The 72,089-nt window shown below is 43.4% G+C and overlaps 1 protein-coding gene across 1 annotated transcript; it reads right to left on the bottom strand.

Annotated features, from left to right (window-relative positions):
* Positions 1-46,462: 46,462 nt before the first annotated feature.
* On the bottom strand, positions 46,463-70,261 carry LOC310870823 (LIM/homeobox protein Lhx8-like). The gene is made up of 8 exons (XM_083782143.1): positions 70,163-70,261; positions 61,466-61,642; positions 60,037-60,158; positions 56,716-56,936; positions 53,822-53,931; positions 52,562-52,657; positions 48,256-48,427; positions 46,463-46,736 (listed from the first exon to the last, which is right to left on the bottom strand). Exons 1-8 carry the CDS (start codon positions 70,187-70,189, stop codon positions 46,660-46,662), a joined length of 1,002 nt encoding a protein of 333 aa, XP_083638269.1. The 5' UTR covers positions 70,190-70,261; the 3' UTR covers positions 46,463-46,659.
* Between the last annotated feature and the right edge of the window lie 1,828 nt (positions 70,262-72,089).

The raw sequence follows: 72,089 nt of genomic DNA, 5'->3' as shown, positions 1-72,089 counted from the left end.
GTAGCCCCATTCTGACCTGAGATCAGATTCATACGAGGTTTCCACTGGACACACACTATGGTCTGATTAACCCATTCTGACCTGAGATCAGATTCTACAAATGTCAGTCGTTCTTCGATTTTTCAAAAATAGCAGACCTACAAGCTCGTAGCGCGCCACTCGGTGGCGCGCTATGAGCTTGTAGATCTGCTATTTTTCAATAGCTAAAGCATAACATGATGCTGACACCAAAATGGGTTAAGTCTCGCCTGAAAACCCACCTTTATACGTTGTTTTTTAACTACTTAATAGCCAATTGTACATGCACGCTTGCTATTGTTTTGTGTGCCATTATAATTTTGTTATTGTGTGTTTCTTGTTGTTTTTAATCTTGTTCTGTGCAGCACTTTGGAACTGTGTTTTGAAAAGCGCTATACAAATAAAGTTAATATCATATCATATCATACTGTAGATACCATACTAACTGTAGACACCATTAATACTTAGTATTAATGGTGTAAAGGACTGGTTGTAAAGGACTATAACCATTAAATTGGTATGTATCTTTAAGCCCACGGAACCCCATTGGATGAACTATTGTTTATTTATTAGCTACACTGTAGCTAATAAACAGCCAACACTGACATCTTACAGTGTTTTAACACATTGAGAGACCTGAAACCAGATTCTACAAAATATGCTTTCAAAATCATGACAGTTTTCTGAAAAACCCATGTTTCTAATATCAGTGGTTCTCAAACTACTTAACCCATTCTGACCGTGCAGGCGTGCACCCATTTTGGTGTCAGCGTCATGTTATGCTTTAGCTATTTAAAAATAGCAGATCTACAAGCTCGTATCGCGCCACCGAGTGGCGCGATACGAGCTTGTAGGTCTGCTATTTTTTAAACGACTGACATTTTTTTAGAATCTGATCTCAGGTCAGAATGGGTTAATCAGACCAGTGTGTGTCCAGTGGAAACCTCGTATGAATCTGATCTCAGGTCAGAATGGGTTTTAATGTACATACACCATACACCATATGTACAGTATATACATTATACACCACTTAAAATGGTTAAAGAAAAAAGATCAGTTTCTCAGGTCGGCGGAATTGCCGATCACCGGTCGAGCCATTTGGAGTGAAAGATTAGCTGATGGCCAATCGCTGGCCGATGGATTGGAGCACCTCAAACAACGACAACAAACAGTCCTGAGCGGTCATTACACTTCACTGTACTGTCCACCACGAGGAATGGACCTGTTACACTTCACTGTACTGTCCACCACGAGGAATGGACCTGTTACACTTCACTGTACTGTCCACCATGAGGAATGGACCTGTTGACCTCTATGTTATTCTGGACCAGAGCATGATCTGTGTGTGAGCAGCAGAAGAACCACCCCTTGTAAACAAAACACCAACACATGTAAACAGCGTCTCTCTCTCTCTCTCTCTCTCTCTCTCTCTATGTGGTGTGACCCGGTACAAGCTGCCATTGTCCTACCACTATAGCACGCACGCATGCATGCACGCACGCACGCACGCACGCACGCAGTTCCTACTACATGCTGTGCTTTCCATAGTGGCCTCTGGGCTGGCTGACTGAAATGGGATGAATCTCGTAATGCTGGCTCTCTTAGGACAGCTGGTGTGCGTGCATTTGTGTGTGTGTGTGTGTGTGTGTGTGTGTGTGTGTGTGTGTGTGTGTGTGTGTGTGTGTGTGTGTGTGTGTGTGTGTGTGTGTGTGTGTGTGTGTGTGTGTGTGCGGGGGTGGGGCCTTGTGTTCATGTCTAATACATTATTATTTTTGGTTTTAAGGTGAAGCATCATGCCTATGCAGGATTTTGGGGTTGGGGTGAAAATGGGAGGATAAGTATTGCATTTTTTATTTTAAAAGAATACTTTGACGTCCCCCACAACAAGCCACGTACGGTGATGATTTACCAGTCTGTGTGTCAGTATAGCATATTATGTGCTTTTCTCAAATAATAATAAGAAAGAGGCAAACAATTTTATAATAGATTGAAACTCAGCTATTTTTCCCACAATATCTATGTGAACCGAGTCAAAACTAAATGCAATGCCTCAACCTCACCTACATTTCCAAGTTCTTATTCATCCCATTTCAGTCAACCCAGAGGCCACTATAGAGCGTCGCAGTCCCGCCCCCTCGAGAGACCCGGAAAATAAATCGCCGTTGATTTTCCTCCTAGGCATTTCTTAAAGTATTTATTTAAAGACGGTTACGCCGCGGACAAAGCCAACTCGGATCGTGACAAATCATGACAATGAACACAATATCTTGGGCCGATCAAATCATTAGAAAGAAGAAAATAAAGGCAGGAGACATAACACTATTTGTTTTGTTTTTCTTCTTATAAATTATTTGATCGGCCCCAAAACATTATGTTCATTGTCATGATTTGTCACGATCCGAGTTGGCTTTGTCCGGCGTAACCGTCTTTAAATAAATACTTTAAGAAATGCCTATGGGAAAAATGCATTGGGTTTCATTTCCTGGGTCACTCGTTGTTATGAAAGGGGGCGGGACTGCGACGCTCTATAGTGCGTGCGTGCGTGCGTAAATGGTAAATGGTGCATTTATAGCGCCTTTTATCCAAGGCGCTTTACAGAGATTGTGCATTACATTCACCCATTCACACACACATTCATACACCGATGGCAGCGGAAACCATGCAAGGCACCAACTAGCACATCGGGAGCAATTAGGGGTTCAGTGTCTTGATCAAGGACACTTCGACAGTAACTCTGGGGGAGCCCGGGTTCGAACTGGCAACCTTACGGTTACCATCCAGGCACTCTACCCCTGAGCCACCGCCGCATGCATGCGATAGAGACATGTCTGGGACACAGGACAGGAGGAGGAGAATGCAGGGAGACAGACAGGGAGACGGACAGGAGGAGAATGCAGACAGACAGACTGTCTGTGTGCTCATTTCAGTGAGTGTGTAAAAAGCGAGCAGTCAGTCCATCACAGCTTCTGGTTCCATGTTTTCCCTCCAGCCTTTGATCATGTATTATTTATGAATGTGAGCCGTTCTCTAAATTAAGCTCCTGCTCGTTCTCCTTCAAGAGGCTCTGGAAGTGAAAGGCAGTCAGCAGTCTAAAGATACACTGTATATATATATATATATATATATATATAGTTTCCTCTGCTATTGATCTGATGATATCATTATTGTTCATATCAGAAAGTGTTGGTGTGGGAAAGTCCAAGATTATCGGACTCAATATCACGTGACACTGATCATCATCCCCTGTGTCGCTTCTTCAACCTCATGCCGTCAGGACAAAGATACAGAACCTTAGCCTGGAAAAAGGTCCGTTTCAGTAGGAGTTTTGTCCCCTCAGCCATCAGGACAAAGATACAGAACCTTAGCCTGGAAAAAGGTCCGTTTCAGTAGGAGTTTTGTCCCCTCAGCCATCAGGACAAAGATACAGAACCTTAGCCTGGAAAAAGGTCCGTTTCAGTAGGAGTTTTGTCCCCTCAGCCATCAGGACAAAGATACAGAACCTTAGCCTGGAAAAAGGTCCGTTTCAGTAGGAGTTTTGTCCCCTCAGCCATCAGGACAAAGATACAGAACCTTAGCCTGGAAAAAGGTCCGTTTCAGTAGGAGTTTTGTCCCCTCAGCCATCGCGGCATTAACACATTCTGTACGTAGGACGTCTGGAATCGTCATAAGGATCCCGAAATATTAGTGCCTACGACGTCTGTGGACGTCCTAGCGACGTCCCAGCGACGCGGGGCGAGATAAGAATATTCAGATTGTTTCTTTTTTTTTTCTTTTGGCATTTCGCTTTTCGCTTTCCGTACGCTAACGCTCAGTGCAACTATTAGCTTGTCATTGACTCCCATGTTAGCGCGGCGGAAAGAATGACTCGTATCTCCTAATCCAGGGCGCTCTCCGTGGTGATGAATGGATCGATATGCTGGCGCTTCATTTCTGCTCCTCATCCATCTCTCCCGCAAAATATGAACGTTTTTTGGAGCGTAAAAAAAATAATTAAGATGATCGGGGATGTGAGGTCTCTTTGTAAAGTCAACTTTTTTAGGAAAGTGTTTCCGGTTCATGGCTTTCAGAGTAAAAGCGATCAGACAACTCTGGCACCCCGGAGCTTCTATTTTGATGCACTTCCGGCACTGATTGTGTACAAACTGCCCCGCCGATAGGATGGTTTCTGTACACAGTGGGGAACTCATGTTTTTTCTTTTTTTGTATTGTCTTGGTGTTATGTTGTTTCTGTACTGTGCTGCTTTTGTTGTTGGTGTTGAACAGACCTGTGAAGATGAATATCCTTCGGGACAATAAAGATTATTATTATTATTATTATGAGCTGAAATAAACAGGTGAAAATGATACCGTGAATTACTGCATGAGGCCTGTTTAACACAAAAAACTGTTGGTGATAAATATCACCGAAAGTGTTTTTTTGTTGTTGTTTTGTGTTGTTTTTTTTTTTTTGGGGGGGTGGTTTAGGGGGCGTACTATAGCATCACAACCATCCCAAAGAGCCACTACAGTGTTTATTTGGGGGGGTGGGTTAGGGGGCGTGCTATAGCATCACAACCATCCCAAAGAGAGCCACTACAGTGTTTATTTCGTCGACTAAAATCATGACAAAAATGTTGCCACTGCACATGAAGAACTCAACCCCGATCTCACCCAGACACAGCGAAATAGCACGGATCACGCACACCTAGAAAACCCCCCAAAATCCATACAATTTACACGACTATACTGGTTTTCACTAGTATAGTATGTGTGGAAATCTGTTTGGGTGCAGAGTTCGGGTTTGACATCATTTACGATTCTGTGCTATCGGGGTAAGGGGTTACAACTCGGACTGAGTGGCTGAGTCGGCTCTAGCGAACATTGCAACGCTCGACGCGACAACTCGCACGCCTTAGCACGCTCGGCGGTGTCTCCCGTGGCTCGACTTCGGTATAGGCGCCCCTCCGCCATTTTGGGGTTTTATAGGCATGTATGTGCAGAATTGCACAAAACTATAGTCAGGGAGAGACTAGTACAGAAGAGATCCAGTATAACTAAATGACAATGCACTGAATTCTACTCAAAAGACTATATTGTCCAAAGCAACTGTGGCGTCCTGGTCCGTGGCTCAGCGGTCCAGGCACCCTGGCTGGTAGTCCAGTCTAGCGGTGTGCCGCGGGTTCGACTCCCGATCCCGACAGACTTTACTGCTTCTCTCTCCCCATTTCCTGTCAGCCTATATTTGTCCCTCTATAAAAAAAATAAAGGCGAAAACCACAAAAACTAAAAAGCACCTCAAACCGCCCCAAGGAGCCAATCCTCTGGGTCCGTGGGAAGGTGGTGCGTTCAACCGAGAGGACCATATCCTATTTTGGGCGGGAACCCCTTTTGGTGTTAGCATTATGTTATGATTTAGCTATTTGGAAAATAGCAGATCTACAAGCTCGTAGCGCGCCACCGAGTGGCGCGCTACGAGCTTGTAGGTCTGCTATTTTTTTTTAAATCGAAGAACCACTGACATAGAAACATAGCTTTTTCAGAAAACTCATCACGTTCTGTCATTTTCAAACGGACATTTTTAGAATCTGATCTCAGGTCATAATGGGATATGTTAGGTATAGCCCCGGCCCGCGGTACTGTTGGATGGATATGACAGAAAGGACCCAGAGGAGTGCTCTAGGACCTGGGGGGGGGGGGATTGGTACTCTCCTCGCCTCCTCTGAGAGGAGAGTAAAAGAAAAAGGTATTTCTTTGAGATGATGCGGTCTGGCAAGCGATCAAGGTGCATCAATGTCTACTCTGAAAGACCGAGGCTCTATTAGACTCGGGAAAAAGCTTCTATAACCGGCAGCTGTTAAGAGACACACATTTAGGACATGGACAAGAGGCAAAAAGAATGATCCAACCGTGAAAAATAAGGAAAAAGAAAGTGGTCAAAACAAAAAGAGTGGCGCGCCACGAGCATGTAGATCTGCTGTTTTTGAAAAATCGTGAAAATGTGCAGCCATACTTGTAGTCCAATGAAGTACTGTGCAGCCATACTTGTAGTCCAATTAATTATTGTGCAGCCATACTTGTAGTCTAATGAAGTACTGTGCAGCCATGCTTGTAGTCTAATGAAGTACTGTGCAGCCATACTTGTAGTCTAATAGAGTACTGTGCAGCCATACTTGTAGTCTAATGAAGTACTGTGCAGCCATACTTGTAGTCTAATGAACTACTGTGCAGCCATACTTGTAGTCTAATGAAGTACTGTGCAGCCATACTTGTAGTCTAATGAACTACTGTGCAGCCATACTTGTAGTCTAATGAAGTACTGTGCAGCCATACTTGTAGTCTAATGAAGTACTGTGCAGCCATACTTGTAGTCTAATGAACTACTGTGCAGCCATACTTGTAGTCTAATGAAGTACTGTGCAGCCATACTTGTAGTCTAATGAAGTACCGTGCAGCCATACTTGTAGTCTAATGAACTACTGTGCAGCCATACTTGTAGTCTAATGAACTACTGTGCAGCCATACTTGTAGTCTAATGAAGTACTGTGCAGCCATAATTGTAGTCTAATGAAGTACTGTGCAGCCATAATTGTAGTCTAATGAAGTACTGTGCAGCCATACTTGTAGTCTAATGAACTACTGTGCAGCCATACTTGTAGTCTAATGAAGTACTGTGCAGCCATAATTGTAGTCTAATGAAGTACTGTGCAGCCATACTTGTAGTCTAATGAAGTACTGTGCAGCCATACTTGTAGTCTAATGAACTACTGTGCAGCCATACTTGTAGTCTAATGAAGTACCGTGCAGCCATACTTGTAGTCTAATGAACTACTGTGCAGCCATACTTGTAGTCTAATGAACTACTGTGCAGCCATACTTGTAGTCTAATGAAGTACTGTGCAGCCATACTTGTAGTCTAATGAACTACTGTGCAGCCATACTTGTAGTCTAATGAACTACTGTGCAGCCATACTTGTAGTCTAATGAAGTACTGTGCAGCCATACTTGTAGTCTAATGAAGTACTGTGCAGCCATACTTGTAGTCTAATAGAGTATTGTGCAGCCATACTTGTAGTCTAATGAACTACTGTGCAGCCATACTTGTAGTCTAATAGAGTACTGTGCAGCCATACTTGTAGTCTAATGAACTACACTGCAGCCATACTTGTCCGTCCTGTATTGGTCAGTGTGTGATTGGTCAGTGTGTGCTGCAGTATCTCTGCAACACATCATGATGTAACTCATCACCAGGAAACAAACATGTACTGTAAGCATTTTACTGTGTGTGTGTGTGTGTGTGTGTGTGTGTGTGTGTGTGTGTGTGTGTGTGTGTGTGTGTGTGTGTGTGTGTGTGTGTGTGTGTGTGTGTGTGTGTGTGTGTGTGTGTGTGTGTGCGTGCGTGGGTGTGTACTTATAATGTGTTAGAAGGTGGTTGTGCAAAGACAGCTGTTGCATTCTGGGGGATTAGCAAACCCATCTACCCACAATCCCTTGCTTTGAATCTGTACTCTATGACCCTCCATCTCTCTCTCTCTCTCTCTCTCTCGCCATTTTTGCAATCAACCCATCTCCTAAAACTCTGAATGACAGGCCTCTCTCTCTCTCTCTCTCTCTCTCTCTCTCTCTCTCTCTCTCTCTCTCTCTCTCTCTCTCTCTCTCTCTCTCTCTCTCTCTCTCTCTCTCTCTCTCTCTCTCTCTCTCTCTCTCTCTCTATCTCTCTCTCTCTCTCGACAGAGAGAGAGAGGGCTTGGCAGGAAACCAGAGGCTTTACACTGTGTGTGCACGTCAGTGTGCATGTGGTGTGAATAGCAGCATCTCTCTCCCTCCTCTCTTCCCCGTAGCCAGTGTGTTGTGTTGTACAACACAGCATCTCTCTCCCTCTCTCCCTCTCTCTCTCTCTCTCTCTCTCTCTCTCTCTCTCTCTCTCTCTCTCTCTCTCTCTCTCCATGAGAATGGCTGTGTTCAGCCTCAGTGCTTCAGTGCAGCGCTGCTCGCCAGGTCTGCTCGCCAGGTCTACGAAAACAAGCTTGCCAAAAGAAAGAAGCGACTAACTGTCAACCTTTTTCATTTTAAGGCCCATTATTTATTTGGCATTTGACCCAAGGAGTCAGTCGTACCACCATGTGACGAGATTCAGCCTCTCAGACACAAGGAATCAGTAGTCGTACCACCATGTGACGAGATTCAGCCTCTCAGACACAAGGAGTCAGTCGTACCACCATGTGACGAGATTCAGCCTCTCAGACACAAGGAGTCAGTCGTACCACCATGTGACGAGATTCAGCCTCTCAGACACAAGGAGTCAGTAGTACCACCATGTGACGAGATTCAGCCTCTCAGACACAAGGAGTCAGTCGTACCACCATGTGACGAGATTCAGCCTCTCAGACACAAGGAGTCAGTCGTACCACCATGTGACGAGATTCAGCCTCTCAGACACAAGGAGTCAGTCGTACCACCATGTGACGAGATTCAGCCTCTCAGACCCAAGGAGTCAGTCGTACCACCATGTGACGAGATTCAGCCTCTCAGACACAAGGAATCAGTCGTACCACCATGTGACGAGATTCAGCCTCTCAGACACAAGGAGTCAGTAGTACCACCATGTGACGAGATTCAGCCTCTCTCAGACACAAGGAGTCAGTCGTACCACCATGTGACGAGATTCAGCCTCTCAGACACAAGGAGTCAGTCGTACCACCATGTGACGAGATTCAGCCTCTCAGACACAAGGAGTCAGTCGTACCACCATGTGACGAGATTCAGCCTCTCAGACACAAGGAGTCAGTCGTACCACCATGTGACGAGATTCAGCCTCTCAGACACAAGGAGTCAGTCGTACCACCATGTGACGAGATTCAGCCTCTCAGACACAAGGAGTCAGTCGTACCACCATGTGACGAGATTCAGCCTCTCAGACACAAGGAGTCAGTCGTACCACCATGTGACGAGATTCAGCCTCTCAGACACAAGGAGTCAGTCGTACCACCATGTGACGAGATTCAGCCTCTCAGACCCAAGGAGTCAGTATACCTGCCAAACAGAGCTGCCAGTGTAAACTAAATAACACTTTGAAGTTTAACAGTTTCTTTAATCTTATTGTATTGGTAAAAAGGTCAATTGTCTGTTAGAAATGTACTGTATTTGAAGGCCCTATATAATAAAGATAATGTATGTATGTATGTATGTATGTATGATATGTCGGACACCCCTATTTCAAGTTTCATGAAAGTGATACTATTAAATAATTGTATTCAGACACATGCACGCACGCGCACGCACATGCACGCACATGCACACACACACACACACACACACACACCCACACCCACCCACACACACACACACACACACACACACACACACACACACACACACACACACACACACACACACACACACACACACACACACACACACACACACACACACACACAGGCATGCATGCACACACACACGCACAAAACTGTAGTGTGTGTCAAGGGCATACTACAAGGTATAATATATTATACTAATTATATTAAGAATGACGAATAAATCATGAATCACACGGTGTGATTCACACCAGTATTGACCCCGGAACCATTACAACAAATTGAAAAACAGCAGAGTGTTACACTGCATTTAATTCATAGTGTCTGCAGTGGACAAGGTGAGAGTTAGACTTTATAGTAAACATTTAATTCATAGTGTCTGCAGTGGACAAGGTAAGAGTTAGACTTTATAGTAAACATTTAATTCATAGTGTCTGCAGTGGACAAGGTAAGAGTTAGACTTTATAGTAAACATTTAATTCATAGTGTCTGCAGTGGACAAGGTAAGAGTTAGACTTTATAGTAAACAATGCTTTGACAACTATAATCTGCTGCTGAATTAACTCACTGCGTGGCTGTAAATGAGTGGGTGGGTAGAGAGAGAGGCCTTCTGCCAATCAGAAGACAGACAGACAGGTCTAAATCACAGTTAATTAGTTCCTCCATGTACAGGGCTGGACTGGGTCAAGAATCTGGGCCCGGACATTTGGCCCAGACTGGCCCGCCAGCCCATGCACTCATAAAGGGTAAATGGTGCATTCATACACCGATTGCGGCAGAAGCCATGCAAGGCACCAACCAGCACATCGGGAGAAATTTGGGGTTCAGTGTCTTTGCCCAAGGACACTTCGACATGTAGACAGGAGGAGGAGGAGGCGGGATTCAAACCGGAAAAATAGCAGATCTACAAGCTCGTATAGCTTGTAGATCTGCTATTGTTTTTTTTTTTTATCGTGATATTTATGAACATATATTCTTTCAAAGTGAACGTTTTTAATTGAAATCTTTGCTTCTGGGGGTGTCCTATTACATATAATTGCGGGTGTCCTTGACATGACGTACGTTAATGTACTTACTGCACATTAACCCATTCTGAACGGGAACCCATTTTGGTATTAGCATCATGTTATGCTTTAGCTATTGAAAAACAGCAGACCTACAAGCTCGTAGCGCGCCACCGAGTGGCGCGCTACGAGCTTGTAGGTCTGCTATTTTTGAAAAAAATCGAAGAACGACTGACATTTTTTAGAATCTGATCTCAGGTCAGAATGGGTTCGTCAGACCAGCGTGTGTCCAGTGGAAACCTCGTATGAATCTGATCTCAGGTCAGAATGGGTTAATGGCTTTGAAGGACACATACAGGCAGTAAGTTGCATATATATACTGTATGGGGCAGCCGGTTTATAAATTATGCAGAGGTAAATGGTTGTAACCTCATCAGCAGCTCAGGGACTTACTTAAGTGTGATTTATGCTGGTCGGTCGAACAGCGCCGTGTGCAGAACAGAATATATAGATAACACATCTGTGTCTTTTATCTGTTTCCCTTCAGCGCGGGACACCATCGTAAATGAAGGCTATATACTCACACTGTGTGTGTGTGTGTGTGTGTGTGTGTGTGTGTGTGTGTGTTTGTGTGTGTGTGTGTGTGTGTGTGTGTGTGTGTGTGTGTGTGTGTGTGTGTGTGTGTGTGTGTGTGTGTGTGTGTGTGTGTGTGTGTGTGTGTGTGTGTGTGTGTGTGTGTGTGTGTGCGCGCGTCCGTCCGTGGCTGTAAAACTATCACAGCTGAACAAAGGTCATTCTACATTCTACATTATGGCTGAATCCTATACCATTGCTTATCCCATTCTGACCTGAGATCAGATTCTAAAAATGTATTCTACATCCTGAAAAAGCTATGTTTCTATGTCAGTCGTTCTTCGATTTTTCAAAAATAGCAGACCTACAAGCTCGTAGCGCGCCACTCGGTGGCGCGCTACGAGCTTGTAGATCTGCTATTTTTCAATAGCTAAAGCATAACGTAATGCTAACACCAAAAGGGTTCCCAGAATGGGTTATAGTAGAAATAAAAGCCTGGGTATCGAGGCTATACTTACAGTAGGTCATAATTTCATAAACTGTGGCCATATGACTTTAACATAAGTTGCCTGCATAAGGCAGCAGCAGCAGGAGTTCGCACATGTCCTATATTTTGTTTTACTGTATACAGTAGGGATGCACTGAAAGGGACATTCTTGACCAAAACCGAATACCGAATATAGGAAACAGTTGGCCGAAACCCGAATACGCTATAAGAGCTTGTAGATCTGCTATTTTTCAATATAGCTAAAGTATAACATAATCGCCAAAATGGCATAAGGTGGACTGATGCAGCCGCAGCCTAAAATCCCCTCATTCCACTCCCAAACACATCGGCCGGTTATTAAAAAAAAAATATGAATAAAAACAACAGCCCCACTTATCCCCTGCCAGATTAGATCTCAGTTGGAAAACAGCCATGATGTTCATATCATCCATATAAAACAGCCATATAACTGTTGAACACGTCTCCGTTTTGTGTAAAAAGACTAATATTGAACTCACTCACAATATGCAGGCAACGGTGGAGTTGACAGGGAGACTAATGTCTGTAAACAACACACTGTTAGTGGTGGATGATGACTAACAGCAGTCATCAGTCACACTGTAACACTGTGTGCGTGTGTGTGTGTGTGTGTGTGTGTGTGTGTGTGTGTGTGTGTGTGTGTGTGTGTGTGTGTGTGTGTGTGTGTGTGTGTGTGCGTGCGCGCGTGCGTGCGTGGGCGTGTGAGTACACACATTGATATTGTTCTCTGTCATACACTAGGATGAATTTGCTGAGCTGCGAATTCAGTTCCACTTAACCCATGTAGGCCTGACATCGAAATAAAAAAAGCCTTCTAAATCCTGACAGTTTTCTGAAATACCTCATGTTTCTAGGCCTATATCACTCAATAGTTCATGTCAAGGACCCCAAAAATGATCTGTAATTGGCCACCGAGACCCCCATCTGAAAATATGTTGTTCCAGGGACCTCTCCAGAAGCAAAGATTTGAGTTAAAAACGTTCGTTCTGAAAAAATATATTCCAAATTTGAGGCACATTTTCACGATTTTTCAAAAATAGCAGACCTACATGAGCTTGTAGATCTGCTATTTTTTCAATAGCTAAATTATAACATAATGTTTAAAACACCAAAAGGGGTGCCCGCCCAAAATGGGTTAAACTCTCTATATATATACTTTTCACTCAGTCTAGTCTACACACATTTGATTCGACAAAAGCTATTTTCGGTGAACGTTCGCACCAGGATACAGTAGAGCGGTATAACATATTGTTAATCGCAATATTCTTTTTTTTTACCACAACAATCGTGACGTCCAAATGATCACGAGACATGGCCAAAGCATCTCCGGGGGTCCTCAGACAAAAACATTAAACCCCTGAGTTATCTGACCGATAACTGAATTGTCATTGGAATTGGAGAACATCTCAAACTGGCTAGAGTCATCACAATTAATTTCTTATGTGGTATATTAAAAAAACACAACCTTTTTACGTTTGAAACTGTTTTTTTCTACTAAGATTTTTTTTTAAATGTTTACATGGCAACTAAAAAATACGGGGAAGCAGCTTTTTGCTTCTACGGGCCGTCGGCATGGAATGGAACAAACTCCCACTGTACCTTCGTCAGGCAGCCTCTGTAGACATTTTTAAAGCTCAGCTCAAGACCCACTTCTACAACATTGCTTTTAATTGATCTTTTATTTTTTATTTTTTTATTATAATTATAATTTTTTGTCCTCACTGTACTGCATTACTGCTTGTTTTTTGTTGTTGCCTTGCTTTTCTTTTATTCTCCATTGTTCTGTAAAGCACTTTGAGCTGTCATGAAAGGTGCTATACAAATAAAGTTTTATTATTATTATTATTATTATTATTATTATTATTATTATTATTATTATTATTATTATTATTATTATTATCATGTTTCACCTTTGTTCTCTGAACTGGTTGATATACTTCCGAGCTCTGGTAGAGCAACCACACAAGCCTCAATAAGTGGTAACTGTATTGTTCCCAGGTGTAACAACTCATTCGGACAGTCTGCCTTCTCAGTAAAAGGAGCAAGCCTATGGAACTATTTGCCTATGGAACAAGCCTATGGAACTATTTGCCTACGTTTCTAAAACTAGAGACGGATGGTAACATGTTCTACAGAGGACTCAAACTATGGTTGAAATCAACTGTGTTCATGTATAGCTTGGCTGGTTACTAGAGCTAGATTATGTAATGGGTATTGTAATTATTTTGCTGTAAATTTTATCAGAATGTATAATGTTTTGTACTTGATTGGGTGTTTTTTAAACTATAGTGTCACTGTATTTTTTTAGAAAAGTCTCCTGTGGACAAGTGGTGAAAACTAGCACATGTGCTAACACACTGTAAACGATGCATCTACAATATTTGTACAACTGTGCAATGAGCAATGTAATTATGTTATGTCCATATCAAATAAATAAACATAAATATAAACATGTGGTCCCATCACTAGTGTGCATGCCAAGCCCCCAGTGAGGCTGTCCAACGTTGAAGTGCTCGGCCCTACTGGTCAGAGGTGGGACTGCAGGCGGACCCGTGGATTTATGAGGAGGAAACCCTGTGCATCTGGGCTTTAAACACATTTAGTACAGGAAGTGCCTTCAAAATAAAGGCTATAGAGTGCCAGAGTTGTCTGATCGCTTTTACTTTGAAAGCCATGAAACAGGAAACACTTGCCTAAAAAAGTTGACTTTACAAAGGGACCTCACATCCCCGATCATCTTAATATATTGTTTTACGCTCCAAAAAGCGTTCATATTTTGCGGGAGAGACGGATGAGGAGCAGAAATGAAGCGCCAGCATATCGATCCATTCATCACCACAGAGAGCGCCCTGGATTAGGAGATACGAGTCATTCTTTCCGCCGCGCTAACATGGGAGTCAATGACAAGCTAATAGTTGCACTGAGCGTTAGCATACGGCAAGCGAAAAGCGAAATGCCAAAAAAAAAAAAGGAAATATTCTGAATATTCTTATCTCGCCCCGCGTCGCTGGGACGTCGCTAGGACGTCCTCACACGTCAATAGTACTAATATTTCGGGATCCTTATGACGTTCTCAGACGTCCTATGTATAGAATCTGTTAACATTGAGCGCCCGCTCGGCCTCTATCCTTGTATTACTCTATGGTGGTTTGTATACCCTCAGGTTAGCCATCATTGCAAAGTGTGCTTCTTGCTGTTGTTTTTCACTCAAGTTGTGACACTGCATAATAAGAATGTTCTGTTGTTGTTTTGTTTACACCTGGAATTGTCCTTGAAGGCAAAAAGGATTTGTACTGATTTTGTTACTGCCTGAAGGTTCAGTGTAATCCTGACAAGGTAAATGTGTGGAAAAAAACACCCACATGGGTACTGTGTTGTTCTAGCCCATTCTGACCTGAGATCAGATTCATACGAGGTTTCCGCCGGGGACACACTGGTCTGATGAACCCATTCTGACCTGAGATCAGATTCTAAAAATGTCAGCAGTTCTTCGATTTTTCAAAAAATAGCAGACCTACAAGCTCGTATCGCGCCACTCGGTGGCGCGATACGAGCTTGTAGATCTGCTATTTTTCAATAGCTAAAGCATGACATGATGCTGACACCAAAATGGGTGCCCGTTCAGAATGGGCTAGAAAACAACAAAACACTGTAGCTTTCAGCTCTTTTGGCAAACCTACTAGAAAGTTCAGACAAAGTTCAGGAGAGAGAGAGAGATAGAGGGCTACATTTCCGCTAAACCCCTTATCCCTAAACTTATTTGCCTTTTTTTTTTTTTTTACTATTTTGCAAAACATTTTTGAATAGTTAAAATGGCCAGTCTACAAGCTCACAACGTCTAGATTGGCTAGTTGAACTGTTCAAAAATGTTTTTCAAAATAGTAAAAACTAGAAAAAGTGCCCTTCTGGGCACAGGTCTCCACCAGGATAGGAATGTAGGACATTGCAGCTTGCCTTCATCTGGTGGTTGGATAAAAGGGCAACAAAAGTAAACTAGAGAGACTGTGTACCAATTTGCGTGATGTTTGGACAAAATCTGTAGGTGTACTGTGCAAAAACTTGTTTTGCACAAAGCGGCCTCCTGGTGGCGCTATAACAGGCCATTCTGGAAGTTCATCGTTGGCATCCAGGGAGTGTGTGTGCAAAATTTGGCATCGACCGGGTTAACGGTGCCGGAGATTAGCTGCTCACGGACACACACACGGACGGACGGAGTGCAAAACATACTCTCCCCCCATGCCTTCGGCCTGGTGGAGACAAAAAGGCAAAGAAGTTTAGGGATAAGGGGTTTAGCGGTGACGAAAATGGAGCCCATAGAGAGAGAGAGATAGAGAGAGAGAGAGAGAGAGAGAGAGGGAGTGGGTGACAGCGTTGTCATCCTGCAAGGCGTTTTCCCCTATAGCAACATGAGTTGGAACCTTTACCTTTTTTTAATTATACTGATTAAAAAGACCAGAAATGTTCAAAACATGTGCAGATGTACAAACTCACAACAACGACATGTCTGGGTGTATCTGGTGTATCTTGGTGGCTCTGTATCGTTTATGCTCGGCGGTCCAGGGCGCACCTTGCCCAGTAGTACAAGCCTTTACTGCATGGCACGTAAGGCCGTCAGAGTACAGTTCTTATATTCCACGATATTAGACAGGTCGTCTATGGCAATCCAGAATGGGGCGGGAGGGAATGTGAGCCAGGTAGGGTGATTATTTCCGCATCCTAACCTACCAAATAATCGGTATTGAATCGTTTTGCAACGCAAATAATGGATGAAAAAACAGGGTCATATTATAACGGGGATGAAGACTATAGACTATTTGACAGAGTCAAGTCAGAGGCGTCTTATATCCGGGACAACACGGTATACTTGTGCGTCGTATTTAGCAACGTTAAGAATAAAGAAATAAAAAGATGTCTATCAATAGAATGTGTGTATTCTCTGTGTTTATGTCAAGGTACGGGTTTGTCTTGTTCAAATATGTATTTGCCGGCCCAGGCCGTAGCGTAACGGTCTGGGCACCGGACTGGTGATCCAGTCGCGGTGTGCCGCGGGTTCGACTCCCGAACCCGACACGGCCTTTACCGCATGTCATCCCCCATCTCTCTCCCGTTTCCTGTCGGCCTACTGTCTGTCCCTTAGAAAATCAATAAAGGGCGTAAGCCGCAAAAAAATATCTTTAAAAAAATATATATATATGTATTTGCCAGAGAATTGCTGTTTTATATCCATATTTATACATTTTCCCTTAAAGAAAAAAAACCCCTGCATTATCCACATGTTTCACAAAGATTTAATTTATTTGCCGAAATAGCTACTGGGGCGATTTCAAATCATTGAATCATAATCGTATCGCCATAATAAACCCAATATCCATCATTGAACATAACAACCACACAAGACCTGGGGTCTAATGAAGTAGGCTACCGTCACTTCATGAACACATTTTGGGGCGGGAACGCCTTTTGGTATTAGAATTATGTTGTGTTTTAGCTATATTGAAAAATAGCAGATCTACAAGCTCGTAGCGCGCCACTCGGTGGCGCGCTACGAGCTTGTAGATCTGCTATTTTTGAAAAAAATCAAAGAACGACTGACATACAGAAACATAGCTTTTTCAGTGATGTAGAAGACATTTTTAGAATCTGATCTCAGGTCAGAATGGGTTAACTATTTATTTACCTTGATGTTTTCTGACTATAAAGTTCATGCTTACTCTGTAAGTGGGTCTGCAGAGCATGCATGTTCTGCTGTAATTGAAACAGAGCGACAGAGAGAGAACTCTAAAGTATGTTTTAGAATCCATAAGAGAGAGAGAGATTCTAAAAAATGTCTTCCACATCCTGACAGTTTTCTGAAAAGGCTATGTTTCTATGTCAGTCGTTCTTCGATTTGTCAAAAATAGCAGACCTACAAGCTCGTAGCGCGCCACTCGGTGGCGCGCTATGAGCTTGTAGATCTGCTATTTTTCAATAGCTAAAGCATAACATACTGCTAACACCAAAAGGGGTTCCCGCCAAAAATGGGTAAACACCAACATACAGTTATAAACGTGACAGCGTATCCCGTGCGTTCACCTATGCCGATATTGTCCATGCATCGTATTGTCAACCATGTATCGTGATGCGTATCATATTGCTGTTAAAATGTACTCTTATTTCTTACACTTAGTTACATCTCTACTAAATTAGGTCAGACGTCGGTGCTCTATTCTTTAAACTACAGCGACAGCTCAAAGTCAGTAATGAACTAAATGTGACCAGATTTGACTGAGGGGCTGCAATCGTGCAGCCTCCAGACTCTTCACATACTAGAGCATGTCTGAAATAAGTGTCAGAGCTGAAATCGACGTGTAAATATGATATAAATGCTTAAACGTGTAGCTAGGTGTAATGTTAGAGACCACAGAAGACATGTAAATATGAAATGAATGCTTAAACGTGTAGCTATAGGTGTAATGTTAGGGACCACAGAAGACATGTAAATATGATATAAATGCTTAAACATGTAGCTAGGTGTAACGTTAGAGACCACAGAAGACATGTAAATATGAAATAAATGCTTAAACATGTAGCATAGGTGTAATGTTAGAGACCACAGAAGACATGTAAATATGATATAAATGCTTAAACGTGTAGCTAGGTGTAATGTTAGAGACCACAGAAGACATGTAAATATGATATAAATGCTTAAACATGTAGTTAGGTGTTGCTGTTTTCTGCAAGACATTACTCTATAAGCCATATCTCCAGAACTGGTGGGTCAAACAGAACTAATATTTGAAGCTATGATTCCCTGCTTTCATAATATGACAGGAAAAAAACAAAAATTACAAAAAGATCCAATGGCAGTCCCTCAATCAAATCTGGTCACAAATTAAGAGGCTGTGATACGGAACCCCTTTTGGTGTTTCTAGCATTATGTTACACTTTAGCTATTAAAGAATAGCAGATCTACAAGCTCAGTTCATATAGCGCGGCACTGAGTGCGACGCTATATGAACCTGTAGGTCTGCTATTTTTGAAAAATCGTGAAAATGTGTCGCAAAATCTTTTAATATATATTGTTTCAGAGCGAACATTTTTAACTCAAATCTTTGCATCTTGCAGGGGGTTCCTCCTGGAACAACATATTTTAAGATGGGGGTGGTCGGTGGCAAAATACAGATAATTCTGGGGGTCCTTGACATGAAAAAGGTTGAGCACCACTGACATATGTAGAAACATGGGATTTTCAGAAAACTGATTTAGAAGACATTTTGTACAGGTCGAAATGGATTCATAAAACACCGTTGAGCCATTTCTCTTCTCCCAATGACTGCATTCAGACTGTAGGCCAAGCCTTGCTTGCATCAAATATTAACGACCAAATTAAAAACGATATAAAAATCCCTCCCTGGTGTTGACAGTTGCTAAATGATTGTTATGAAACTACCTAACCTTTCACCTCCGCAAATAAGCTGCACTGCAACTCTTAACGACGTGTGGCCTACTTTCATCTGTTTATAGATGGACATATGGTGCTGGAAATGAAAAATAGATTGTTGTGTGTGTGTGTGTGTGTGTGTGTGTGTGTGTGTGTGTGTGTGTGTGTGTGTGTGTGTGTGTGTGTGTGTGTGTGTGTGTGTGTGTGTGTGTGTGTGTGTGTGTGTGTGTGTGTGTGTGTGTGTGTGTGCGTGCGTGCGTGCGTGCGTGCGTGCGTGCGTGCGTGCGTGCGTGCGTGCGTGCGTGCGTGCGTGCGTGCGTGCGTGCGTGCGTGCGTGCGTGCGTGCGTGCGTGCGTGCGTGCGTACAAACATAAAGCTTTAAAGCATCATAAATCTCCCAGTAGGTGAGGATAAGTGGTGGAAAAAGTACTCACATTTAAAAAAAAAATTACTTAGACCCGACATCGAAATTAAAAAAAGAATCTTCTAAATCCTGACAATTTTCTGAAATACCTCATGTTTCTATAACCGTGGTGCTCAATATTTCATGTCAAGGACCCCTAGAATTATCTGTAATTGGCCGCCGACCCCATCTGAAAATATGTTGTTCCAGGGACCTTCCAGGAGCAAAGATCTGAGTTAAAAATGTTCACTGTGAAAGAATATATATCATCATCATACTATAATTCTAAACAATGTCTGTCTGTCTGTCTGTGTGTCAGAGCCGTAGCTCCTCATTGCCTGCACCAATCGCTCACACAGGCATTGACCATATGAATATGGAGGGCGTAACGAAGCCCTTTTTTTTATTTGACACATTAATGATTATTAATGAATTTATTAGTGAATTAAAAACACACCAGGCAAATATCTCACAACGGGTAAGGGCTAGTGTTAAAAAATGAGCAAGTTTTCGCGATAAAAAAGAGCAGATCTACAAGCTCGTAGTGTGGCACTCGGTGCCACGCTATGAGCTTGTAGATCTGCTATTTTGAATGGGTTCCCTAAAGTAGCCTAAAGATTTACTTATGCACAAGTTTAATTTCAAAAGTATAAAATGTCTAAATGAAAATCTTTTGAAAAAAGCAGATCTACAAAAGTAAAAGAACAAGTTTTCTCTACAACGCGTGGTTTTCAACCAGTGGTCCGAGGACCACCAGTGGTCCTTGAGGGGGTTCCAGGTGGTCCCCAGCCAAATGGCAGGGAGTTGGTATTACCAAATGGACCCTTGTAGATCTTGGACCCCTTATAGATCTTTAGTAAAGTAAACAATTAGAAAAAGTAGATTTTTATTTTATTTTCATCAACGCCTGTTATCTCATATGGTAACACCATCAACACAGCATGGAATTGTGGACAAAATCTTACCCAACAAAATATTCTTCGTCTTTGGTCTGAGAGGCTAAATCTCAACCGTGGAATAAAATATGGGCCTTGATATGAAATGGGTTGAAACTACGCCATCAAAATGTGGATTCCACTGACGCAGAATCACAAATCACTGGTTTCTTTCAAAACTATAGCCACAACGAGGCGAAGTAAATGCTAATTCCCAGAGAAAGGAGGTGTCGTTCAACCGTTACCGTTTTCCTTTTTCTCCTTTTTTTGCGACTGTAGGTCGCATTTACTATGAAACCCTGCATCTCCCGTCCTTCCTTAGTAGTCACCCACACCTCCATATATGGTCACGCCTCGTGACATCCCCATTAAATGCCAAAAGGGGTTCCCACTAGGGATGTTGAAAAAAGTTGAAAATCGACTCGATTATCGACTCATGCCTCCCGCGACTCAAAACGTATGAGTCGAAAAATCGTTTTTATTTGTATTATTATTTTTTCAGTCAGTCAGTGCCGCTCGTTGCATGCAAGTTTACTTTGAGCAGAGCGCTGTGGACCCCATCGTCCAAGGGTGTGTGCGTGTGTGTGTGGTGGGGGGTGGTATCTTAGCAACACTGAATGATCTGTCCCATTGGACGTGTGCTCGTATCATGAGCCAATGGCTGCAGCTCTGAGCTTCCCAGACCCAGCTCATCTACACATGCCGTAAAGTGAGCTGACAGCCACAGGTCTGCTCTGTTCTGAGCGGTGAGCGCTCTTCTCTTCTCGTGAAGAAAGCAAGATAGAGTTGTCAAATAAATCCCGCCGTCATTTATACTGTATTTATTATCCGACCCGACATTAAAATACGGAACAACGTGCGTCTCGTATCAGTTCATTACTCGTGACAGGCTGCAGACACTTGAGAGTTGGGACTAGCGGCTAGCCGATAGCGCCGCTGCTCCTTCAGTTTCGTTGTTTACAAAATAAAGATTATTTTTTATTATTGGGATTTGATCATTGTGCAAATTCTAAACATATGGATGCAGCTGCAGAAGTTGTGTTGCTTAAAGGAATGCATAGTTGCGTTCTCCTCAACTGCTGCGCAGCAACAACAAAAATATAAAAATAATGAAGAAAAAAAAGGAAAAAAGTCGTTCGACACGTCGATTTTTGGCCTCGATTCGTCGATTGGCCAAATATGAGTCGTTTGGCATCCCTAGTTCCCACCCAGAATGTACTAATAAATCAGCCGTGTAAAAAGCGAGATAATGTACAGTATGACGCGCCCTTCAGGGTGTTTAAACACCTCCACTTCGTCAAGGTGTTTAAACATCTTGTCGGTTATGATTTCTCAACACAGCGTCAAACATTATCCCTTGCCAAAGACTCTGAAGGCATGGATGCTATAATAATAACTATAATAATAATAATAATAATAATAAGCTTGAATGACTTGACAGACGAAACATATGAAGACGTGCTTTTCCAAAAGAAAACATGAGAGGATTTCCCCACTGATTTCACCAATTATAAATCATATTATTATTATATATTTATCCAAAGTACCTTTTGAGTGGTGCAACCACTCCAAGGAACAGCAATGTCCGTGTCCGTGCGCCTATGTGACGTTAACCCACCCATGCGCCTATGTGACTATGAGCATGAGTATGAGTATTAGTACCAGTAGGGGCGCTGTTGTGCCAGAAACAGAGAGAGGGATAGTGCTGCACTGTTGCCTGCTAATGAGATAGAGAGAGAGAGAGAGAGAGAGAGAGAGAGAGTGGGGGGGGGGGGGGGGGGGGGGTTGCACCACTCAGTTCACACGGGTGTGATGTTTTTGTAAAAGCCTGGCACAACAATGGCAGCCATGACATTAAGCTTCAACTCAAAGAGCATACATGCAGTATGTAATGCATGTCCCCTCTGTCTCTGTCATGTTCAAATCAACATGGCTGCCCGGGCCATCACCATGGTGACTCAGCAGTTATTGGCTGTCTCCCGTTTGACCGGGTCTGAGACACGCACACACACACACGCACGCACGTGCACTCACACTGACACACACACACACACACACACACACACACAGTGTTTGCCTGATGCACAGAAAATCAGGTTACTGCTGACAGCATGCTGTGTCGACTTACAGTATCTACATGCACGCACGCACGCACACACACACATATTCATCAGGAGAGATGCTCAATGCATCCACACACACACACACACACACACACACACACACACACACACACACACACACACACAGCGTCAGGATGTCAGGATGACATCACCTCTGAGTCAAAGTGGAAGTGCAGTATGGACGGATTGGACGCAGCTAAATCTGCTTAAAAACAAAATGTGTGTGTGTGTGTGTGTGTGTGTGTGTGTGTGTGTGTGTGTGTGTGTGTGTGTGTGTGTGTGTGTGTGTGTGTGTGTGTGTGTGTGTGTGTGTGTGTGTGTGTGTGTGTGTGTGTGTGTGTGTGTGTGTGCATGTGCGCAATAGAGTTGTTTCTTTTTGCCTTCATGCATCTATTAAAACCACAAGATTTTAAAGAAAGGAGTAATAATTCACCCATCAGCCAGCGATGTAGTCTTGTAGATCTGCTGTTTTTGAAAAATAGTGAAAATGTGTCGCAATCTTTGAATATATTCTTTCAGAGCGAATGTTTTTAACTTAAATCATTGCTTCTGGGGGTCGCAGCCAAATACAGATAACTTTGACAACATGAAATAGTTTGAGAATCACTGAAATATGTAGAAACATAGGGTTTTAACCCTGTGAGAACCACTGATATAGAAACATGAGGGTTTTAACCCTGTGAGAACCACTGATATAGAAACATGAGGGTTTTAACCCTGTGAGAACCACTGATATAGAAACATGAGGTTTTAACCCTGTGAGAACCACTGACATAGAAACATAGGGTTTTAACCCTGTGAGAACCACTGACATAGAAACATGAGGTTTAACCCTGTGAGAACCACTGATATAGAAACATGAGGGTTTAACCCTGTGAGAACCACTGATATAGAAACATAGGTTTTAACCCTGTGAGAACCACTGATATAGAAACATGAGGTTTTAACCCTGTGAGAACCACTGACATAGAAACATGAGGTTTTAACCCTGTGAGAACCACTGATATAGAAACATAGGTTTTTCAGAATCACGTCCTCAGTCCTAAAATGGGTTAAGGAACAGAGGGGCGTCTCACCCGCCTTTCACAGAGACGCGCTGTAACCCTAAGGTATATACAGTACAGGGGGATTGTTCCTTTAACTGTGTTGGCGGGCTGAGCGCTCGGACGAGGAGTATTATGGGATAGCTTGTGTTTACGTTGGGTTCTGGTTTAGAGGGAAGCGGTCGCGCTATTCAGAGGAAGAGAGATATTATTTTGTTTGTTTGCTACGGAGAGTCGATGCAGAATTAGAACCCTGGCTGATCACGTTTTGTCCTTTGAATTATTTTTTCTTTATTAACCTATTTTGGGTGTGGGAACCCCTTTTGGTGTTAGCATTATGTTATGCTTTAGCTATTGAAAAATAGCAGATATATACAAGATATACAAGATATATACAAGCTCGTAGCGCGCCACGAGCTTGTAGGTCTGCTATTTTTGAAAAATCGAAGAACGACTGAAGCCCAACACACACCGGCTCCGTCCGACGCGGCGCGACGCGGCGCGACGCGTTGCTGCGCGGCGACGCCTGGAAAATAGAACTGGTTCTATCGGCGCGTCAGGCGAGGCGTCAGCATGCGTCGGACGCCGCCGGTGTGCGATAGGTTAATTGAAAATAACAGAGGCGGCTGTTTTGACGCGCGGCGTTCGCATACGGTGTGGGAGGCCCTTGACATAGAAACATAGCTTTTTCAGAAAACTGTCAGGATGTAGGAGTCATATTTTGTCATTTTTACAAATTGCAGCATTTAACTCCCAGAAATTGTTATTATTCCTGCACTAAGCTACACTCATTTTATCCCTCTGTTTCTCCACTATGCTCAAAGTGTAACACGGCAGAGGGCTCCCTAGGACATCTATTTTGGTCGTGCCCTAAACTAACAACATTTTGGAGTGACATCTTTACGTTTTTCTCAGACGTGTTTGACTGTGTTATCACCCCAGACCCCTACTGTGCTATCCTGGGCGGATTGCAAGACCTGTCATTTCTGACTCACTACCAACATAAAGCCATACAATATGGCATGGTTATCGCAAAAAGGAATATTCTGACCCATTGGAAAGGAGTGGAAGTATACCCACTTTTAATGTATGGCTAGCTGAATTGACCAACCTGCTACAAATGGAAAAGATAAGATATGACGTTTCTCTTAAAACGAAAGTATTTGACAGAATGTGGCAACCGCTTTTTTCTCACCTATCATTAACAGGCTGAAGTATGTGCACATAAATGTTTTATTTCATTTTTTATTTTCTAAAAAACTCTTAACTGTGATCTATTGTATAGTATTATTTTCATTTGTGTATGTTTCGTTTCTGTGCTAAATGTAATTTTTTCCCTTTTTTTTCCTTTTTCTTTCCTTTGAATGGGGGGGTGGGAAGGGTTTATGTGTGTGTGTGTGTGTGTGTGTGTGTGTGTGTGTGTGTGTGTGTGTGTGTGTGTGTGTGTGTGTGTGTGTGTGTGTGTGTGTGTGTGTGTGTGTGTGTGTGTGTGTGTGTGATGTGATTGTTTGTAAAGTATGTCTTGTCTTTAAACCTGAAAATGTATAAATAAAATTGTTTAAAAAAAAAAGAAAAAAAGGGACCCTCTGGGAGTGTGTACAAATGGAACCAAATAACGCATTCTGACCTGAGATCAGATTCATACGAGGTTTCCACTGGACACACACTGGTCTGATTAACCCATTCTGACCTGAGATCCGATTCTAAAAATGTCAGTCGTTCTTTCGATTTTTCAAAAATAGCAGACCTACAAGCTCATAGCGCTCAAGCTCATAGCGCGCCACTCGGTGGCGCCACTCGGTGGCGGTACTGATATACCGTCAGTAACATGTGAATTCTGATGAAGGTAATCAGAGAAAGTATAGTACTGTAATGTAAAGTGTAAACTGTGATGTGACGAAATTTCGAACCTTCTATTTTGAGAACCCAAAAATGACCCTGAATCCATCCATGCTATAGGAATCCTCACAGGCACTACACAGTAAAGAACTCACTGTGTTTCATTCCAACGCAGTGGAAGAATTGACCTAAACAGACGCGTTAAATGAACAGTTGAACAGTCACTGAGGATTTGGGGCGGAACGGCGTGAAGTGGACAATGCATGTTTTGTCCACACAGACACAAACAGAGGCACAGACATCATTTATGTGCACACATGCATGTAAACAAGTACAATGCAGACACACACACACACACACACACACACACACACACTCTGTACGGGGTTCCAGAGCCTATAGAGTGTCGCAGTCCCGCCCCCTCGAGAGACCCGGAAAATAAATCCCCGTCATATAACTTTTCAGAAAGTATTTATTTAAAGACGTTTACGCCGCGGGACAAAGCCAACTCTTGTCGTGACAAATCATGACAACAAACAAAAAAATTCAGCCAAACAAAGAATTGGAAAGTAGAAAGAAACGGCAGGTTACAACACTTTTTTTGTTGTTTTTCTTCTTTGTCATTATTTGTTTGGTCCAAAATATTGTGTGTGTTGTCATGATTTGTCACGACAAGAGTTGGCTTCGTACGACGCTTAAAAGGTCTTTAAATAAATACGTTTTGAAATGCCTATATGGGAAAAATGCATTGGGATTCATTTCCTGGGCCACTCGTTGAAACAAGGCTCCAGACCTCCCAAAACAAACTGGTCAGGCTCCTACTTGGCCTCACCCCCCGAACCCACCTCACCCCTGCCCACTTTGACAGGCTGGGATGGCTTAGGGTCGTCGACAGAGTACAGCATCTTGCAATGGGTCTGGTCCACAAGATTCGATACACCACCAAGATACCCATGTACCTGTCTAAATACTTCCTTAATGTAAACGAAGTCCACACCCACAACACCAGAGGGAGTGCAACAAACCATGTACAACCCAGATTCGGCACAAACAAGGGACTAAATTATTTTCGCTCCTATGCCACCAAAATGTGGAACGCCCTACCAACAGTCATTAAGACATGTGAATCCCTTGACTCCTTCAAAACCGCTCTCAAAGGGCACCTACGGATGGCTGCAATTCGAAACTGGCCTCTGTAAAATCTGAATCCCCCCCACCCCCCCCCACCCCCCCCCATTTTCCCTCACTGTATATTGTATCTTTTCCCTTTTTTGCTTCCCATATGATGAATTCCTGTTCTGTACTTTAGCTACATAGAAATGTCTATTTGTATGTCTCTAAATGTCTGTATGTCTTTAAATGTTTTGATGAATTGAACAATGTGGACCCTGTTGTAAACAAGTGTAATGCTTAATTGGGTCGTCCACTCACAGTTGACAGTCTTTGTATTGAGTTTGTGCTTAAAATGTACTGTAAATTCTACAAACTGTTAATAAATATTTCAATCAATCAATCAAAACAGTCTTTGTATTGAGTTTGTGCTTAAAATGTACTGTAAATTCTACAAACTGTTAATAAATATTTCAATCAATCAATCAATTCTGAAAGGGGGCGGGACTGCGACGCTCTATAGGTGCCCATACGGACATCGGCCCTGGTAATGAGGCAAGTTTTTGGAACAAGGAGGGCCCTGCCTGAGGATCTAAGAGGCTACGCACAGGCTTAGAAGAACCTGGGGAGCCTGGCCCACGAATGCAGGGCTTTGAAAGTGATCAATAAAGCCTTGAAATCGCTTCTGTGAAGCTTGCAGGCAATTCCAGTGAAGGGCAGCCAAGGAGGGAATGATAATTATGGTCACATTTCAAGTTGAAGAGTCTATAGAAGCAGATTGTTTTTTTTACTTTGAGGTTCTGGCTTGCTACGTGGACCTACCCGCTCAGGGCTCGACGCTTAGCATTTTTCCAAGTAGCACGTGTGGTATCTTTTCAGCGTGCGGCGGTGAACAAAGAGAGGAGCAGGATATCGATGTGATGAGGTTACGAAGCGGCAGCTTTATTTTGTATTAAAAAGCAGTCCAACAGTCAAAACAAAGACAAAGGAAATCCTTCGTCGTCCCCTGGATTAACAACACACAGTATACTCGAGCCGAAAAAATGAGTTAACCGGATCCAGAACCCCCCCTTTCGGCCACAGCGTTTGTTTATATCCCGTGCCTAGTCCCACCCCTCCCCAACATTAAGGCAGGCGTTTCCTGACTCTTTGACCAATGATAAAACTATTTTCCGGTTTGGAGAGGCGGGACTTAGGACAAAAGCCTGTGACGTTTCAACTCAGACAATAACCTTTAGGTGATAGCAGTTATAATGAAATTTAACAAAACTTAAACGTAAACTGTAAACTTATGAACATGGTTAATCATACCTTAAAAGTATATAAACATGGGAACACTTGTAGTTAGGAAATGTTACGGAACTATAAAGTAAAACTGAACACTAATGGAATATAACAGAACTGAAGGAGTGAATTAAGAACAGTGTGAATCAGTAACGAAGACTATAATTCCTAAAATTGCACTAGAATTGCATTTTATGTAGTCATAGCACTTTATAGTACATGTATATTGTATAATATATAATATAGCATAGTATGTATAGTTGACATAGATACTCCACTGTTACGTTCTTAGCTTATACATGATTCATGATAACTACTTTTTATATATGTGATGTATGCCATGCTTTTGTTTTTGCTTAATGTAAGTCGCTCTGGATCAAGAGCGTCTGCTAAATGCCTACATTGTAAATCGGTGGTTACTGACCAAATCTGGCCTTTAACCCATTCTGAACGGGAACCAATTTTAGTGTTAGCATCATGTTATGCTTTAGCTATTTATAGAGAGAAGTCTTCCGCACACCCGGCAGGCAATTTGGAGCAGGTGCAATGATGACAAAGAGTATACAATGTGGAAGAAGGGACATCCGCACACTGCCACTTTGCTAGTTCAGAGCAATTTTATTAATTGAGCAACGTTTCGGTCTTGCGACCTTCCTCAGGCTTGTCTGAGGAAGGTCGCAAGACCGAAACGTTTTTTATTTATGCACAAAACTGTCATTCAGCGCATACTGTATAAACTAGACTAGAGCATTTAGGTTTATGAAAGATCAGACCCATCTGAACTGAGTGGTGCTGTGTGTGTGTGTGTGTGTGTGTGTGTGTGTGTGTGTGTGTGTGTGTGTGTGTGTGTGTGTGTGTGTGTGTGTGTGTGTGTGTGTGTGTGTGTGTGTGTGTGTGTGTGTGTGTGTGTGTGTGTGTACGTGTGCGTGTGTGCGTGTGTGTTAGGCTGCTCAACAGTGACACTTTCAAGCGATGCTGTTTCCGTAGTGAAACAGACATGCACAGGGACTGACATACATACTGTACACAGAGACACGCATAGCTGTTCATTGGAGTGGCTAGCACCACTCAAAAAAGAAAATCACACCTGTGTGAACTGAGTGGTGCAACTCCCCTCTCCCCCCTCCTCTCTCTCTCTCTCTCTCTCTCTCTCTCTCTCTCTCACTCTCTCTCTCTCTCATTAGCAGGCAACAGTGCAGCACTAATACTATCTTTCTCTCTCTGTTTCTGGCACAACAGCGCCCCTACTGGTACTCATAGTCATATACTGGTGCTCATGGCCCCATAGGTGAACACATAGGTGAACACGGACATTGCTGTTCCTTGGAGTGGTTGCACCACTAAAATTAAAATGGAAACATGCAAGCTGGTTCGTGCATGAGAGACATGTTCCCAGCATGCAGTCCAAGCTAATGCACTGCATGAGAGACATGTTCCCAGCATGCAGTCCAAGCTAATGCACTGCATGAGAGACACATTCCCAGCATACAGTCCAAGGTAAACATCAGCACCCAGCACCCAGGATTGATCTGGGCTAGGTAGGTATAGTACCGTCTACTGCAGGCCTTCTTTCTCATGTCCACGAGGACCAAATTGAATTTTAAAAAGGCCATGGAGGAATCTACTTCGAAATACGGTGTCCTATAGATTCCAATTTCCAAATATATTTTGGCTTAAATTAAATGAAACTGTTATTTTATCATGTCCACCAGCTCCACCGAATTGATTTATAAAAGACCATGGAATCCATTTCAAACTATATGGTGTTTCCAATTTCAAAATAAAGGCTGGTTCACCAAGCTCTCTCGTGTTAAGTCTTCTGCTCTGTAGAATGTAAAATAAGAGAACTGGTGGTTTACCTATAATGTGCTGTTTTCACTGTTGCTACACTTAAAGGTATATTCAGTGATTTCACTCAAAAAACCTTAGGTTTCGTTTTTGGCTGTGGGACCCAGCCTTTCGTCCAATCAGGATAGAGAGCCAAAAACGAAACCTACGGTTTTTTGACCCCCAGGGGTTAACTGGGGACAGGGAGGAACTCCTTATATGGTCAGCACACTCTATAGTAGGGAGGATTATCACAACAAAACAAAAAAATAAGTGATATTTGAATTAAGTGAAATCACTGAATATACCTTTAATAAGTGTGAACGTAGTATTAGTCACATTCATACCTAGTATGTACTGTAGGTATTTGGCATACAAACTGAGGTATGGCATTCTTTATCACACAGCACCAGAAAGTATAGGAAAAGAAAATTGAACAGTAATTCAAATTTTACCTGTAATTTTATAATGGACGATTTACTTTTCGGGGCAAGTGGTCATGACCTTTGGGCAAGTACAACATGACCTGTACTTGCCCAACGGACCTGTCTTCATTCAACATTACCAATACCAACATGCTGATGAACAGTGCTGTTTTTGTCAGCAAATTTCTATTTCTTTTTTTTTAATAATCTTTTTATCCCACGATTTTGTAACCCATTTTCCACCCCTGTGTCAATTATCTAATGTGATCCTGGGCTCTACACACCCTCCACCAACCTGGGGAGAGCAACGGACTTAACTCATGCTTCCTTCATGCCTGAGTGTCCAAGTTGCTCCTTTACACCTGACAGGGGGGAGTTTCCCTGGTTGGACGTAGTGCGTGGAAGGAACACGTTATTCCAACCAGTTCCTTTCCCCTCCATCAGGCGCCCCGGCTGGCCAGGGGGAGGCAGTTTAGAGACCAGGATTACTGCATGTTTTTGTGAGAGTACCTACCCTATTTCTATTTCATTTTCATATAGTCTTTGATCTTAGTCACATTTTAGTCACCTAGAATTTAGTTTTAGTGTTAGTCTAGTTTTAGTCGACTTAAATATCATAAGATTTTAGTCGCCTAAATCTACAGTTGATTTAGTCGACTAAAATGTATTTTGGGGGGCCTTGATGTGGTCATAATGGCTGATTTTAGCTGAATAGCCGATCTACAAGCTCGATCTACAAGATCTACAAGCAAGATCTACAAGCCGATCTACAAGCTCACAACGCGTCGTGCTGTGGCGCGTTGTGAGCTTGTAGACCTGCTATTCTCAGCATGCAACCACACAACACAAAATAAATTGAAAAAATTGAATTTTTTTGTCCTTGTATGTATAATATTTATACACTTTTAGTTGACCGGAGTACAACAGGGGTCTACACTAGGCCTCCTCCTTTTTCCCTCTCTACAAACAAATCTCTTTGTGCATAAATACCAGATCGACAAACTTAAGGCCACGACAAACTCACACTCGTACGCTTGTATAGATCTGCTATTTTCACAGAATGTTTGCCCCTCAACATGGTATAGGGTATATGGCTATAGGGTCCATGTGGTAAAGACAAGCCAATATGTCTGACTTACATATTCTGTTTGTTTACCACCATCCGGCGGTGTGGCACCTTAGGGAGGGCTTTTTGCGTTTTAACGAGAGGATAAACTGCCATTTGTTCAAATCCGTTTCCCTAATCGATCGTTGTCCATCCTGATTGGGCCCTCATGTGTGGGAAGCCGTCCCATGTCGTCATCCCTATCTATCCTGTCCATCTGTCTGTCTGTCTGTCTGTCTGTCGCTCACTCTCTGTGTGTGTGTCTGTCGCTCACTCTCTGTGTGTCTGTCGCTCACTCTCTGTGTGTCTGTCGCTCACTCTGTGTGTGTCTGTCTCCATCAGTGTCTGACGCTCACTCTCTGTGTGTCTGTCTCTCACTCTCTGTGTGTCTGTCTCTCACTCTCTGTGTGTCTGTCTCCATCAGTGTCTGTCGCTCACTCTCTGTGTGTCTGTCACTCACTCTCTGTGTGTCTGTCTCTCACTCTGTGTGTCTGTCTCTCACTCTGTGTGTCTGTCTCCATCAGTTTCTGTCGCTCACTCTCTGTGTGTCTGTCGCTCACTCTGTGTGTGTCTGTCGCTCACTCTGTGTGTGTCTGTCTCCATCAGTGTCTGTCGCTCACTCTCTGTGTGTCTGTCGCTCACTCTCTGTGTGTCTGTCTCCATCAGTGTCTGTCGCTCACTCTGTGTGTCTGTCTCCATCAGTGTCTGTCGCTCACTCTGTGTGTCTGTCTCTATCAGTGTCTGTCGCTCACTCTCTGTGTGTCTGTCGCTCACTCTGTGTGTCTGTCTCCATCAGTGTCTGTCGCTCACTCTGTGTGTGTCTGTCGCTCACTCTGTGTGTGTCTGTCTCCATCAGTGTCTGTCGCTCACTCTCTGTGTGTCTGTCACTCACTCTGTGTGTGTCTGTCTCCATCAGTGTCTGTCGCTCACTCTCTGTGTGTCTGTCACTCACTCTCTGTGTGTCTGTCTCTCACTCTGTGTGTGTCTGTCGCTCACTCTCTGTGTGTCTGTCGCTCACTCTCTGTGTGTCTGTCGCTCACTCTGTGTGTGTCTGTCTCCATCAGTGTCTGTCTCTCACTCTCTGTGTGTCTGTCGCTCACTCTGTGTGTCTGTCGCTCACTCTGTGTGTGTCTGTCTCCATCAGTGTCTGTCTCTCACTCTCTGTGTGTCTGTCGCTCACTCTCTGTGTGTCTGTCTCCATCAGTGTCTGTCGCTCACTCTGTGTGTCTGTCTCTATCAGTGTCTGTCGCTCACTCTCTGTGTGTCTGTCGCTCACTCTGTGTGTCTGTCTCCATCAGTGTCTGTCGCTCACTCTGTGTGTGTCTGTCGCTCACTCTGTGTGTGTCTGTCTCCATCAGTGTCTGTCGCTCACTCTCTGTGTGTCTGTCACTCACTCTGTGTGTGTCTGTCTCCATCAGTGTCTGTCGCTCACTCTCTGTGTGTCTGTCACTCACTCTCTGTGTGTCTGTCTCTCACTCTGTGTGTGTCTGTCGCTCACTCTCTGTGTGTCTGTCGCTCACTCTCTGTGTGTCTGTCGCTCACTCTGTGTGTGTCTGTCTCCATCAGTGTCTGTCTCTCACTCTCTGTGTGTCTGTCGCTCACTCTGTGTGTCTGTCGCTCACTCTGTGTGTGTCTGTCTCCATCAGTGTCTGTCTCTCACTCTCTGTGTGTCTGTCGCTCACTCTCTGTGTGTCTGTCTCCATCAGTGTCTGTCGCTCACTCTGTGTGTCTGTCGCTCACTCTGTGTGTGTCTGTCTCCATCAGTGTCTGTCTCTCACTCTCTGTGTGTCTGTCGCTCACGCTCTGTGTGTCTGTCTCCATCAGTGTCTGTCGCTCACTCTCGCTGTCTCTGTCTCGGCTCAGCATGCTAAAATATACAGCCAGAATGTCCAACAGCTCAGACCAATGACAGCTCAGACCAATGACAGCTCAGACCAATGACAGCTCAGACCAATGATGTATAGAAGACTGCCTGAAATGGACAGAAACATGAGCACAAGGCAGACAGACAGACAGACAGACAGACAGACAGACAGACAGACAGACAGACAGACAGACAGACAGACAGACAGACAGACAGACAGACAGACAGACAGACAGACAGACAGACAGACAGACAGACAGACAGACAGACAGACAGACAGACAGACAGACAGACAGATGTGCAGGCCATGAGGTCAATCAGTGGACCTGTGTCACTGCAGGTCAGTCAGTGGACCTGTGTTTAGTGCGTTACCGTGAACTCATCAGCACACATTATTATTAATTATCATTATTAATTCATGACATCACACATCCAGAGCGAATGAATCAGAGAAAGTGCGTGGACGCCAAAGAGAGACGAGACGAGAGAGAAAGAGAAATGGGAGAAACAGGAACGCTGAAAGGATTTACACGATAGAACAATGTGTACTAATCCATCCTCACCACACACCATCCTCCACGTATACAGTAGAGTACAGAACCATGGGGGGGGGGGGGGGGGGGGGGGAGGTACCTGTACTGTACAACAAGATCCCATGCAGCTCTGCATGGCATTGATCCAACCAACCACCCATAACATATAACCTACTCCTACTGTATAGGTGACTGACAATGATGCTCAGTCAGAGAATTATGTTTAGAAGACATTTATATAACAACCAGCACGCAGGCACGCAGGCAGCTAGAGGCTTATTGTCACATCATGATCTGGGCCTAGTAATACGGTCAAGCACCTGTCTGTCTGTCTGTCTGTCTGTCTGTCTGTCTGTCCATCCCATCCCTGTCTGTCTGTCTGTCCCCTAACAGACAGTCCATGTAGCCTCCCTCCCTCCCTGTCTGTCTGTCTGTCTGTCTGTCCCCTAACAGACAGTCCATGTAGCCTCCCTCCCTCCCTCCCTCCCTGTCTGTCTGTCTGTCTGTCTGTCTGTCCCCTAACAGACAGTCCATGTAGCCTCCCTCCCTCCCTGTCTGTCTGTCTGTCCCCTAACAGACAGTACATGTAGCCTCCCTCCCTCCCTGTCTGTCTGTCTGTCCCCTAACAGACAGTCCATGTAGCCTCCCTCCCTGTCTGTCTGTCTGTCCCCTAATAGACAGTCCATGTAGCATCCTATTCCTCCCTCCCTGTCTGTCCCCTAACAGACAGTCCATGTAGCCTCCCTCCCTCCCATCCCTGTCTGTCTGTCTGTCTGTCCCCTAAATAGACAGTCCATGTAGCATCCTATTCCTCCCTGTCTGTCTGTCCCCTAACAGACAGTCCATGTAGCCTCCCTCCCTCCCATCCCTGTCTGTCTGTCTGTATGTCTGTCCCCTAAGCTAACAGAGTCCATGTAGCATCCTATTCCTCCCTGTCTGTCTGTCCCCTAACAGACAGTCCATGTAGCCTCCCTCCCTCCCATCCCTGTCTGTCTGTCTGTCTGTCTGTCTGTCTGTCCCCTAAGCTAACAGAGTCCATGTAGCATCCTCCCATCCCATCCTGACTGACTGACTCCTCTGCGATGCGGCAGCACCCACCATAACAAAGAGCTGAAAAAGAGAGAGAGAGAGAGAGAGAGAGAGAGAGAGGACACCCAGCCAACAACCACTGCATGAGAGAGAGAGAGAAGAGAGAGAGAGAGTCCCCCTCCTCACACGCCCACTATATGGCCCATTGTTGGGTTGTAAACACCGTCCTTCTCCACGGTGTCGCCGCCACACTATAGCACAACAATAAGACGCATTGAACCATGAACGCGTTCACCATTAATATTATATCACCGGCAGTATAATAATTAAGCCAACCAACAACACAGCGTCCACATTAGCATTACATTTTTATAGCCCATGCATCCACGCAGCAGCAATAAGCAGTCGGTGCCCCAGGAAAATACATGAAATAAATCAATAGAAATGAAATAAATAAAAAAACGCGTGCGAATTAACCAACCGAACCGCGTCGGCTTTTCCTTCTGTTCTTTCATCAATATTCGCCTATATGCCAGCTGCGTTATAATAATAACACTAGCTAGAAGAAAAGCAGTGCATGTGAAACATACTGTTGTTCTGCAGCGAAACATATAGAAAAAAACATCAACTCACCCTTTTCTCGCTGTATCCTTTAATTTGTATATCTCTCTCTCTCTCGCTTTCTCCTCGCCAGACAGTGTAGTGTGCAGATTCAGAATGAATGTGTGTGTGTGTGTGTGTGTGTGTGTGTGTGTGTGTGTGTGTGTGTGTGTGTGCGTGCGTGTGCGTGTGTGTGTGTGTGTGTATGTGTGTGTGTGTGTGTGTGTGAAAATCTCTCCCCAGCACCTTGCTTTGCTTTCACTGGTGCTGTTGGACAGCACTCAGACAAAGGCCCCGCCCCGTTTACACCAGGCTCAGCCAATCAGCGTGTGGGGGGAAAAAAAAATATATATAAACTAATGGCTTCAGTTTCCTTTCTGTCTGATAGGGAAAAAGTACTCAATTGTATTACATTTTATTTTATTTATTTATTTATTACTTAAGTAAAAGTATCAGTGCTGCAATGTAGAATATACTCTGTTACAAGTAAAAGTGCAGAATTGGAAAAAAAAATAAAAAATTACAAAAATAAAAGTACTCATTATTATGCAGAGTTTTCTAAATGTATATAAATTGCATAAAAAAAAGTTTTCAATTAATTATAGAGGAGTAAAAGTATAATATGTATGTCTCTGAGACGTAGTGGAGTAAAAGTATAAAAAGTACTCTGTACAATAAACGTACGTAAAATAAAATAATCCTCAATAGTGTATTTTGAATAGATAGATAGATAGATAGATAGATAGATAGATAGATAGATAGATAGATAGATAGATAGATAGATAGATAGATAGAATAGATAGGTAGTTAGGTAGATAGATAGATAGATAGATAGATAGATAGATAGATAGATAGATAGATAGATAGATAGATAGATGATAGATAGATAGATAGATAGAGAGATAGATAGATAGATAGATAGATAGATAGATAGATAGATAGATAGATAGATAGATAGATAAGATAGATAGATAGATAGATAGATAGATAGATAGATAGATAGATACAGTGTTGGGGAGTATTAAGCTACATGTAGCTGAGCTACGTAGCTGAGCTACATTTTGCTGTAGCTTGTGGTATTTTAGCTACATTCATATTTGTGTACCTCGTCAAGTAGCTCAGCTACCTTTTGGGTCATTTTTTTGTAGCTTAGCTACTCAAGTTACAAGCTACAATTTTGGGCAATAACATGAAAGAAATATATTAATTTTGACCATTGGTTGCTGTGTTAATTCTTGTACTAGAACCCCCTTTGAAAAATCAAGGACTGTTCCTTTTTCTGATTGCTTTGAGGGCATATCAGCACTTGACAGCTGCCTCTAATTGGCCTCTGATTGGGGCCCTGGTATCACAGGGTGGGAGGGGTCTCCCAGAGGGGAGCAGGGGTCTCCTAGAGGGGAGGAGGGGTCTCCCAGAGGGGAGTAGGGTGAGGAGGGGTCTCCCAGAGGGGAGCAGGGTGGGGGGTCTCCCAGAGGGGAGTAGGGTGAGGAGGGGTCTCCCAGAGGGGAGCAGGGTGGGGGGGTCTCCCAGAGGGGAGTAGGGTGAGGAGGGGTCTCCCAGAGGGGAGTAGGGTGGGGGGGTCTCCAGAGGGGAGCAGGATGAGGAGGGGTCTCCCAGAGGGGAGCAGGGTGGGAGGGGTCTCCCAGAGGGGAGGCAGGGGGAGGAGGGGTCTCCCAGAGGGGAGCAGGGTGGGGGGGTCTCCCAGAGAGGAGCAGGATGAGGAGGGGTCTCCCAGAGGGGAGCAGGGTGGGAGGGGAATCCCAGAGGGGAGCAAGGGGGAGGAGGGGTCTCCCCGAGGGGAGCAGGGTGGGAGGGGTCTCCCAGAGGGGAGCAGGGGGAGGAGGGGTCTCCCAGAGGGGAGCAGGGTGAGGAGGGGTCTCCCAGAGGGGAGGGGTCTCCCAGAGGGGAGGAGGGGTCTCCCGCATGTACATTCTCAATTTAACGCTGAAAAATAAAAAGTAGCTGAGCTACTTTGAGCTACTTTTTCCATGTAGCTGTAGCTTTACAAGCTACATCTCTCCAGGGGTAGCTATGTAGCTTGATCAAGCTACTGCCATGGTGAGCTACTTGTAGCTTTACAAGCTACGCTTTCAAAGTAACTTGCCCAACACTGGATAGATAGATAGATAGATACCAGCCATACACAATACAAACAGATCACACAACACATTGACAATAAAATAAACCAATGCTAACAAAATGATACGGTCATGCTACGGTCAAGAGGCATCAATTTACAATTTACAATTTAGGCATTTAGCAGACGCTCTTAATCCAGAGCGATTTACATTAAGCAAGAACAAAAGCATGGGAATACATCACATAAAAAGCATTTATCATGAAACATGCGTAAGCTAAGAACGTAACAATGGAATATCTATATAATGAAACTATACATATATACTACTATGCTATACATATGTACTATGGCGTGCTATGACTATATACAATGCAATTATAGTGCTGTCTACATAACATGCTATAAGTCTGTATCAAATGCTATCTAAGTCTACGGAAGTGCTATCTAAGGGGGTGGGGTAAGTGCTATGGGCCATGATGGAGTCTGAAAAGGTGGGTTTTCAGACTACGGCGGAAGATTGGGAGTGATGCTGCAGTTCTGACTGCAATGGGAAGTGCATTCCACAGCATCATCAGCATCATCGCATTACATTGTATGCACAGAACTGAGACGGGCCCTGCTTAATTGTTCTTATGGGAACAATTAACAAATTGAACACACGCGTTCCACACCCCCACGGGGAGTGCAGTGCCAGGTATCGAGTCGGTCGGACCCACGGTTCTCCAGAACCACCACAAAAGGCTCTGGTCAGGCTCTGCCAGTGGACCTATAATGAGGCCAACTCCTTTCACCTGGGCCAGGCTCTGCCAGTGGGCCTATAATGAGGCCAACTCCTTTCACCTGGGCCAGGCTCTGCCAGTGGGCCTATAATGAGGCCAACTCCTTTCACCTGGGCCAGGCTCTGCCAGTGGGCCTAATGAGGCCAACTCCTTTCACCTGGGTCAGGCTCTGCCAGTGGGCCTATGATGAGGCCAACTCCTTTCACCTGGGCCAGGCTCTGCCAGTGGGCCTAATGAGGCCAACTCCTTTCACCTGGGCCAGGCTCTGCCAGTGGGCCTAATGAGGCCAACTCCTTTCACCTGGGCCAGGCTCTGCCATGCAGTGGGCCTAATGAGGCCAACTCCTTTCACCTGGGCCAGGCTCTGCCAGTGGGCCTAATGAGGCCAACTCCTTTCACCTGGGCCAGGCTCTGCCAGTGGGCCTAATGAGGCCAACTCCTTTCACCTGGGCCAGGCTCTGCCAGTGGGCCTAATGAGGCCAACTCCTTTCACCTGGGCCAGGCTCCGCCATGCAGTGGGCCTAATGAGGCCAACTCCTTTCACCTGGGCCAGGCTCTGCCAGTGGGCCTATAATGAGGCCAACTCCTTTCACCTGGGCCAGGCTCTGCCAGTGGGCCTATAATGAGGCCAACTCCTTTCACCTGGGCCAGGCTCTGCCAGTGGGCCTATAATGAGGCCAACTCCTTTCACCTGGGCCAGGCTCTGCCAGTGGGCCTAATGAGGCCAACTCCTTTCACCTGGGCCAGGCTCCGCCATGCAGTGGGCCTAATGAGGCCAACTCCTTTCACCTGTGAAAATTTCCAGCCTCTGCCTCGATCAGCTAATTGAGGCTCAACCAATCAGGCTCTGCCAGTGGGCGGAATTGATTGCCAAGTACACTTTTCACAGTCAGTTTGCCCACCTCACACACAGGGCACATACACACAGATCTCCATGTGGGACAGTTAAAACGGGTGCTATGACAACGTATATCATTAGGTTTCCAAGTTGCATCGTTCCCAAGTAGGCCGGTGGCCGACTGCGACGGGCACGTACAGGTCTATTTAGCTTAATGTGCAACACTGTTTTTTGTTTGTTTGTTTTTTATCATTTTTATCCCACAATTTTGTAACCCATTTTTCACCCCTGTGTCAATTATCTAATGTGATCCTGGGCTCTACACACCCTCCACCAACCTAGTCCCCATATATGGGGGACAAGGGGAGAGCAACGGACTTGAACTCATGCTTCCTTCATGCCTGAGTGTCCAAGTTGCTCCTTTACACCTGACAGGGGGGAGTTTCCCTGGTTGGACATTACAAAAAAGTAACCAGTACTGTAAACACTTATATAAGTGTGTACATTTATACTGATAGGGCTGACATGGTTAATGTATGTTTTGCCCCGGCTGGCCAGGGGGAGGCAGTTTAGAGACCAGGATTACTGCATGTTTGTTTTAACTCACTCAACAGTAAAAAAAGACAACATACAGTACTGTAAACACTTATATAAGTGTGTACATTTATACTGATAGGGCTGACATGGTTAATGTATGTTTTGTAATGATAATTTAAATCTACAAAGTAACCAGTATAGTCTGAGATGTAGTGGAGTAGAAATGAATATAATTCCGTACTTGAGTAAATGTATACTTAGTTACTTTCCATCACTGCTATCAACAGTGAATATGAATATGATAAGTACAGGCCTATATGTTCAGTCTATCAACCAGTGGTCCTTGAGAGCGTTCCAGGTGGTCCCCAGCTAAATGACGCAGGGTTGGTAACCAAATGGACCCTTATTAGATATTTAACTCTTGAGAGTGTAAAATGAAACCAAATGGACCCATATACCACTGGTTGCAGCCAGAGTTTTAACTAGAACTAAGATGAGACAACATATTACTCCAGTTTTGGCATCACTGCACTGGCTTCCGGTTGTTTTTAGGATTGATTTTAAAATTATTTTACTTGTTTATAAAGCTCTCAATGGTCTCGCACCTTCCTACCTACATGACTGCCTGCCTAAATATGTCCCAAACCGCCCCCTAAGGTCTTCCACTGCTGGCCTGCTCGCTTTGCCTAAAAAAATGGCAACTAAAAAACACGGGAAAGCAGCTTTTTGCTTCTACGGGCTGTCGGCATGGAACAAGCTCCCACTGTACCTTCGTCAGGCAGCCTCTGTAGACATTTTTAAAGCTCAGCTCAAGACCCACTTCTACTTCTACCTAATCTACTTTGTAGGCTACTATTCTCTTTTTGTGATATAATTTTTATTATTTCAGTTCCGGGTCAGCAACTCTCATGCACCTTAATACTCTATGCTAGCACCTCTGCTGGAACCTTAGAGTATATATTTATAGAGAAGGCACCCAGAGGAAATCTTGAGGCGAAATGGACATAGTGGCCGAATGAAGGTATTGCAGCCTGGCCCCAAACACATGAACGCGCTGTCCGTTGACTATCATTGTACACATTCACGACGGACGACGCTCGTGCGCGTTCAACGGCAGCGCGTTCATGTGTTTGGGGCCACTCACCATTGCAATCCGTCCCAGAATGCACTCTGTTCCTACCAGGAAGGAGGAGTGAATCTGCCTCATGCGCTTTTGAGCAACTCAATGCAAGTGGATGGGAGGAGAACTCGGGTGTCTTCTCTATAGATATATATACTCTATGGCTGGAACACTCCATCATCGCAGTTCCTGTTTACACTGCACATGTGCAAACCTCCCAAGGAGCCTAGGCCGCGCCTCCGTGCACCATCCTCTTTATTCATTCTAGACCAAAACGGGTGCCCGCCCAAAATGGGTTACATGAAAATGGTTGAAAACCACTGAACTATATAAATGTGCAAGTGGGAACCCCTTTTGGTGTTATGCTTTAGCTATTGAAAAATAGCAGGTCTACAAGCTCTGCAAGCTTGTAGGTCTGCTATTTTTGAAAAATCGAAGAACCACTGACATATAAGAGGGCCAGCCTCTTGAAGCAACCCTCTCCAATTGATTCTAATGCAATGTAGCCTTATTGTGCATACTCAGACATTCTCGGACTCAGACACACACACACACGCACACACACACACACACACACACACACACACACACACTTCACAAGTGTAAATAATGTATTTCTTGTTGTTTTTGTTTTTGTTATTTTCCATACCTATGTTTGATTACTATTTGTATATTAACTTTGGTGAGAACCACATATAAGCCCTCCCTGGGTTTCTTTTCTCACCTGCACACACTATTCTTTTTTTGTACTGTTTTTATTGTGCGAATAAACTAAACTAAACTAAACTAAATAAACATAGCTTTTTCAGAAAACTGTCAGGATGTAGAAGACATTTTTAGAATCTGATCTCAGGTCAGAATGGGTTTTAAACAGGCGCCTGCAGGAGTATAGAGTGAGCGGAGTCCGAGTCAACTTTATCGACACATCACAGGTTTCAAGGCGTGAAGTGCAAATGTGTGAAATGTGTTTTTGTGCAAAAACTAAAAAAAAGCTCCAAAGCTGTTTCTGTTATTTCCAGAAAGAGAGAGAGAAGTGACCCAGGGGTAGTAGAGTGTCCAGGAGACTCGCGTTGAGCAGACGGAGGTGTCGAAGTGTCCTTGAGCAAGACCATCTGAACCTGATGATCTTGGTGTCTTGCATGGTTTCCAGTGGATGAATGTGTGAAATTAAGTGCTTTGGATAAAAGGGCTATATATACCATTTATTTACCAAAAGAAGACTTAGTATATTCCACCTAAAGTGTTCCTAAAAAAAGTTGACATATTTTAAGTTCCCATAGTATAGAGGTATTTATATACCGGGGTAGTTTGTATAAAGTTTTGCCAAACTAATTCACAGACAGACACAGTATCTAAACTATAACTGTATAACACTATAACACATTTACATACACGGTGTTTGTTTTTGTTTGACAGCTCTTTTAAATTGTTGTGTAAATTAAATGTTATTTTTTCCTTCCTTGTCTTGGGAGTTAAACCTAAATATCCAGTCTCGTTGCTGTAGAATCAAATTGACCATTCTATTGATGCCACAATGCGGCGGTGGCTCAGGGGTAGAGTGCCGGCGGCGGCGGTGGCTCAGGGGTAGAGTGCCGGCGGCGGCGGTGGCTCAGGGGTAGAGTGCCTGGATGGTAACCGTAAAGTTGCCAGTTCGAACCCGGGCTCCCCCAGAGTTACTGTCGAAGTGTCCTTGAGCAAGACACTGAACCCCTAATTGCTCCCGATGTGCTAGTTGGTGCCTTGCATGGTTTCCGCTGCCATCGGTGTATGGATGTGTGTGTGAATGGGTGAATGTAATGCACAATCTCTGTAAAGCGCCTTGGATAAAGGCGCTATATAAATGCACCATTTACCATTTACAAACATCTGACCAATCGTCTCCCTCTCTGGGTGTGGTTATAGTCATAGCCTATATAATGTAGGCCAGGCAGGCCAGAGAGACCTGGTTTGAAACACGGAAACAGTTTGGTGTTGAAGAGCAGTTCCATAGAGTATATATATACTCTAAGAGCAGTTCAGTGGAATTTTAGCATCAACTCCTCAACCATATGATGATGACCTACATAGAGGAGCCGACCCCCTGTGGTTCTGAGGGCTTAGTAAAAAGGGATTGACACACAAACACACCGGATATTATATATACGTATATATAAACTGTAGCATGTCAACACGTACAGGCTCTGAAATCATGGTCCTATATACGTAGGAGGTGACCGTGTATACACAAACGCATGCAAAGAAAATGCACTTGTACACACACCAATTTTGCATGTGTGGGCACGTCAGTTACATATAAGGATATCGATCTTTTAACTTTAAATTCAGACTACTAATAGAGCACTGGGAAGAATGAGAATGAAGAATGAGATTTAGAGAGAGCAGCAGGGGGGGGGGGTTTAAATTAAGGGGGATTTTGGGGGCAGTGTCTGGGTAGAAATAAGGGGATTAGGGTCGGAGGTGGGGGGGGTGGTGGGGGGGACAACACTATTGAGAGGGAAATAATGGATGGAGAGGATTGCATTGGTGGCTGCTGTGTGTGTTTGTGTGTGTGTGTGCGTGCGTGCGTGTGTGCGTGTGTGTGTGTGTGTGTGTGTGTGTGCGTGTGTGTGTGGTAACAGAGGAGGAGACTGGGTGTGTAACGTATGGGGGCGACATGTCCTTTGTTCTCAGCCAAGAATCCATAACAGGCCTTTGAAAGGCTGTAATTTGATGTCGACACACACACACACACACACACACACACACACACACACACACACACACGCGCGACGCGTTGTGAGCTTGTAGATCAGTGTAAAATCAGTCATTGCGACGGCATCAAGGCCCACCAACATACATTTTAGTCGACTAAATCAACTGAAGATTTATAGTCGACTAAAATCTTATGACATTTAGTCGACTAAAACTAGACTAACACTGAAACATTACAGGTGACTAAAATGTGACTAAAACTAAATGAAAACTATTCAAGAGACTAAAACTAAAATCAAAATGTGCTGCCAAAAACAACACTGCAGCAGATGCAGTATAATATTTTATGACCCACAATGCATTTGCTGCGGTTACAGATGTCACCGGTTCTCAACCCCCCCCCCGGTTCTCAACCCCCCCCCCCCCCCCCCCCCCCCCTCGGGGGGGGGGGGGGGGGGGGGGGGGGGGGGAGTTTTTAACTCAAATCTTTGCTTCTGTGTGGGGGGGGGTCTCTGGAACAACATATTTTCAGATGGTGGGCCAATTCCTATACATATAATCTTTGTGGTCCTTGACATGAAATATTGAGCCCCACACTGACATAGAAACATTTGGAAGACATTGTTTTAATTTTGACGTCAAAGGTCTAAAAGGGTTTTAACGTGATAAAGGGGTTCTATACGTTCTGTGTCAGCCATAGTACAACCAACTGTAACTACATGGAGAAAAACAAACCTCACAGCTGTGATTTGGTGACTCTGGTGTTAATCCATAACCCAGGTCACCACAGCCCCATCATGTAAAATATGTTATATAATGAGGATTAATCTGCCGTTGACCATGATTAAAGTTTCATGGTAATCCGCTATTGAGATGTCTTGTCATGCATTGTGGAAATGTACTACAGTAACCCTTAGAGATTAAGACTCTCGTCAAAATCTCCAAAATCTTTTTTTCTGGGAAAAACATGGAGATGCACTTCAAATATTCCAACCTGAACAACATTCAAGATATCTTGTTAAAAAAACTTTCAGCGCCACCTGGTGGTCACCAGTTTAGGGCTTTGAGTGCCAATTCTCCCATTATAACAAAAGAAAGAATTTGTAATTACATTATGCATATAATATGTGCATGTCATCAACTGTACACCAGATTAGAGGAATTTTCAAAATATGGATAAAAATAAATAAAAATAAACGTCTTGTCGCCCATGGCATCCGGTACATAATTGGCAATTAGACGTCTTGATGTTTATGGCTCTTAAACTGTTATAAAGGAAAAGTTTTTTTTTTGTTCATGTTTTAGGTTGTAATTAGAGAAAGTAAGAGATGAGTGTTAATTTCTTTTCATTTGCTGCTTTCTTTCGTTTTAGGGATTTTAGCTGTTTTTGACCGCCCGCGGGGGGGATTCGAGCATGGGGTTAAAATAAATATGATAAAACATTTTATAGCGATTTATTTCATTATTATTTACTATAGTCCTACAATTTAAAATTTAAGCATTTAGAAGACGCTCTTAATCCAGAGCGATTTACAATAAGCAAGAACAAAAAAGCATGGCAATACAAGTCCTATACTAGACCCCAAGAAATTACATCTGGCCACAAAAGAGCACGGGATCTACCGATTGTGTCAAACTGACATATTGAGCCTATGACACACAGTGTGGCTTCCCCCCCAGTAGGCCTATATGATGAAACACATCATATCATATCATGCATTCATTGGTGTTTTAAATTCTGATGAGAATCATTGGCAAAGGCTGACCACCAGGTGGCAGAGTTGCTTCACACACTTAATATAATAACTATAATGGTTGACATGGCAACAACAATGCAGCTAGTCCTCATGGCTCAAACAACCTCTTCTATACCGCAGTTCTTAAATCTATAATAATCTCTATTATGTGCCAATTATAAAGCATCAGTGTTCTCTCATTGTAGTATGAGGTTCTAGCACAGCCCCAAAAAACAACTCCTTCAAACCCGCACTCTCAAAGAGCACTTACGGGCGGCTGCATAAAGAACCCCCCCCCCTTTTTCCCCCTATACTGTACACGTCATGAAAACGTCACAGTGCACATGCTACTTAACCCATTCTGACCTGAGATCAGATTCATACGAGGTTTCCACTGGACACACACTGGTCTGATTAACCCATTCTGACCTGAGATCAGATTCTAGAAATGTCAGTCGCTCTTCGGATTTTTCAAAAATAGCAGATCTACAAGCTCGTATCGCGCCACTCGGTGGCGCGATATGAGCTTGTAGATCTGCTATTTTTCAATAGCTAAAGCATAACATGATGCTGACACCAAAATGGGTGCCCGTTCAGAATGGGTTCAAGTATAATGAAAATTGTCTATGGTGTGGTATACAAAAATGGCCATACATTTGTTTTCGCTGTGTTTCTGGCAGAGCAGACCTCTCATTCTGTGGACCTTAATAATGACCAAATTAATAGAGAAAAACACAAATAAAAAAGTATGGCATGACATAACTGTGTTCCTTGAGCTTTTGGGCCTGATGATATTATATTAGGAACCAAATACTCTTATTAGGGGTCTGTAACTCAAGAGTGTACACATTTGGTTCCATTTGTACCACATTGATTTTAGAATAATATAAATTGGGGGTCCCAGATAGAAGTCATTCAATGGGGGTCCGTAGCCTAATGCATGTCAAAACTGAGGGTCCTTGAAATGAAAAGGTTTGAGAATCACTGCTAGAGCCATACAGTACAATTCTTCTTTTGGGGGTCCCTGGCATATCTTTTTCAAATGGGGGGGTCCGCGGGCTAATACTTTGGGGGTCCTTGACATGAAAAGTTTGGAAACCTGTGATTTAGAAGACATTCATAGAATCAGCCTCAGCATCTTAATGGGTTAACCACTATAATATTCCATTGATCGCTCACAGTGTAAGCGACACGTTGTGATCTAAGCTTTTAGTTTTTTTCTTTTAATGGTTGTCCAAGTAAGTAAAACGATTTGCCTCGGGAAGGTGCAACAAAGACTGGATTCTCTTCTTGCAAGATTTCAATAATTTATTACTGGTTACACAGGTAATGACCGGTCTATCTGGGCTTTCCAGGTTAATACAAAAACAAAAAAAATCCTTTCCTGTGTACATAAAAAAAAAAAAAAAAAACTATTTTGAGCCTGTTCACACGTCCAAACTCTACGGTGTAAAATAAACACCTGACAAATATTCCACTGAGATTTGGGTTTGTTGCTACAAGGTGCCTTTGTCATACATTTCAAATAAATTAAATGCCAGGAAATGTATAACCAATAATTGGATACAACAATAACACAAATATAACTTATTTTACACTCTCTACATACTAATGTAAAATGTACTTAACGCTATGGTGGCAAAACTCTGCCATACTGCTTCTCTTCAGTAAATATTTAAAGAAATGGATATGTTTGTAATGCTCACAGCGCCATAAAGGGGCAGTGTATATAGATTATGACAATGTTTTTGAAAAGCTGAATAAATCCAAATACAGCATTTTATCATTTGGAACACATCTAGTGCTTCTATAGGCGTGTTTTGACGTTCAGTGCAATGCTTATTAATTATCTCTTCAACCGGCTCCTGGAAAAACCTCTCTGGGGCCAAAACCAGCCAGCGACAGCTCCTCTTCAAAGTGGGCGTGGCTCAGGCGTGGCCGACTGGCAAGTGTGTCATCTGATTGGCTATGACTGGCTGGAGCAACAGTGGGTTGGCGGATTGGACTGGAAGAAGAAGAGGAAGAAGAACACAAGGTTCAAATTCTAGCAGTGTTGTTGTTTTCGTCGACTAAAACTAAGACGAAAAATGTTCGTCGACTACCTTTTTTTCACTGACAAAAACGAATGGAAACTAAATGAAAACTAAGCTATGATGACTAAAACTAAGACTAAATATACTGACAATTTCGTCGACAAATAAAAACTAGACTAAAATGTTAGGAAGGGACTAGTGGACAAGAGATCCACTATAAGTCATTTTACTCTTGGTTGCATGCTGAAAATAGTCGATCTACAAGCTCACAACGCGTCGCGACGCGTTGTGAGCTTGTAGATCGGCTATTTTCAGCAATTTTCAGCAAGTGTAAAAACACTCATTACGACAGCATCAAAGCCCACCGAAACACATTTTAGTCGACTAAATCACCTGTAGATTTAGTCGACTAAAATCTTATGACATTTAGTCGACTAAAACTAGACTAACACCAAGACATTTCCAGGTGACTAAAATGTGACTAAAACTAAATGAAGTTTCAGTCCAAAGACTATGACTAAACTAAAATCGAAATTTGCTGCCAAAAACAACACTGAATTCTAGTGGATATGAAGAGAACTGTACGTTCTCAAACCTTTTCATGTCAAGGAACGGCCAAATGGACATTCATTAGCCTGTGGGACCCCCGTTTGTAACAGCTCTAGCTGTCACTTTCAACCGTTTTCATTTCAAGGACCCCCAAGTTTGACATGCATTAAGCTACGGACGCCCATTTTAACCCATTTGGGCGGGAACGCCTTTTGGTGTTAGCACTATGTTGTGCTTTAGCTATTGAAAAATAGCAGATCTACAAGCTCGTAGCTGCTATTTTTTTTTTAATCGAAGAACGACTGACATAGAAACATAGCTTTTTCAGAAAACTGTCAGGATGTAGAAGACATTTTTTTAATCTGATCTCAGGTCAGAATGGGTTAATGGCATTTCTATTTCCGGGACCCCCAATTTATATAGTAAAATCCATGTTAATTTAACTCTTGAGAGTGTACAAATGGAACCAAATTAACCTGTGAGGGTCCATTTAGTACACTCAGAGTTACAGACCCATAAGGGTCCATTTGGTTACAAACTATAATTTAGCTGGGGACCCCCTGGAACTCCCTCAAGGACCCCCCCCTTTGAGAACCACTGGTATAGAAGGTAGTTTTCTGCATCACGAAGGGAGGGACTTTTCTGCTACTGATGGTCGAGTTTCCCCAACCGTTCTGCAACTCACATAAGATTCTTTGTGCCAATATTTTAGGCTAGAAATAGGCAATGAAGAACATACATTCATGTCACATTTAAACTAGCTAGTTTTAATGTGTGTGTGTGTGTGTGTGTGTGTGTCTCTTACCATCCATGTAGGTCAGGGTGTTCAGGAGGGTTGTGTGTGTGTGTGTGTGTGTGTGTGTGTGTGTGTGTGTGTGTGTGTGTGTGTGTGTGTGTGTGTGTGTGTGTGTGTGTGTGTGTGTGTGTGTGTGTGTGTCTTACCATCCATGTAGGTCAGTGTGGTCAGGAGGGTGGTGTCAGGAACAAAGGTGGAGTAATGCAGGTCTTCTGGTACCATTTGGCCAGAAGGAAGAGATGTCATCACCACAGGACAGGACAAAGCAATTGGATTGATGTGCTTTTTCTGACGGGCTCGACAGTTCTGGAACCAGACCTGGAGAGGGTGTGAGAAACAGAGAGACGGTTCTGAGTTCTGGAACCAGACCTGGAGAGGGTGTGAGAAACAGAGAGGGACGGTTGGGTTCTGGAACCAGACCTGGAGAGGGTGTGAGAAACAGAGGGACGGTTCTGAGTTCTGGAACCAGACCTGGAGAGGGTGTGAGAAACAGAGGGACGGTTGGGTTCTGGAACCAGACCTGGAGAGGGTGTGAGAAACAGAGGGACGGTTGGGTTCTGGAACCAGACCTGGAGAGGGTGTGAGAAACAGAGAGACGGTTCTGAGTTCTGGAACCAGACCTGGAGAGGGTGTGAGAAACAGAGAGACGGTTGGGTTCTGGAACCAGACCTGGAGAGGGTGTGAGAAACAGATACGTTCGGGTTCTGGAACCAGACCTGGAGAGGGTGTGAGAAACAGATACGTTCGGGTTCTGGAACCAGACCTGGAGAGGGTGTGAGAAACAGAGGGACGGTTGGGTTCTGGAACCAGACCTGGAGAGGGTGTGAGAAACAAGAGAGATGGTTGGGTTCTGGAACCAGACCTGGAGAGGGTGTGAGAAACACAGAGAGATGGTTGGGTTCTGGAACCAGACCTGGAGAGGGTGTGAGAAACAGAGGGACGGTTGGGTTCTGGAACCAGACCTGGAGAGGGTGTGAGAAACAGAGAGGGACGGTTGGGTTCTGGAACCAGACCTGGAGAGGGTGTGAGAAACAGAGAGGGACGGTTGGGTTCTGGAACCAGACCTGGAGAGGGTGTGAGAAACAGAGAGGGACGGTTGGGTTCTGGAACCAGACCTGGAGAGGGTGTGAGAAACAGAAAGGGACGGTTGGGTTCTGGAACCAGACCTGGAGAGGGTGTGAGAAACAGAGGGACGGTTCGGTTCTGGAACCAGACCTGGAGAGGGTGTGAGAAACAGAGAGACGGTTCTGAGTTCTGGAACCAGACCTGGAGAGGGTGTGAGAAACAGAGAGACGGTTGGGTTCTGGAACCAGACCTGGAGAGGGTGTGAGAAACAGAGAGACGGTTCTGAGTTCTGGAACCAGACCTGGAGAGGGTGTGAGAAACGGGGAGGGACGGTTGGGTGATTTTTAACCCATTCTGACCTGAGATCAGATTCTAAAAATGTCTTCTACATCCTGACAGTTTTCATTCTGACCTGAGATCAGATTCTAAAAAATGTCTTCTAAGTCAGTCGCTCTTCGATTTTTCAAAAAATAGCAGACCTACAAGCTCGTAGCGCGCCACTCGGTGGCGCGCTATGAGCTTGTAGATCTGCTATTTTTCAATAGCTAAAGCATAACGTAATGCAAACACCAAAATGGGTTCCCGCACAAAATGGGATAATACTTTTTATCCCACGGTTTTTTGTAACCCATTTTGTCCACCTAGTCTCAATTGTCTACTAGATGTAATCCTGGGCGCTACACTGTACCTTCGTCAGGCAGCCTCTGTAGACATTTTTAAAGCACAGCTCAAGACCCACTTCTACACCCTTGCTTTGACTTGATCTTAATTTTTTTGTTATTCATGTCCTCACTGTATTGCATTACTGCTCTTGTTTTTTTAATGTTTATGCCTTGCTTTTCTTTTCTTTTTTTTCTCCATTGCTCTGTAAAGCACTTTGAGCTGCATTTCATGTCATGAAAGGTGCTATACAAATAAAGTTGGATTATTATTATTATTACACTACCTTCTGCCAACCTGGGGAGAGCAACGGACTGTCCTCATGCTTCCTACAATGCAAATAAATCCCTTTTCATTCAAGGACCCCCAGTTTGACATGCATTAATGATGAGAGAACAGTGTGCTCACGGCGTTCCCAGTGGGAATCGAACCCAGGACCTTGTAGCTGTGCCCCCCCCCCCCCATTATGATTAAAATATTCTGAGGCACCCCTGGATGTCATGGCACCACCCAGTGGCTCCCAAAGTGGGGTCCGGGGACCCCCAGGGGTCCTTGAGGCAGATCCAGGGGGTCTGCAGCTAAATGGTAGTTTAAAAGCAAATGGACCCTTATGGGTCTGTAACTCTTGAGAGTGTAACTCTCACAGAGTTACATTAACAGTGGTTTTACAATATAAATCGGGGCACCAGAGACAGAAATGCCATTAAATGTGGGTCCGTAGCCAAATGGGTGTGAAACTGGGGATCCATGAAATTATCTGTTAAGTTTTGGAATCACTGCTAGAGCCGTAAAAATCCTCTCTTATCGGGGGGTCCCTGGCATATATCTCTTCAAATAGGGGGCCTAATAAATGTCGATTTTGGGGGTCCTTGACATGAAAAGTGAGGGAACCACTAGAGCTGTAACGTGTGTGTCAATTTGACACATACGTAAACACGTACAGACGCTTTGGTGCATTCATAGATGGATGACGTAATCGTACAATGACATCACAACCACGTCCTTTAAAAGGAATTGTGAAATAAATAAAAACAGCTTCTTCGATTTTTCAAAAATAGCAGACCTACAAGCTCGTAGCGCGCCACTCGGTGGTGCGCTACGAGCTTGTAGGTCTGCTATTTTTGAAAAATCGAAGAACGACTGACATTTTTAGAATCTGATCTCAGGTCAGAATGGGTTCATCAGACCAGTGTGTGTCCAGTGGAAACCTCGTATGAATCTGATCTCAGGTCAGAATGGCGCATTAAAAATCTGTTTAACCAAATTAGGTACATCAACAGTAATCGCCTTCACCGATTGGCCAGACTTCTCGTGACATACAGTAATGTTCTACCGAACCACCATTTACTGGTGTCACGTTTTCATCCGAACCAAAACGTCCCTGTACGATCGCCATGCCACGGAGAAGGGGGAAGGATCCCTGTCAGAAGCAGGCCTGTGCCATCCAGACGTGTCTGAAGGCCAACAACTTCCAGGAGCGTTTGTGTCGGGACGCGATCAGAGACCTGCTGCGATGCTGCGATCTGCACGGAGACAAGTCTGTCTGCTGTGAGGGAATGGTGAAGACACCAGAAGGCCTCCTGGTGAAGATACCACCAGAACCTTCTGGTGAAGACACCAGGCCTCCTGGTGAAGACACCACAACCTCCTGGTGAAGACACCAGGCCTCCTGGTGAAGACACCACAACCTTCTGGTGAAGACACCACAACCTTCTGGTGAAGACACCACAACCTTCTGGTGAAGACACCAGGCCTCCTGGTGAAGACACCACAACCTTCTGGTGAAGACACCAGGCCTCCTGGTAAAGACACCACAACCTTCTGGTGAAGACACCACAACCTTCTGGTGAAGACACCACAACCTTCTGGTGAAGACACCAGGCCTCCTGGTGAAGACACCACAACCTTCTGGTGAAGACACCAGGCCTCCTGGTGAAGACACCACAACCTTCTGGTGAAGACACCACAACCTTCTGGTGAAGACACCACAACCTTCTGGTGAAGACACCAGACCTCCTGGTGAAGACACCAGACCTCCTGGTGAAGACACCAGGCCTCCTGGTGAAGACACCACAACCTTCTGGTGAAGACACCAGACCTCCTGGTGAAGACACCAGACCTCCTGGTGAAGACCACAGACCATTTGTTATTTTGTTTTTTTTATATATTTTTTATCCCACGATTTTGTAACCCATTTTTCACACCTGTGTCAATCATCTAATGTGATCCTGGGCTCTGCACACCCTCCACCAACCTAGTCCCCATATATGAGGGACAAGGGGAGAGCAACGGACTTGAACTCATGCTTCCTTCATGCCCGAGTGTCCAAGTTGCTCCTTTACACCTGACAGGGGGGAGTTTCCCTGGTTGGACGTAGCGCATGGAAGGAACACGTTATTCCAACCAGTTCCTTTCCCCTCCATCAGGCGCCCCGGCTGGCCAGGGGGAGGCAGTATAGATACCAGGATTACTGCATGTTTTTTGTGAGGGTACCTACCCTAGGGGACACGGGGAGAACATGCAAACTCCACACAGAAAGGCCCTTTCGCCAACCCCGCCTTCGGGTATGGGCACTGATGACGACCATTTGTTGAAGACCACAGACCATCTGCTGTAGACCACAGACCATTTGTTGTAGACCACAGACCATTTGTTGAAGACCACAGACCATCTGCTGTAGACCACAGACCATTTGTTGAAGACCACAGACTACTGTAGGTGATGTACCTGTATGACCCTGCGGCTGAGGCCGGTCCTCTCCGCTAGCTTCTGGAGGGTCTGGGCGTCTGGGTTGTTGTCTTTGGCAAACTGGGTCTGCATGACCTGGAGAAGGTATAGAAGGGTATGCACGTGACATCATCGTACCGGGAAGTTATGCGGGAACGCCCGCTGAGTGGCAAAAAACTACTTTCTATGGCCTTGACAGCCCATACATCCACACAGAAAAGTCCTGTCTGATTACATTAAACAATGTTAAACTCACCAACATTGCAGCTGTTTTACGAAAAGCTTGAATTATCCTCTTTCTATCTGCAAAGTTTTTGTTTCATAAAAATCCACCATAGAAACGTTATGAGCTACTTTCTGTCGGTGCCATTGATTCACATAAGAAAATAAAGATCATCTCCTCAATCTTTGTGCGAAGTCAATTCCTCAGTGATTCATGGATCCACATTGAGTGAAGTGCAGTGATGCCAGATTTATTCTTCGTCGTACAATGTGTTCCGTGCTGAAAATAGCTGATATACAAGCTCGCGACGAGTTGTGAGCTTGTAGATCAGCTATTTTCATCATGCGGAGATGCAGGTTCTGAGAACATTCAGAAACTTTTGCCTTCATAATAAAAGCATGTGGCTTTCACAAGTGTGCCCATATAGACAAGGAAAATAATTAAGAATTCGGTGGCATTTCACATTGCAAAAGAGCAATCTTTGTAAAGTGTAAAAAAAGATATATTAATATATAATTAATTTGGATAATGGTAATGGAGACATTGTATGAGTTGTCAATTTATTAATCCCAAAGTTATTTTTTTAAGGTTTGGACTTCATTTGGAATAAAGTCTAAAGTTTTATATGGCTATGGGCTGTGGCAATAATTAAAAAAAATTAAAAGAAAAGAAAAGCACGAAAAATAACTATAATAGTTAATTTTTTGGAACGATGAACTTTAGTTCAACATTTTGAATGATGAACTATGAACAGAACTACCGGTAGTTCATTTTTAGAATGTTTAACTGAACTGAACTAGTTCATTAAAAAAAAAGAACTTTCCCCAACACTGCAATACAATGATCAATTCTGAGAACGGAATATTAATGCGTAGTGTATTAAGAGTTGTACAATACAATATACAATACAATACCAACTCTGAGGCTTGTGTTTTTTTGTCAACAAGCCCAACACTGCATCATACCTGCAACTGGTCAACAAGCCCAACACTGCATCATACCTGCAACTGGTCAACAAGCCCAACACTGCATCATACCTGCAACTGGTCAACAGTGAAGCTGGTTCTGGCCCTCTTGGCTGGTCTGGCTATGGTGCTGGCACCATGTTGACCAGGAGAGGGCAGTGCATCCTCCTCTCGGGCTCTTTCTGAAAGATGACAAGAGTGTGTTGTTTTCATTTGTTTGTTAATAGTTCTTTTTTATATATTCATTTATTTCTTTATTTTAACCCATTCTGGGTGGGAACCCCTGTTGGTGTTTTAAAGCATTGTGTTATACTTTAGCTAATGAAAAATAGCAGATCTACAAGCTCGGAACGCCGCACTACGAGCTTGTAGGTCTGCTATTTTTGAAAATTCTCGAAAATGTGACACAAATCTTTGGATATTATATATTCTTTCAGAGCGAACGTTTTTAACTCAAATCTTTGCTTCTGCATGGGGGCCCCTGGAACAACATATTTTCAGATGGGGGGTCGCCCTACACATACATAGCCTATAATTCTGTGGGTCCTTGACATGTAAATGTTTGAGAACCACTGACATAGAAAAATTGGGTTTTCTGAAAACTGTCAGGATTTAGAAGATATTTGTAGAATCATTTCTCAGGTCAAAACAGGAGAGAGACGAGGGGGATAAGGCATGCAACATAATGGCTCTAGTTGGAATTAAATGGGAGATGTTAACAATTCACCCCCATCACGTAATGAAAGACACTTTGCAATCTAAAATCAATATATGGTTTGTGAAATGCTTTACAGGGCCCTATGCAGAAACCTAACTGGACAAATAAATTGGCAATTGACACGCATCAGCATTATACAGTACAATTGTTAAGTGTTCATTTATCCTTTTAAATAACCAACGAAACATACTGAACTAACTGAAGTAGAAAGCGTGGGAATTCCATGGTCAGACAATGGTCTGCCCCACAACCTCATGTCATGTGAAATGTTTCCCCCCCTAATAAAGTTGTTTTTATTTGTTTTCTCATGCCCCGCCATGTAAAGCACATTTGAGTATTCATATACACACTGAAGGCACTTGCTGTCTTATGTTGGGATAAAAAGGTTTTATTGCTTAAAGGGGAATACCACTCATTTTCAAAATGTTTCTATGGAGTTGTGTGCACTGGAAATAAAAAGTGAAGTCCCCCCATTCTGTGTTGCCTAGAACTGTAGGTCTGAAAAAAAACAGTAACATCATGAAGTACATTTTTGTGATGTCACTGGCATGTACTTCATAATGTTACTGATTTTTTTCAGACCTCCAGTTCTAGGCAACACAGAATGGGGGCGGACTTTCTTATTATATCCACACAACAACTCTAAGGTATATTAATGACAGTAAAATGTTGAAAATGAGTGGAATCCCATAGTCACTATTCACTGGGATACCAAAAAAACATTTGAAAAGAAAAGTTTCTCACTGTTCTCGGGTTGAATATTGATATGCGATTAAAATGCGATTAATCAAGATTAATTAATTACAAAGCCTCTGATTAATTAGATTTTCTTTTTAATCGAGTCCCAGCTCTAGTACAGACGTACAGAGATGTGGCACATTTTCTGCTATTATATGGCCATCTTAACCTGACGCTTCCAGATCCAAGAAGCTTGCTACACAAATTTGTTTCACAGCTTATTGGGATCTGGGATCGCGGAAGCAAATTCGATGACGGGGCTGTTCCTTTTTTTCTAGATACTTGGAAGATGATTGGATGGGACCGTCTGTCTATCACTGTGTGGGCGTGCAAACACAACCAATCATATTGACGTGTCTATATAGCTTCACATCCGGTTTCGCACATATCCCGCCCTTAGCTCACGCTGATTGGTGCGGTCGGGAACGGATTATTGTCAGCTCAACTCCCTGAGAGATCCCAGATGAGTGCTGTGTTGGGGAACATGGTTACCCAATACCGCCCTCATCTGGCAGCGTCAGATTATGGCCATCTACCAACTCCATCCATTGTCCATATGCAGACCGTGGCCATCTTACCATATAAGTTAACGGCAAGGTGCTAACAAGGTGCAACTTCCCATAGGCAGCACATTGATCCACACAGAAACGTGTCTATCTATATCTATCTATCTATAAGACCTCTATAGACATCTTTAACACATTCTGACCTGAGATCAGATTCATACGAGGTTTCCGCCGGACACACACTGGTCTGATGAACCCATTCTGACCTGAGATCAGATTCTAAAAATGTCAGTCGCTCTTCGATTTTTCAAAAATAGCAGACCTACAAGCTCGTATCGCGCCACTCGGTGGCGCGATATGAGCTTGTAGATCTGCTATTTTTAAATAGCTAAAGCATAACATGATGCTGACACCAAAATGGGTGCCCGGTCAGAATGGGTTAAGACACATCTTAAGACTCACCTTTTCACTCTTGCTTTTAGTTGAGTTTTAAAATATCTGTTCTTATCTTTGTACCACTCTGCCTTTGCCTGATTTGACACTGCGTTACTGTCCTATTGTTTTAACTGCATGCCTGTTTTAATGCCCTTTTGTTTTGCTTTTGTTTTTATTATCTTTTCTGCTCTGTAAAGCACTTTGAGCTGCATTTATGTATGAAAGGTGCTATATAAATAAAGTTTATTATTATTATTATTATTATCCGATTGTATTAAACAACGTCAAACTCACCAACATTGCAGCTGTACGGGAAGCTTGAATTATTCTCTTTCTATCCTCAAATTGTTTGTTTCATAAAAGTCCACTGTAGACATGTTATGAGCTACTTTGTGTCCTTGCAGGGGTGCTGGAGTTTGGAAGTGCTCGTTAGATATCACTCAACTGCCCACCTGAATTAGCACATAATACAGCAGGCAGCAGGCCATTGCTTTACTGAAAACGAGTGCTCCCAAACTCTGATGGAAACATGGCCACGGTCTGCAAATGGGCAATTATTGATCACTTACTACATTCCTGGGCGCGTTTGATGTTGTCCAGCATGTTCTCGTAGTGCACTCGGCAGAACACCTTGTCGTCGATCAGTCCAAACTCCTCCCCGGTGGAGAGCTGGCGTTTGCACGAGGAGCAGGAGAAGCACTGCACGTGGAAGGTGCAGCCGCGCGCACGCCGCACCCAGTCGCTGGAGCGGATGTTGCGACCGCAGCGCGCACAGCGCGTCCCGTACTTCCTGAAGGAGCAAGACAAGAGAGGGGTACAGGCTTTAGTTCCGACATACTATTGATCTGAAAACCTCAATCCCTAACCTAACCATAACCGCAAGCACGGGAGCAGCGCATGTCGGACCATCGCAGTTTCACATCGCAGTTTGTGCCTGTATTGACAGTGAAGACGGACAGGAAAGGAGAGAGAGAGAGAGAAGGGGAGAGACACGCAGCAAAAGGTCGTCATGAACGGGACTCGAACACACAACGCGCTGTCAGGCCAGAGCCTATATGTGGCAGGATGCGCCTGGACCGCTATAGGCCAGTGGGCGCCCCAGAACGCTATAGGCCAGCGCACGCCCCAGGCCCAGATCTGCTAGTTTTCAACAGCTGAAGTTTAAAATAATGGTTAAGCCATTTAGACCTACCATCGATTCTACAAATGTCTTCTAAATACTGACAGTGAAAAACCCATGTCAGTTATGTTAAAAAGGTTTCATGTCAAGGACCATCAGAAATATATGTAATTAGATCAGCTGGAATGCGCGTCAGCTGTTTTCAGTCAGACGCGCTAGGATTCAAAAGGCAGTTCTCTCTGCCGGTCTGCCTCAGTAGAGATCCAGGCTCCAGGGGTGAGGCAACACGCTGTCGAGCGAGTTGGGCGGTAAGTCGAGAGCCACAGTTCATGATCCCATTCTATGTGACTAATAACATGAACAGCAATATATTTATGGTGTCTTATCCTCTGCCCTACCAGGCTTCTACGGCGCTCGCACTAAGCGCGAGCTTGACGAACTGTCAACTGACAGACTGGTGAAGAGGAGGAGGAGGAGAATAATAAATACAACTAGAAAAAGTGCCCTACTGGGCACAGGTCTCCACCAGGATGAGCAGATGTGAAGAATTCCAGGCAAAGGTTTTTCCTTGGCCTCTAGGGAGTTGGCATACAAAGTTATCCACAGATCCGTGCAGTTAGAGGTAAAAACAGTTTTCGGCCAGTTATAGCGCCACCTTGAGGCTGAGTTGAAATTGTTCATGTGGCATTTCGTCCTCGGCCTAGTGGGAATGTGGGTGCACAATTTCACGGAAATCACGCGATGTGTTCATGATTTGCAGCATTTTTTAAACTGAGCACTCCTGTGCACTTTGGAAGCCAATCTTAACCAATCAGGATGGAGTCTGAGAAATCTGAAAGACTGGTTTCGTTGGATGGCTGTAGAGAGACTGTGTACCAATTTGCGTGATGTTTGGACAGAATCTGTAGGTGTACTGTGCAAAAACCTGTTTTGCACAAAGCGGCCTCCTGGAGCGGCCTCCTGGTGGCGCTATAACAGGCCGTTCTGGAAATATGAAAGACCGGTTTGGTTGAATGGCTCTAGAGAGACTGTGTACCAATTTGCGTGATGTTTGGACAAAATCTGTAGGTGTACTGTGCAAAAACTTGTTTTGCACAAAGCGGCCTCCTGGTGGCGCTATAACAGGCCGTTCTGGAAAGTTTGGGGCAGAGGTTCATCGTTGGCATCCAGGGAGTGTGTGTGCAAAATTTGGCATCGACCGGGTTAACGGTGGCCGAGATTAGCTGCTCACGGACACACACACGGACGGACGGACGGACGGACACACACACACACGGACGGAGTGCAAAACATACTCTCCCCCTAGGCCTTCGGCCTGGTGGAGACAATTACCACTCGTGGGATGGAAAAGGAATAACCCGGTTACGACCCTAGTACACAGAGGGGGAACCGGAGTAAGGGTACTCGTCCCCAGCTGAGTAGCGATACTCCCCATGTTTATTGAGTGCCGCAGGGCTGAAGACAAACAGTGTTTAGATCACGTTCTCAGACGCCGTTGATGTCCAGAGACTCGGTCCCGAGACAACGGCAGTATAGCACCATCGTGCGGAGAGAAGGAGGAACTGACAATACCTGTATATGCCCTGCTCTGCACTGACAGTACTTGAAACTGATTGATAAAGACTGTTTTGTTAACCTGACTTGTGTGATTAAACGCCTTGGAATAGGCAAACGTCTTTCTGTCTCCTGGGTGTGTGTACCAGTCGCCACAGTGGTTAAAAGCTAAGGCGACACAAATGTCTTTCCGTCCTAAGTAAAAGTAGCAATATTGTACTGTACATGCATTGTCTGCTATGGGCAGCACATTATGCTGGCTGGTGAAAAAGAAAGTAGAGTCTAGTTCAGTGTTACTCAACCTTTTCAGGCCACAAACCCCCCAAAATAAATCATATTTGAACTGAAGCATTCGGAATGTAGGAGTTGAGACATAAATGTTGTGATAATAGCCAATCTACAGTACAAGTTGAGGTGTTACGAGATTGCAGATCGGCTATTTTCACAAATGTTGCCTCTTTACGTTATTTCACAATGTTCGACCAGTTTTTAGAGTTTGTTGAACTTTTGATAAGGTAATGAATGGCCTTTTAAGCATCATGTTATACTTTAGCTATTGAAAAATAGCAGCAGATCTACAAGCTCATAGGTAGCGCTACGAGCTTGTAGGACTGCTATTTTAGAAAAATCGTGAAAATGTGGCACAAATCTTTGAATATATATATTCTTTCAGAGCGAACGTTTTTAACTCAAATAAATTGGGGTCGGTGGTCAAATACTGTCGGTGGTCAAATATCATTCTGGGGGTCCTTGACATGAAATATTGAACACCACTGACATAGGAACATACTGTATATAGGAACATACTGTATATAGGAACATACTGTATAGGTATTTCAGAAAACTGTGAGGATTTAGAAGACATTCTATTCAATTTCGATGTCAGGCCAAAATGGGTTACGGTATGAAAAAGGTCTTAAAAAGTCCTTAAATTGTCATCTGTGAACCACTGGTCTAGCTGAATAGTCAGAATGCAATGTTGTACAGTCACGTTTACAGACCATAGTTTTTACAATATTACAATTATAAATGAGGCATTTAGCAGATGCTCTCATCCAGAGAAATCAATATTAACTCTACTGTACATAACACAACCAATTAGGCCTACGACACTATGCACTTTTTTTTCCAAAAGGCTTCTTCAAGAAGAGGATTCCTCAGATTTCCCCCCCCCCCCCCCCCCCCTCAGTATATGGAGTAAAAGGTGTTTTTGTACCTGAAGTAGTCGAGTTTGCAGAAGATCTGTTGATCTTTGATGTAGCAACTCACATGTCGACCCAGCGAGGTCTGACACACGCTGCACGCCAGACAGCGCATGTGCCAGCAGAAGGTGTTGACCTGAAGGTAGGTAGGGGTGTGTGTGTGTGAGTGAGTGAGTGAGTGAGTGAGTGAGTGAGTGAGTGAGTGAGTGAGTGAGTGAGTGAGTGAGTGAGTGAGTGAGTGAGTGAGTGAGTGAGTGAGTGAGTGAGTGAGTGAGAGAGAGAGAGAGAGAGAGACAGACAGACAGACAGACAGACAGACAGACAGACAGACAGACAGACAGACAGACAGACAGACAGACAGACAGACAGACAGACAGACAGACAGACAGACAGACAGACAGACAGACAGACAGACAGACAGACAGACAGACAGACAGACAGACAGACAGACAGACAGACAGACAGACAGACAGACAGACAGACAGACAGACAGACAGACAAGACAGACAAGACAGACAAGACAGAGAGAGTGAATTATAAAGGTTAACCCATTCTGACCTGAGATCAGATTCATACGAGGTTTCCGCCGGACACACACTGGTCTGATGAACCCATCCTGACCTGAGATCAGATTCTAAAAATGTCAGCCGCTCTTCGAATTTTCAAAAATAGCAGATCTACAAGCTCGTATCGCGCCACTCGGTGGCGCGATATGAGCTTGTAGATCTGCTATTTTTCAATAGCTAAAGCATAACATGGGTGCATGGTCAGAATGGGTTAAGAATGTTACAGTTGTGTTGATTGATTGAATACTTCATTACATTATTAACGGTGTGCATAGACAATATAAATATAAACAATATAAATTGGGGGTCCCTCCCAGAGATAGAAATGCCATTAAATGGGGGTCCGTAGACTAATGCATGTCAAACTGGGGGGTGTCCTTGAAATTAATTGGGTTGAAAATCACTGCTAGAGACATAAAAATCTTCTCTTATGGAGGGGTCCCTGGCATAACTTTTTCAAATGGGGGGGGGGGGGGTCCTCGCGGGGCTAATTAGTGTCAATTTGGGGGTCTTTGACATGAAAAGGTTTGGGAACCACTGTATTGTAGAAGGAAGAGTCTGGCCTCCCCCTGGCCAGCCGGGGCGCCTGATGGAGGGGAAAGGAACTGGTTGGAATAACGTGTTCCTTCCACGCGCTACGTCCAACCAGGGAAACTCCCCCCGTCAGGTGCAACTTGGACACTCGGGCATGAAGGAAGCATGAGTTCAAGTCTGTTGCTCTCCCCTTGTCCCCCATATATGGGGACTAGGTTGGTGGAGGGTGTGTAGAGCCCAGGATCACATTAGATGATTGACACAGGGGTGAAAAATGGGTTAATCGTGGGATAAAAAAAATATAAAAAAAAAAGAAAGAAGAGTCTGACCGTCGCACACTGACCTGGAGGAGGTACCTGTCGGAGATCTCCTGGCCACAGGCGGTGCACAGGACCTTCCCCCCCACCAGGGAGGAGGTGGCGGTCAGCGTGGGAACGGTGGACGACGTCACCGAGGACACCGAGGAGGTCGGGGAGTAGGAGCCGTCGTCCTCGAAGAGATCTTCGGGCCCGGAGGAACCCTGTCCCGTCAAACAAGAGGCGTAGTTTCCACTTAGATAGTATTTTAGACAGACTTATATAGCTCGTTACGTAGACAGCACTAGAATTGCATTTTATGTATAGTCATAGCACTTTATAGTACACATGTATATAATATAGTATAGTATGTATATAGTTGACATAGATACTCCACTGTTACGTTCCTAGTTTATACATGATTCATGATAACTACTTTTTATATTTATATATGTGATGTACTGTATGACATGCTTTTGTTTTTGCTTAAATGTAAGTCGCTCTGGATCAAGAGCGTCTGCTAAATGCCTACATTGTAAATTGTAGTTTCAGGAAGAGATAGGAATAAAATCGGTGCATATTTTTGGTCCGACGTCCTAACAGTCAGACACCTTACCCTACACCCGACACCCTATAGGGCAGCGGTGGATCAGGGGTAATGGCCGGATGGCTCCATTTTTGTCACCGCTAAACCCCTTATCCCTAAACTTCTTTGCCTTTTTTTTACTATTTTGAAATACATTTTTGAACAGCCAATCTACATCGACACGTTGTGAGCTTGTAGACTGGCCATTTTAACTATTCAAAAATGTTTTGCAAAGAAGTTTAGGGATAAGGGGTTTAGCGGTGGTTAGCGGTGGAGCCCCTAGTGTCAAAATGCAGAATCAACCCCTCTGTCTCTGAGGGCCCTGGCGCGACACCAAATCAAAAGACCCCACGCAGCACACGTGCTTGAATCACGTGCACGCAACAAAATCAAGAACAAACTTTTTTTGCATTTGCGCACCGCATTCAGCGCACCGACAGCACTATCGCCACTGCTCCCATAGTTATAAGGCTCCTCCCATAGAGTTATAAGGCTGCTCCCATAGAGTTATAAGGCTGCTCCCATAGAGTTATAAGGCTGCTCCCATAGAGTTATAAGGCTGCTCCCATAGAGTTATAAGGCTGCTCCCATAGAGTTATAAGGCTGCTCCCATAGAGTTATAAGGCTGCTCCCATAGAGTTATAAGGCTGCTCCTATAGAGTTATAAGGCTGCTCCCATAGAGTTATAAGGCTGCTCCCATAGTTATAAGGCTGCTCCCATAGAGTTATAAGGCTGCTCCCATAGAGTTATAAGGCTGCTCCCATAGAGTTATAAGGCTGCTCCCATAGAGTTATAAGGCTGCTCCCATAGAGTTATAAGGCTGCTCCCATAGAGTTATAAGGCTGCTCCCATAGAGTTATAAGGCTGCTCCCATAGAGTTATAAGGCTGCTCCCATAGAGTTATAAGGCTGCTCCCATAGAGTTATAAGGCTGCTCCCATAGAGTTATAAGGCTGCTCCCATAGAGTTATAAGGCTGCTCCCCATAGAGTTATAAGGCTGCTCCCCATAGAGTTATAAGGCTGCTCCCATAGAGTTATAAGGCTGCTCCCATAGAGTTATAAGGCTGCTCCCATAGAGTTATAAGGCTGCTCCCATAGAGTTATAAGGCTGCTCCCCATAGAGTTATAAGGCTGCTCCCATAGAGTTATAAGGCTGCTCCCATAGAGTTATAAGGCTGCTCCCATAGAGTTTAGGACAATTATGCATATAAAATAACTGAATTTGAGGTTAAATGTGAACACTATAAGCCGGGGCTGGAGATTGTCTTCCCCTGGTGCCCCAAATGACGCCCCAGCTGTCAAAACTCCAGTTAACCCATTCTGACCTGAGATCAGATTCATACGAGGTTTCCACTGGACACACGCTGGTCTGACGAACCCATTCTGACCTGAGATCAGATTAAAAAAATGTCAGTCGTTCTTCGATAAATAAATAAAATAGCAGACCTACAAGCTCGTATCGCGCCACTCGGTGGCGCGATATGAGCTTGTAGATCTGCTATTTTTCAATAGCTAAAGCATAACATGATGCTGACACCAAAATGGGTTAACACTCCAGTTAAAACTCGGTTGCTTACTTGGTTGCGTGCTGGCTTCACGTTTAGTAAACAGCAGATATACAAGCTCACAACGTGTCATATTCGTGTCGTGACGCATTGTGTGCCAAGTTGTATATCTGCTATTTATGGCATGCAATGCAACACAATTGTGAAACTTAGTAGGCCTATAAAGCGGCCTTTTTAGGCTAAAAGTTAAAATATTTAGCAGCAGTAGCAGGTGGTTCTCAAAGTGGGTTCCAGGGGGGTCCCCAGCTACATTAGGCAATATAAGCCTACTATAGCATCACCATTTTTTCTCAACTACTTTATCCCTGTAAAACCCGGATTAATTTCTACTTGAGAAGAGATTTCAACCTTACTACTACTACTTTTTACTACTAGAACTTATCAGAGGAAATGTTAAATGTTATGCACATCCATATCTAGCCTTTATATAATCTGCGAGCTGCTGTTTATAATAATAATAATAATAATAATAATACATTTTATTTATAAGGCGCCTTTCAGGGCACTCAAGGTCGCCGTACAGGTTAAAAACAGTACAAGAACACAGTTAAAAAAGCAGAACATGAAAGGGTTTCAATGGTCTGGTGGTCCCTGGCTACCAAATAAATATCAATGTGGGGGTCCTTGACATGACAAAGTATGAGAACCACTGCTTTATTATAGGCTACACACTAAAAACAGATGGAAAATAAATAATAGTAATATAGTTCGTGTCAACTCTGTGTGTCAAAAGGTATGAGTCATAACGTGAAGGATTCGATACAGTACATGTGTTCATTTCACTGAGTGCACAAATAGTGCTTAATTAATTATGTATCCATTCGTTTTAGCCACTTGAAACTGAGTAGCCTGCAAATGTAGCCAAAATAATGCTCCGTCCACACACTCAAGTTACAGCTCAATGTAACCAATTATTGGCAACAAATACAAATACAACAAATCCATTTGGTTACATTCTTACCTCTTCACACTCTGGTAAATTGTCTCTAGGTGATTTTAGGCGATTTGTTTTGTCCATTTTAAGCCAAGTTTGTCAACAATTAATGAGCAGAGCAAATTCCTCCCAACAGCTCCCAGATTTGTTTTGGAACTTATTGTTCTTCTGCTTGGAGTCAACATTTGTGTCTCTGCCTTAAACATCAATGAAAAACAACTTCCAATAATAGCTTACCAATATTAATTTCGTCTAGAAAAACACACAAACACCTACTAGTTCAACTCCCAGTCCTTCGGTGGTGAGAACATTAGTTGGAATTGGACGCCAAAGATGTTGTTGCTGTAGTTCCGACCGGGACATGATGGCGACGAACTATTTATTCTAAACTATATTAATTAAATAGGATAAATTAATGACCAAAAACATGAAACAAAACAACAACCTTACAATGAAGCCTTTAAGGTTTGTTTGTGTGTCTCTGAAATGAAGAACTATATTAAGACACCTGAAATATTCACTTTTAGTTTTTTTTTTTTTTCTAAAAGTTTAGACAAAGCCAGACGAGGCTCGAGCTCAGCTCACCACCTAGCGCGTGACGTCACGCAGCAGCGCTACCAGCTGCAGGTGATTTGGCTCTGATTGCAGTGCACGCGCCACTCGCGCGCGTGCGCTGCAGACTGCAGTGCAGTGTGCACTGACAGTGCTTATTGCTGGAGTTGTGTATGTGAGTTTATGCTTGAAATCAGTGTTGTTTTTGGCAGCAAATTTCTATTTTAGTTTTAGTCAATGTCTCCTGAATAGTTTTCATTTAGTTTTAGTCACATTTTAGTCACCTGGAATGTATTAGTGTTGGTCTAGTTTTAGTCGACTAAATGTCATAAGATTTTAGTCGACTAAATCTACAGGTGATTTAGTCGACTAAAATGTATTTTTGTGGGCCTTGTTGCCGTCATAATGACTTATTTTACACTTGCTGAAAATAGCCGATCTACAAGTAGATCTGCTATTTTCAGCATGCAACCAAGTGTAAAATGACTTGTACTGTATCTGTTGTCCACCAGTCCCTTCCTAACATTTTAGTCTAGTTTTTATTTGTTGATGAAATTGTCAGTATATTTAGTCTTAGTTTTAGTCACCATAGCATAGTTTTAATTTAGTTTCCATTTAGTTTTCTTCAGTGGAAAAGGTAGTCGACGAAAACAACACTGCTTGAAATGTACTGTAATTCTGCAAACTGACACTGTTAATAAATACTTCAATCAATCAATCAATCAATTGCTCGTGCCGAACATATAGGCCTCTATTTTCGTCCATGCTAATTCCTTATCCCTAAACTACTTAGCCTTTTTTTTACTATTTTGAAAAACATTTTTGAATACCTTTCTAGTTTGTCTCACTTTATCTGTATACATTTGATTCATCTTTATGTGAAAACATAAAAATGAATCTACAATCTACAATCTACAATCTACAAGCTCACAACGTGTCGATAGTTGAACTATTCAAAACTTTATATTTTCAAAAAAATGTAAAAAAAATGTTTTGGGATAAGGGCTTTAATAGCATGGACGAAAATAGCCTATACTGTAGCAGATCTACAAGCTCACACAGGGACAAGGCGTTGCTGTTTTTGCACCCACCTTGTGAGTTGTGACTTGTGTGAATCAGTGATGTATTCATTCTAACCCATTTTGGGCCCTTTTGGTGTTAGCATTGTGTTATGCTTTAGCTATTGAAAAAATAGCAGATCTACAAGCTCGTAGCGCGCCACTCGGTGGCGCGCTACGAGCTTGTAGATCTGCTATTTTTGAAAAATCGAAGAACGACTGACATAGAAACATAGCTTTTTCTGAAAACTGTCATTTTCAAACAGACATTTTTAGAATCTGATCTCAGGTCAGAATGGTTCTCAACCAGTGGTCCTGGGACCACCCTAGTGGTCCTGGGACCACCCTATAGTGGTCCTTGAAGAGGTTCCAGGTGGTCCCCATGCCGCTAATTGATGGAGACTTCAGAGTTGGTAACCAACTGCACCCTTATCCCAGGCGTGACGTCGAATTTATTTAATTTTATTTTTAACCTATTTTGACCATGGGAACGATTCTGCAAATGTCTTCTAAATCCTGACTGTTTTCTTGAAAAGCAGTTTATGTCAGTCGTTCTCAAACACTTTCATGTCACTTTTCACGATTCTTCAAAAATAGCAGACCTACAAGCTCATAGCGCGCCACTCGGTGGCGCGCTATGAGCTTGTAGATTTGCTATTTTTCAATAGCTAAAGCATAAATAATGCTAAACACCAAAAAGGGTTCCCGTATACAGAATGGGTTAATGTATTCTTTTCTGAAAAACCTCATGTTTCTTTTTTTTTTTTTAAGTATATTTATTGGGTTTTTTCTTTTTAAAGACAAACAGACATTACACATAATAACAAACAAAATAAAATAAAATAAAAAATAAAAACAGCTCAGCACAACACTATTATAAATAAAAAGATTGAATATACAAAGACATGACATGGACAATGAACCAAAATGACAAGTGACTTTCGAATTTGCTTCTCAACCAGGGAATACATCCATACAGTACATTAATTACATATATTAACCCATTCTGACCGGGCACCCATTTTGGTGTTGGCATCATGCCATGCTCCAGCCACTGAAAATCAGCAGATCCACAAGCTCACAGCGCGCCCCCGAGTGGCGCGCTACGAGCCTGTAGGTCCGCCACCCTTGAAAAATCGAAGAACGACTTCAGAATCTGATCTCAGGTCAGAACGGGCCAATCAAACCAATGTGTGTCCAGTGGAAACCTCGCATGAATCCGATCTCAGGTCAGAAAGGGCCAAGAAGGCAGACAATAGTTATAAGCATCTAAGGTTGGTACGGAAAGCCTCCAAGTATCGTGGCAGACAGTGTGGTTCTAATATGATTCAAATAAGGGTCCCAAATTTTGTAGAAAGTGTCCAATTTAGAATGCAACATGCATGTGATGTATTCACAAGGAATACAGCCCATTATAATGTTATGCCATGATTTCTTTGATGGAGCAACATCCTTGATCCAAAACAAAAGAATATTTTTCCTAGCAGCAAACGTTAATAAGTTGAACAACCTCTTATGTTTGACATCAATGACATGATCATCCGGGAGACCAAGTAAAAGACACAACGGATCTAAATCGATCGACACACCAAAAATAACAGAGAGTTTTGACACAATGTCATACCAATAGTTCTGAAGCTTCACACAGGACCAAAGACAGTGAACGTAATTACCAATCTCTGTCTTGCACTTAAAGCAAAATGGGGACGCACTACCTCATGTTTCTATATCAGTGGTGCTCAATATTTCATGCCAAAGGACCCCAAACATTATATGTAAAATGCCGCCAACCCCCATCTGAAAATATGTTGTTCCTGAGGGACACTCCAGAAGCAAAGATTTGAGAGGCACATTTTCACGATTTTTCAAAAATAGCAGACCTATATACAAGTTCATAGTGTCATGGCTATGAGCTTGTAGATCTGCTCTTTTTCGAATAGCTAAAGCATGGCATAACGCTTAAAACACCAAAAGGGGTTCCCGCACAAAATGGGTTAATATAGATCTTTAACTCTTGAGAGCGTAAAATGACATTTTACACTCTTAATAGTTAAATTATTGTTAAATGTCTGCATTATAGGTCTACTTAATTTACAAGACGTTTACACAATTATCCCATTCTGAACGGGCACCCATTTTGGTGTCAGCATCACGTTATGCTTTAGCTATTTTTGAAAAAATCGAAGAACGACTGATTTTTAGAATCTGATCTCAGGTCAGAATGGGTTAATCAGACCAGTGTGTGTCCAGTGGAAAACCTCGTATGAATCTGATCTCAGGTCAGAATGGGTTAATTTACAAGACGTTTACACAATTATAGAGAGAATGTAGACGAATTGTTATTCTGATCGATGTTTGCCTTGCCTCTCCATTATGGTATATATACCACATCAATTGTGGACAAAATCGTATCCAATGACAACAAAATATTTGTGGGTTTTAGGGGTTCTGAGAGGCTATAAATCTCATCATGGACTGGCGGTCGCCTGTCGGTGCCGTGGCTCAAATTCAGAATAAATATTGGACGTCACGCTGACATGAAAAGGGTTGAAAACCAACCGAACTGAGTATATTTATTTGTGCAGCTTCAGGTTTGGCCAAAAGCAGTGGTTCTCAACCTGCGGGTCGGGACCCCCAGGGGGGTCGGGGTCGGGCCCCCACATGATTTTGGGCCAAGTGACAATTCAACCCATTCTGATCTGAGATCAGATTCATACGAGGTTTCCACTGGACACACACTGGTTCTGATTAACCCATTCTGACCTGAGATCAGATTCTAAAAAATGTCAGTCGTTCTTCGATTTAAAAAAAATAGCAGACCTACAAGCTCATAGCGCGCCACTCGGTGGCGCGCTATGAGCTTGTAGATTTGCTGTTTTTCAATAGCTATAAAGCATAACATGATGCTAACACCAAAATGGGTTCCCGTTCAGAATGGGTTAAGGACTTTTATAAGACTTTTTAAAAGCTGCTATTATAAGCAATAATATGAGAAAATGTTAATTACCTTCTTTTTTATTTTATTTTATCGCTCCCAAAAAAAACCTGTTAGTCTAGTTTTAGTCGACTAAATCTACAGTTGATTTAGTCGACTATAATACATTTTGGCGGGCCTTGATGCCGTCGTAATGACTGTTTTTACACTTGCTGAAAATAGCCGAGCTACAAGCTCACAACGCATCGCGCGTCAGCTATTTTCAGCATGCAACCAAGTGTAAAATGACTTATACTGGATCTCTTGTACACTAGTCCCTTCCTAACATTTTAGTCTAGTTTTTATACGTTGACGAAATTGTCTTTATTTTTTGTCTCATAGTTTTAGTCATCATAGCTTAGTTTTCATTTAGTTCAGTTTTAGTCAGTGAAAATAGGTAGTCGACGAACATTTTTCGTCTTAGTTTTAGTCGACGAAATCACCACTGGCACCACTGTATACTAAACTAGAGTTATATTTAGTTTATTTAACTGCAGGCCAGTTAAAACTCACCCAATAACTTGATATTAATCTGCTGTTGCATGATCAATAGGACAGGCTACATTTTAGTGGGGCACAAAAATGTAATGTAAGGTTGTGTGTGCAGACATTTTTGAATTTCGAATTCTCCAGTATACCTCCAGTACCCATAAATATACCTAAGTGTATAAAATGTTATTTATGTATTTGGTGGTTTAACTTTCTGTGGCATTATTATGTGCATTTATGTTTTGCTATAATAGCACTTTCTATGCTGTTGAGTTTGAGTTATGGAAGGAAAAGTGAGAAAGCTCTGCACAAAATAATGTGTTGAGATTAAAGTCACAGCGTTGCAGGCCTCCAACATAATAAAGGCCCCCCACAAAACGCTGGTAATTTACTTAAACGGTTTGATATTTTCTTATTTTAGACCTATTTATTCACATTTATTTTGCTTTATAAATAAATAATAATAATACATTTAATAAATTTTGCTTTATAATAATAATAATAATAATAATTATTATTATTATTATTATTATTATTATTATTATTATTATTATTGTTATTATTATTATAGCCTATACTACTCACCGTGCTATGAGAGATGCAGTTGAACATTGTCTATATTCCAATACATGCCCAGACGGACCAGAGGGTCTGTTTATTCCACAGCAGCCTGCAGGGAGGGAAGCCTGGGGATGTCTTGTTGTCAGGTTCAGATTATTAATATTATCGTCCACCTTACAGCAGCGTCCTCCTGGCATGTCCTTCTGCAGCACTCACTAATCCATCCTGTAAAGAAGTGGAGGCTGTGCTGTGTCTGTGTCTGTGCTGTGTCTCAGTCTGTGTCTGTATCTGTGCTGTGTCTCAGTCTGTGCTGTGCCTGTGGTGTGGTGTGGTGTGGTGTGGTGTGGTGTGGTGTGGTGTGGTGTGCTGTGCTGTGCTGTGCTGGTGTCTGTGCTGTGCTGTGCTGTGCTGTGCTGTGCTGGTGTCTGTGGTGTGGTGTGGTGTGGTGTGGTGTGCTGTGCTGTGCTGTGTCTGTGTCTGTGTCTGTGTCTGTGCTGTGCTGTGCTGTGCTGTGCTGTGCTGTGCTGTGCTGGTGTCTGTGGTGTGGTGTGGTGTGGTGTGGTGTGGTGTGCTGTGCTGTGCTGTGTCTGTGTCTGTGCTGTGCTGTGCTGTGCTGTGCTGTGCTGTGCTGTGCTGTGCTGTGCTGTGTTGTGTCTGTGTCTGTGCTGTGCTGTGTCTGTGTCTGTGCTGTGCTGTGCTGTGCTGTGCTGTGCTGTGCTGTGTCTGTGTCTGTGTCTGTGCTGTGCTGTGCTGTGCTGTGCTGTGCTGTGTTGTGTCTGTGTCTGTGTCTGTGCTGTGCTGTGCTGTGCTGTGCTGTGTCTGTGTCTGTGCTGTGCTGTGCTGTGCTGTGCTGTGCTGTGTTGTGTCTGTGTCTGTGTCTGTGCTGTGCTGTGCTGTGCTGTGCTGTGTCTGTGTCTGTGCTGTGCTGTGCTGTGCTGTGCTGTGTTGTGTCTGTGTTGTGTCTGTGTCTGTGTCTGTGTCTGTGTCTGTGCTCTGTCTGACAACTTGAGCCAAGCACTTTTTCCTCCTTATTTTGGGGCAAACCTTCTTGGCTGCAGCCCCGCCCCCGTCTGATACAGTTGAGGTTGGCCTGGGACAGACAGATTGGATTGGTTCATTCCTAACTTCCATTCGATATCAAGACCCCCTACACACGCACGCATGCACACACGCACGCAACCACACACGCACGCAACCACGCACACACACGCCTCTTATTATTTAGCCGTTTTTTTTTTATTAGGCAATAGTCTATAGTCACAGAACAGGATGCAACATAAGGGGGTGAAAAATCATGCAATTAATAGTCAAATGCTTCAAATATAGTTTACATTGTATAATAGCCTATATAGTGTTTTCCTATATTGCATTTTCAGTTAAGTGCAGCATTCTTTTTTAAATCCAAAATGTTCATACGTGTGTTATTGAATGAATTCAGATTAATTACAGATTGACATTATCAGCATGCTTCATCTTTTCCTCTGGGCCCAATAGGAACACAGGGAACGGCCCATAGGCCCAGGGGGACAGCCAATAGGAGCAGGGGAACAGTGCAAAGGTCATGTTTGGGGTCTGCATTATATTTAGCCAGACAAGCAGACATGCGCCGTCTGACGACCAGGTCCTCACAGGGGAATAAAATTATACTTTACCAACACATGTACGGGCCGGCTCAGCTCCACACGCTCAACCCCAGAACTCCTTCAGAATAAATTAACAACTATAGATTTTTCCCGGGCTGAACGTGAATTGTAACTATTTAGTTTGTATTGCTGCCATGGTGATACATTGTTTTTGTGAGGGCAAATTGTATGTACAATACAATATACACATTATAACAATTATCACAAATTGTAATTTGCAAGTAACAAATTAATCACTAAAACCCCACAGAGTAAACATTTTGAAATGTGTTTGTTTTGACTGAACAGATTCTGCATATTATAGTAAA

Source organism: Protomyctophum parallelum (assembly GCF_964188405.1).
Source record: "Protomyctophum parallelum genome assembly, chromosome: 14".
Taxonomy (NCBI): Eukaryota; Metazoa; Chordata; class Actinopteri; order Myctophiformes; family Myctophidae; genus Protomyctophum; species Protomyctophum parallelum.
The sequence above is the reverse complement of the archived record's forward strand: the minus strand, read 5'-3'. Positions and strand labels throughout refer to the sequence as shown.

Excerpts from the sequence above, each read along its gene's own strand:
- LOC310870823 (XM_083782143.1), bottom strand. The coding sequence starts at position 70,189 with ATGTTCAACTGCATCTCTCATAGCACG. Across the intron at positions 60,159-61,465 it reads CCGACAGGTACCTCCTCCAG|GTCAACACCTTCTGCTGGCA; the intron begins GTCAGTGTGCGA and ends ACCTACCTTCAG. Across the intron at positions 53,932-56,715 it reads CAAACGCGCCCAGGAATGTA|AAAGAGCCCGAGAGGAGGAT; the intron begins GTAAGTGATCAA and ends GTCATCTTTCAG.